General features: G+C 37.8%; 1 protein-coding gene across 3 annotated transcripts; it reads left to right on the top strand.

Moving 5' to 3' along the window:
* The first annotated feature begins 11,242 nt into the window (after positions 1-11,242).
* Positions 11,243-49,514, top strand: DHX9 (DExH-box helicase 9). 3 transcript variants are annotated; one of them, XM_072648438.1, is made up of 28 exons: positions 11,243-11,403; positions 12,861-12,992; positions 13,612-13,752; positions 14,860-14,965; positions 17,516-17,637; positions 18,285-18,433; positions 21,158-21,204; positions 23,829-23,965; positions 24,463-24,552; positions 24,652-24,813; positions 24,954-25,031; positions 25,398-25,589; positions 27,628-27,769; positions 29,094-29,176; positions 31,687-31,843; positions 35,123-35,223; positions 36,480-36,693; positions 36,911-37,005; positions 38,537-38,610; positions 39,015-39,167; positions 41,482-41,642; positions 42,042-42,153; positions 43,224-43,385; positions 43,505-43,632; positions 45,206-45,435; positions 45,559-45,674; positions 46,373-46,573; positions 48,860-49,514. In XM_072648438.1, exons 2-28 carry the CDS (start codon positions 12,882-12,884, stop codon positions 49,170-49,172), a joined length of 3,777 nt encoding a protein of 1,258 aa, XP_072504539.1. In that variant the 5' UTR covers positions 11,243-11,403; positions 12,861-12,881; the 3' UTR covers positions 49,173-49,514. The 3 variants fall into 3 exon arrangements, with proteins under 3 accessions (XP_072504539.1, XP_072504538.1, XP_072504540.1); XM_072648437.1 differs by having other exon boundaries at positions 11,252-11,403; positions 14,845-14,965; XM_072648439.1 differs by lacking the exons at positions 11,243-11,403; positions 12,861-12,992; positions 13,612-13,752; ... (1 more) ...; positions 17,516-17,637; positions 18,285-18,433 and adding an exon at positions 20,188-20,323.
* Positions 49,515-57,385: the final 7,871 nt, after the last annotated feature.

Here is a 57,385-nt window from a genome sequence, read left to right as displayed (position 1 = left end):
GGGATGAGTAAGAAAAAGAAGGCAAGCTGAGCTTGGTGGAGGGAGGAGCAGAGTCAGAGCCCTAAGGAAAGGAAGCATTTCTGGTGCTGGGAAGGACACCCTTACACCAGGCCCAGAGGTGGGAAGGGAAAGGAAGGAGGAATGGGGGAAAAGATGGGATGGGAAGGTTGCCAGTAGAACCAAGGAGCCAGAGTACTAGCCCACAGGCCTAGGAAATAAGGGAGAGTTGGTGACATCAGAACTTTGTTTTTGGAGCTTGGGCTCTGAAGGAGAAAAGCAGAAATCTCAGGACTAGGGAGAGTGGCTACTGCATGTGGCTGAGCACTTACCTTCATCCTGCCTTACCTATGCTGCAGCCATCCAGGCCTATCTGCTGTCAAATCTTGGCCACACTCTAACATTGCTCTCCCACACACACAAACCCCAGCCCCACCATCATATGCTAGGATGTAGCCAAACCAGACTACAATCTCTCAGGCACAGGCAAGTGTTTATGCCTAGAATGTTTATCCATTCTCCACTATGCCCATGGAATTCCTGAAATGGACGGACAGAGAAAAAGCACAGGCAAGAGTCAATTGGGAATTTTGTGAGTGTCTTTATTAACTGGGCCGGCAGCTGTCTCATGGGAAAAACCCAGAGGAGGCAGCCCCGAACTGGGTGTGTGTGTGCCTTTTAAGCATTTCGGCACTTCCTGGTACAGCCTTGAGGTTTTAACAGCAAACATATCTCACAGAACAGTTTTGACAGGGGCCCAAGTTGCTGCTAGGCAAGGGGGCACAACAGAGAGGGGGGCTGCTAGGCAAGGGGGCACAACAGAAAGTGGCTACTAGGCAAAGGGGGGCAGCTGCTAGGCAAGGGGGGCACAACAGAAAGTGGCTGGGCCCAACCCTGCCTAGAAACTCAACAGACATTTCTCAACCCAGGGGCTCCGGGGCCGGGGGCAGGTGCGAATAACGTCCACTTCATTCCTACCTTTCCCCAAAAATACTCCTCACCTTTGTCCTGGACTATTACAATGGGCTTCTAATTGATCTCCCAGTCCATCCTCCACACAAATGCCAAAATGATATTCCTAAAATGAAGATCAAAGTGTCAATTCCCCACTTAAAAATCTTCAATGGCTCCAGTTGCTTCTAAGAGGAAATACAAAATCTACAACTTGGCATTTCAAGCCCTCCATAACATAGCTGCCTTCTTTATTCCATAACACTCTTCTTCCTAAATTCAGCACTCTTGAGTCTAGTTAGATTGGCCTCTTCCTCTAAGATCCTATCTCCTGCTTTGGGGATCTTTCCACGAGTGATCTCCCTGTCTGAATTTTGATTTAACAAACTTTACCTCCCTGAGCCTCAGTTTCTGCATTTATAAAATGAGGGAGTTGGACTGCATGGCCTCTGAAGTCTATTCCACCTCTGGATCTACAACCTTATGATCATATTAAATGTCTGCAGCGTATATGACTGCAGAGAGGAGAATAAGAAGGCCAAAAAGGAAACCATCCATCTGGGACACCCATTTATGGTGGAAATAAAACTTGTGCATAAGTAAATACAAAGCATATCAAAGTAATTTCAAGGGAGAAAAAGGCAGAGAGCAGACACCCACACCAATGAGTCATGATCTCAATTAGTAAGCACCTACTATGTGCCAAGCTCTGTGCTAAGCAGTGAGGATACACAAAGAGGCATAAGACAGTTCCTGCCCTCAAGGAGCTCACAGTCTCACAGAGGAGGCAATATTCAAACAATCTGTGTGCAAACAAGTTGTATATATGAAAAATAGGAAATAATTGACAGCAGGAAGGCACTAGTGGGATTGGGAAAGGTTTCCTGTGGAAGATGGGATCTTAGATGGGACTTAGGAAGCCAGGGAAGGTAGTAGGTGGAGATAAGAAGGGAGAACATTCCAGGTATGGAGGTCAGCCAGAGAAAATGTCTGGAGCTGAGAAATGGAGTGTCTTATTCCTGGAAGAGCAAGGAAGCCAGTGCCATTGGATCAAAGAGTAATGACAGAATAGGTGACAGGAAATAGGATATAAGAAGTGGAAAACTAGAGGACGCTAAATTAGGAAGGGCCTTGAATGCCAAACAGGATTTTTTATTTGATCCTGAGGATTTGAGGAGGTAGGAGGAAGACACTGCAGTTCACTGAGGAGGAGGTCGACATGAGATAGAACCTTTCATTTAAGTAAATCACGGTGATGGACTGGACTGGAGAAAGACTTGAGGCACGTAGACCCACTAGCAAGCTATTGCAGTAACACAGGCTTGAGGTGATAAGAGGCTGCACCAGGGTGGTGGCTGTGTCAGAGAAGGAAGTGTATCTAAGAGATGTTGTAAAGGTGACAGTGACAACAGATTGGACGTGGAGAAGTGAGACATAGTGAGGAGTCAAGAATGACACCTACATGGCCAGTCTAGGGGACAAGAAGCATGGTGTTGCTCTCTAGAGAGTTAGGAGGTGGAGGGTTTAGGGGCATGGGGGAGGGAGGGGAAGATGGTCATTTTCCTTTGGGAAATGTTTAAGATGTCTACCGGACATTCAGTTTGAGGCATCTGAAAAGTAGTTGGATATACAAGATTGGAGATCAGCAGAAAGGTTGGGGCAAAATAGGTAGATTTGAGAATCCTCAACATAGAGATGGTAATGAAATCCATGGGAGCTGATGAGATCACCAAATCAAATAAGATAGAGGGAACAAAGAGAGGGCCCTGCACAGAACAGAACACCTTGTTGTTGTGTTCATCCTTTGTTTTCGAGGAAGACCATGACATCAGAGAAATAATGACATGACTTGCACTTGACTTTGTTTTGAGTGAGGGAGGGCTGTGCAAGGTCACCAACCTCACTTTCTCCTCTTGAGCCATCAAGGTCCAGTGACCAGATATTCATCAGGATGACTGGAGATGGCCCAAGATGCAATAGGAAACCTTGGCCTTTTTAGGCGGGCCCTTTCAGGTAGGAGGAAAATAGATCTATAATGAAACTTTCAAGTACTTCTGGTGAAAAAAACAAAGCTGAAAGGGAACTTTGAAAAACAAATACAATAGTCCAACAAAGCCCAAAAAGGTAAATTTATTAAAACAATACCTATGGTTAGAGGGAATGCCCTGGATGAGGATCCAGCAAAGGAAACTGAGGAGTGGTCAGATAAGTAGAACAATCAGGTGAAAGTGATGTCCTGAGAAGTTAGAGAGAAGAGTCTCAAGGGGGAGAGTCTGATTAACAGTGTAAAAGATTGCAGAGAGGTCAAGGAAAATAGGGATTGGGACAAGGCCATTCACTGGATTGGACAATTAAGAGATGATTGCTAACTTTGGAGAGAGCAGTTTTGGTGGAATAACGAGGTCAGAAGCCAGATTATAAAAGGTTAAGAAGAGAATGAAATGAAAGGAAGTGGAAGCATGTATTATAGAAAACCTTTTCAAGGAATTCAGCCACAAAGGGCAGAACAGATGTAGGATGATATAGCAGGGATGAAAGAATCAAGTGATGGGTTTTTTTGAGGATGCTGGAGACATGGACATGTTTGTAGACAGTAGGAAATGAGCTGATAGACAAGGGAAAATCTGGTGTGGGGGGTATCTAGGACCCAAGCTTTTAAGGAAATTAGATAATACAAGAGACAGAAGTGAGGAGAGAATATATGGGAGATCATTTGTACAAAGGCATCAGAGAGGGCAGATGGAATATTATGTATGGGGAAGAGTTTGACTAGAATAAGGAGTGCATGAAAGGAATAACATGAAATAGGTCTGCAAAGGTAGCTATCTGGATAACAAATTCTGAGGGCTTTAAATGCCAGGCAGAAGATTTTAAATTTTTTCCTAGAGATAATAAGGATCCATTGAAGATTTTTAGGTTGAGGTCAGATCTGCATTTTAGGAATATCAGTTTGGTAGCTATGTGGTGAAGGGACTGGAGAGGAAAGAGCTTGGAGACAAGATCAATTGTGAAGCTATTGCAATAGTTCAGATTAGAGGGCCAAGACAGGAAAGTTCTTATCAGATACAAAAGTATCTGTTTAGAGTTCAAAGTCCTTCATAGTCCTTCATAACTTAGTAGCCTCCTACCTTTCCAGTCTTCTACCTGCCACATACTCTGTCATGTACTCTTCTATCCAGGGACACTGGCCTCCCTGCTCTTCTAGGATAAGATACTCTTCTCACTCCACTTGAAACACAGTTCAAGTGTCAACTCCTACTTGAAGCCTTTATGATTCCTCCTCCCGCCCCAGACACTGGCAAACCATCCCTCTCGAAATTACTTTGTATATTATATAAATTAGAGTGGGCTTTAAATGGTAGACAGATTACATTGAATTTTACATGTTTTTCCATATACTCAGGCAGCTAAGTGGCACAGTGGATAGAGCCCTGGGCCTGGAGTCAGGAAGACCTATGGTTAAAATCCTGCCTCAGTCACTTACTAGCTATGTGATCCCTGAGCAAATCACTCAGTAAAATGGGGATAATGATAGCACTTACCTCGTAAAATTATTATGAGGATTAGATGATATTTCTAAGTGCTTAGCATGGTACATGGCACATAGTAGGCTCTACATAAATGCTTATTCTTTCCCCCTTTCATTTTCTAGTTACTAGTTCCTTGATGGCCTTTGTATCCTCATTAGCTGTCATGATACTCTTGCACATAGTAGGTGCTTAATAAATGTATATTTTTAATGTGCTTCTTTTTTTAATAAGTTTTTCTTGATGTTTCTTGGTCTTACGTCACCATAGTTAACAGCCAAGTCTTCCTTTTCCCCTCCCAGAGAGCCATCACCTATAACAAATCATATTTTAGAGGATTAAAAAATAAGAGTACAACTGATCAATTCACTGAAAAAAATCCAAAAATGTTCAATGTATATAACACCTGTGGACTTCCTATCTCAATAAAGTGTGAGTTGGGAGTATCTTATCATATTTCTTCGTTTGATTCTTGCTTGATCTTTATAATTCTGGTATGTTCACTTTTTTTTGGTGCTCTTTCCATTTATATTGTTGTAGTTACTGTGTCTATTGTTTTCTTGGCTCTGCTTACTGCATTCTATATCAGTTCATGTAGATCCTTCCATGCATTTCTATGGTCATCACATACATAATTTCTTACACCACAGTAACATTTCATTACCTTCACATAATATAATTTGCTTAGTCATTCCTCAATTGATGACAGTCTTCCAGCATAAGGGAATCCCTCCTGGAAGGATAGAGGGTTCTCTTACTCACCCTGGCTTTCTACAACTGGGCTCACAGTGCCATACTGCCCCACTGTAGGAGCAGCTGTCAATAGGTTAAGTTCTTATCCAGGTACACAGTCTATATCTAAGGAAAGGCCCTGGGACAGTCAGAGACCTGGGGAAAATAACCCCTTGAGCTTGGATACTGAGAATAACATGTAAAACAATGGGAATCAGTTCAGTGAAAAGCTTTTTTATGAACAATGGGAAAGAGGAGAAAGAGGAGAGAGGAAAAGGCATATACATTAACAGAATATAATTACACAAAGGTATCACTGTATTAGGGTATGCAGAGAGACACACCCGGTCCATTCAGCAAGAAAGGTGTACTCTAGCAGGAAGGTGTGTTTGTGATGGAGGAAGGATGTGTTCAAAAGTGCCCCTCTGAGAGTGGGGTTCTTATACTCTGATTTTGGGTGGTCTGGTCAATTTGCATGTCAAGAACAGGGCAAAATATTATTTGGGGGGTTTATTAGTGAGAAAAAACAAGCTGGTGGTTAACAAACTATTATTTGGGAGACATAGTTGTGCTAACCTTCAAGAATACTATTGTTGGTTTTTCCCATGAGTATGTTCTGTAAGCTTACAGTCTCTCTTAACAGGAGACTGTCACAATGGTTTCAAAACCATTAGGCCCAATCTTATGAAAATGGTTTCCAGGCATAGATCCTATAAGCTAGAGCTATCATGGTGGTGTTAAGACCACTAAATTTTATAACGATGAACATCTATTTGTTTCCAATTCTTTGCTATTAAAAAAAAGTGCTGCTATAAATATTTTGGTATAGAGACTTTCTTCTTATCAATAACTTCTTTGGCATATAAGTCCAGTAATAGAGTCTCTGGTTCAAAAATACCTTCATACCGAATATTTCATTTGCATGATTTCAAATTGCTTTTCAAAAATGGTTGTATCATTTCAGGACTCCACCAACAATGTATTAGTGTGTCTATGTAATGGCAAGTAAAATTAGAATCTTTTGTTGTTTTTGTTTTAGTATAACCAAGTGCCTGACTGAATCTTGCCTTTATCAATCAAGACTCTTTACTAGGAGCACAGTACAGAAGCAAGAGTTACTTTCACTAGAAACAGTATATATATATATATATATATATATATATATACATATATATATATATACATATACATATATATGTATATATATGTATATGTATATATATATGTATGTGTATATATATATATGTATTTGTACTGTTAATGTGATTAAAGATCTTCTCCACCCATTAATGGGCCTGCCCAGTAAGGGGACTTTGATTAGGGAAGATTTGTAGGAACACTCACAGTTTTTGTTAATGAGGCACTGGTTCTCAAGGGTTGGGATATCCTCTGGTTCTAAAAAAGGTATAAATATTCTGAGAGTGAGGTTTTACTTTGGGTTTTAGTTTTTGGTAAGAAGGTTTGAGTGCCAGATGAGGATTCTGGGAAGTTGCTAAGGACCCCCCACTCCCATCCCCACCCCCACCCCCTACCCCAGGCCTTGAGAACCCAGATGTCATACTTCCCTGTCTGGTAATGACGATCCGGCAGTTGTACCTGTCTGTTGAATTATGGTCAGGCAGAGGAAGCCATGTCTGTTGATTACTTTGGGGCTTACTGACCAGAAGTGTTTGTTTAGCCAGATGAGGATTCTGGGAAGCCTCTAAGGAGCCCCCCAGCTTTGAGAACCCGGCTATGAGTTGTCTCAATTAATATCTTTGCTGATTCCCTAGGATTGTCCAAGTAAAGTATATCATCTGCAAAGAGGGATAGCTTTATGTCTTCTTTATCTATTTCTATGCCTTTAGTTATCTTGTCTGATTGTTGCTGGCATTTCTGCTGTCACAGTTGCTGCTGCTTTTCCTGGTTGTTGCATTTATTCATTTCTCCTGCATTTCTGTTGTTTGGGGTATTTGAGAAGCAAATAAACACCTTAGATTTAGTATTTTTCCTAAGAATGTTTCAAACGCCTCTTTATTATGAATGTCCATCTTTTTCTTTCATGATTAAGCCAATATTTATAGTGTAGGTCACCATAGGTTGCATCCTGAGCTTCACTGCTCTTCAGAACACACTATTCCACTCCTTCCTATATTTTCTGGTGAGTACAGAATCGTCTTGTGTTACTCAGATTTCTTTTCCTTTGTATTTGAAGACCTTCTCTTGATCACTTGCAGAACTTGTTTCTGAAATGATGTGTCAGATTTAACTATCATATGTCTTGGAGTTTGTAGCCTTGGATATTTTTCTGGAGGTGACGAATTCATGAATATTTTTCAATTGCTATTTCATTTTCTATCACAGAAGGTCTGGATAATTTTTCTTCTATTATTTCTAGCATTGTGATGCTGAAGATTTTTGTGTCCTGTTATATTCTTCTAGGAGACTTTTGATCTTTAGGTTGTCTCTACATGGCCTGTCTTCAAGATCAGTATATTTTTCTTGCATAATAGTGAATATATGTTCTTTTAATGTGATTGTTTTTTGCTTTTCTTCTTCTATATTGTCCTTAACTTCTGTATTTTTGCATTTCCAATCTATTTTTCTCTCTTTTGTTTCTTTGGTGATACTTGCCATCATAAATACCAGTTTTTCTATTCTGCCCATTATTTTTGCTACACAACCATAAATTCTGCTTTAATTCATATTTCTCCTTTGAACCACTCAGGAATAGTGTGCTGTGATTCTATGTTGTCCTTACATTCCAAGGTCTTCTGTCTCATTAAGTGTTGGAACATTTTCCTTTGTTTTATAGTATTTATTCATGATTTGCTCTCTCTAAAAGCAATGTTCCCTTCTGTTGTTAGTGTTTTCCTTGTTGATTTATTTGCTTGTGTTCAAGGTCTTTGAGTTTTCATCTTCCTGAGTTCATTTCAGTCTTTTTTCCTTATTTTCCCCTATAGCTTACTTTCTGATTCTGCCCTCTTTGATGGTGGTTACTTTGGGGGCTAGATTTCAAAGTGCCCCAGCCTCCTCTTGCACTGTGCAATTCATGATTCATTAGCTGAGGTCTCTGCCTCAGGTGACCTTTGGGTTGACAGAAATGGCCATAGCTGGATGCTGAGCTCTTCTCTGTGGTTTAGTGAAATGCTACATGGTTCCTCTACTTTCATAGTATATTGTTTCAGTGTTTTGTTCCATTCCTTCTGTTCCTCCATTCTTTGATCTGATACTGTTAGTACAGAGCTTTGTGGTCTGGTGGTACAAGATAGTCTGTCATAGCACTGTCTGTCATGGCCCCCAGCAGGCTTCTGCTTCTGAAGGGCTCCCACTATACTGGCTGTCACAGCCCAAGAAAACTTATACAGCCTGGCGTCAGGGGCTCCAAAGCACTGGAAAAATGGAAGGGGGATGATAGTGTGGAGTTAGATTTTGTTGCAAGTCCATATGTCGGATGCTTGGGTTTTCTAGTGTAGCCTCACTGTCGTAGCATAGGAGGTGGGAAAAGGATGCTGAGTGAACTCAGGATAGGCACCAGGTCATGGTGCAGTTTTTTTTAACCTTCTTCTGGATTCTAGAGCATGGGAACAGTTGAAGTTGCTTTATTTTTGGTGCATAATTTCTGTTTTAGAGAGGTTTAAGAGGTTGTAAGGATAAGAAGAAACGTTTAGTTTTCCATCTTCCACTTCACTTGATACTTGAGTTGCCTTTCTCATTCATGAATTATCATCAATAGTTAGCTTTTATATAATGCTTTAAGGTTTCCAAAATGTTTTACATATGTAAGATGACTGGAATATGCACAGAATGGCACCATGACATGTAATGGAAATACCTTGGAGAAACTTGACCATACATTGACATTCTGGAACTGGCACTGGTCTGTTAACCATGTGGTTAAGAGAAGCCTTTTTTGTTTGCCTGTGTAGGTGGAACTGGAGATGTCTTCAGAAAGGTCAGAGTCAAACTGGGGTCTGTGACTTTTTAAAAAATATAGCAGTATTTCAGTATAATTTGGTTTTTTTTTTTATTTTGTGCATTTAAAGACATCATTCTGAAAGGGGCCCATAGAATTCACCAGTCTGGCAAGGAGGGCCCTAACCAAAAAAGATTAAAGACCCCGTTCTAGTCCCTTAATCATCATCATATTTGACTCCTCTCTGCTTGAAAAGTTCCAAGGAGAGGGAATCTACCACCTCCGGATGCTGCTCATTTCATTTTTGGATATTTATAATTATTAGGAGGTTTTTTCTGACATCAAGCCTAACTTTGCCTCTTTCTTTTATCCATTGTGTGTAGCTCTGTTCTAACCAAATAGATCAGTTCACAGCCATGCAAACTATTATTGTTTAAAATAACTTTTTATTGATAGCTCTTGTTTTTATGCTGTTTATATTTACCAATATAAAAGAAGCTATCTTTTATAACAAAGAATAAGAGGGAGGGAAAACTGGGAAAACTAAAAAACTTATCAAAAATATCTACATTAATATGCAGTATTCCATATACCTAGTCCTTCAGCTCTGTAAATACTAACTCTTAAATATACTCCCACTTAACTGACACCTAAGGCAACAGGTTCCAATACTGGGAGCTAACTCAAAAGATCAACCTCTCTTTGGTCCCTCCCGGAGTTTATTCTATGAAACTCTAGAATACAGGGGTTCCCCACACTAACGTCTAGAAGAGAAATATGAGTAAAAAGTATCTATTTTTTTTTACTTATCACTATCCTTTTAACCTGAATAAGCACGAACATTAACGTACATTTACTTAGCTTTTAAGTGAACGCTTCTTTCGTAGAAGTGAATGAATTCGCTGAATTTGAATGAATTTCAAAATTGTAACATAATTAGTTCATAATGATTACAGGATGTGATAAAAAGACATAGATCATCTGATAACTGTTCTCAGAATTGCTGTTATTTTTCACACTGTCTTCATTTTATTTTCCTTGTTCACAACTCCTAAAGGCACGTTACTGGGGTATTTGTGTCCGTGTCATAAACTGACTTCACTGACTTTTACTGCAATTGCAATAGTTACAGCGTTTAGTAGATATTTCGCAGTAAAGCCCTTCACCACCGATCTCCAGCCTATCTTTCCAGGCTGACTGCGCTTCTCCTCACAACTCCGTGCTGCCGTTCCATGTGTATGTGACCTGCGCGCTGTCCTCTCGTACACGGCGCTCCATCTCCTGTCTCTCGTTCCCGGAGCGGTGGCCCCTTCACCTCTGCCTCTTGTAAAGGGTCACCTTCTCCAAGAGGCTTTTCCTCTCCTCTTCGCTAAAATCAGCCCACCTTTAGTTTGGTACGCTCGGCCCAGGTCAGGGGCTACCTTGCCCGTCTGCCGAGCTCAAGCACCTAGAACAGCTGCTAGCACGGACTAAGTCCTTAACTCGGGCTTGTTTCTAACAGAACTGAACTGGTCCGTTAAGGTTCGCGTGAAAATCCGGTCCCGTCAAGGAGACGGGAACCAGAGGACCACAGCTAGAACCCCTTCTTCTGCGTCTTGGCCAAGAGGGGGAGGGCAGCCTTCGTCATCACTGACGTTCCTCACGTTGCTAACATACTGTAGTTACTGTTTCAGCCTGGAAAAAAAATCCTGGGATTTCCGGACCCAGGCGACCACCTGGGGCAACCTCCGCTGTGTGGACAGAGGAGGACACCGAGGCTTAGCTTGCCCAAGGTCACGTGACGGAGGCGCGGCAGGTGGACCTTTTCCAGGGTCCGTGTTCTTTCCCTGAAAAGTCCGAGTTTCTCTTCGCACAATACGTGGCACGCAGTCTTATGAAAGGCAACCTTCATGCTCACAAGAAAGTGCCCCGGTGCAGGCTGCGGGACTCGGGTCCGATGTCCAAGGTCCTCCCCCAAGGGATCGGCCACAAACGGACATCGGCCCCGCCTCCAGAGAAATAACGGGCTCTCCCGAGCGGTAGCCCCTCCCACCCACGACGGTGGCTCCCCCTATTGGCTTCCTTCCCCCAATTATCCCCGCCCACCCCTGCGTCTTTTGCGTCTTTGGTCACGTTTCCCGCCCCCATGCCACTTAAGCGCACGCGCAACTTTTCTTTCCGCTTTCCTTCTTCCGCTGCAGTAGGAGCCATTTCGCGACGGGCTGCGCGCGGCTGGCTGTGTGTCTGTGGGGCCTCTCTGAAGGAACCGAGCCACGCGCGACTTTCGGAAGAGCAGCTCTTGGGGACACGGGGAAAAAGGCGGTAAGAAAGGGGAGTCATTCCCGTCTTTGGACGCGGCGAGGATGAGTGGGCGGAGACTGTTTTGTTTTGTTTTGGTTTTTTTTTTTTTTTTTTTTTTTTTTTTTTTTGCTCCTCTGCAGTTACCGCTTTGTCGCTTAGCGCGGGTGAGGGGGAAGGGTGGGGGTGGGGTAGCCTTCGCAGTGTCCCGGATGTTACTGTGCATGCGCGTTCTCGTCCTTGTGCGCATGCGTCAGGAGGGAACTCCGCTCACCCAATTCAGTAGCCTTTTTACTACCTCCAGTTTGTGTAAGAGAAGTGAACGTATGTTTTGGGAATCAGGTACCTTCGCCGTTTATTCTTTCTCCCAGATAAACAAGCGAACTTGTGTTTCTCTAGTCTTCCATAATGACACTGTTCGTCGCCATGAGCTCCCAGTCTCCAACTTGGGCACAGTAACAGACTCCCGTAGTTGTGGCTCCTGCCACTTTCTCACTACTTGGGCCTGGTCGTTGTGTGATCTTCCTTTTTTTAATACCTGAGTGTGACCCACGATCCGCTTAGCTTGCGCTTTGTGAATCTTGAGGTCCGTAGTAGGTCTAGATTTGCCACGGGCCACGCACACCTTGGCCGAGCTCTTCCTTATTAATTTTGAGGCAGTTTTATGGGTCAGCAGTCCTGGTCGCCGTTGGTTTGGCAGCTGACCAGATACAGATGATAGTTATAAGACTTGGGTGCACATTTTCTCTACCTGTAACTTTTAAGAAAGGCCTGTGACTCAGCATCTTCAGATACCAATGTTGTACGGTCAGGTTTTTGGCATATAAGAAGCCATTGTATCTTTTACGGTGGAGACTACCATAAAAACCTTATTTTCCCAGAAGAAAACCTCTTATACATATTGCGAATTTGCAAACAAGTTAAAGGATGATTACCTGTAAACTAATCATAGGTCATAGAGCTGGAAAGGGATTTCTGGATGATACCTAGTTGAGTGCCACCCTTTCCCCTAGGGCTTACAGTGATTTCTCCAAGGCCTCTCAGCCAGAGAGAAAATGGAATCCAGTGTCTTTTGGCACAGAATTCAATTGATTACTTCACCCATTATGTACCATGGGTATCTTGTTTTTCGTTCCCCAAGTACATTAAAAATATTTCAGTAAATGTGTTTCTGATTACTCAGGAGTGTGAAAGGAATGGGACTTCTAGTGTTACACTGGAGGAGGAGCTTGCTAATTGTCCATAATCTGTAGTTCATGTACTTAATTTCCTAAATGTAATATGTGCCTAGACATACCTTAAGTCTTAAGGCAGAATGAAGTACATAGTTGGATAACACAAGATGTTCTGTATACATTTTAAAAAATTTTACCAAGTTTGTATTTATTTGTGTGTTGAAGTATCTTGCTCTGTTCCTTTGTATATGATGATATGCATTTCGCTGGTGTTTTGAATTTATTTTTGACTTTTTCTTTCTCAAGGTTTAACAAGACATTTACATCATGGGTGATGTCAAAAATTTCCTGTATGCATGGTGTGGGAAAAGGAAAATGACTCCAACCTATGAAATAAGAGCCGTGGGGAATAAGAACAGACAGAAATTCATGTGTGAGGTACTAAAACAATATAATTCTTTATGTGATTTATAAGAAATAAAGTTTATATTCAAGGAAGGGAAATTCTATCTTTGAAAATAATTATGCGAAATATAGTTAGGAAGTGAGGTGTAGGGGGTAAGAGTGTATGTGTGTGTCTGTCTACTTGCTGAACTATGTTGATAAGAGGTTTATACCAGCTTAGACATATTTAAATATGGACTCCCTTGTCCATACCAGTAGGGCAGAACAAAGGAATTGAGGCTAATGAAAGTGCAACAGTTTATCAGCTATATGCTCACTTGTTCTATTAACTATTTCCGGAGTTGGAGCACTACTGATGTACTATATACATAAGTGCTTGCTTTGTAATATATAAAGAAAGCTTTCTTCATGAAATTATCCAAATTTTGCTACTGAATATGCTACTATATGAGTACAGAGGATCTAGATTTTATTGTGTGGTAATTTTTTCCCTAGCCAAATGCTGTATGTGATTATTCAAGCACCTATACGAGTGGAGCTGTGTATTTGCCAAGGGTTTGTAGAGAGCTATTCTAGAGATTTGTTATTGTTAGACATTTGCTGATGTCCAGATTCTTTATTAACTCTTGAAGTAATTTTTTTTCTGTTTCAGGTTCGAGTGGAAGGTTTTAATTATACTGGCATGGGCAATTCCACCAATAAGAAAGATGCTCAGAGCAATGCTGCCAGAGATTTTGTTAACTACTTGGTTCGAGTGAATGAAGTTAAGAGTGAGGAAGTTCCAGCTATTGGAGTAAGTATAAAATTACTCTGCCTCAATTATGTGAGGAAACTCCAGGATACTAATTTTGTCTACTTTGAAGCATTTAAAATTTTCCTTCAGATACTTTAACATTGCTCCAAACAGTAGCAGGGTCCTGAACTAGGTTTCAGAAGTTTTAAGTTTTGTTCTACTTTGGTATTTACCTGCTTTGTTATCTTGAGGAAATCCTTGAATTCCTCTCTTATAGTTGCACATTATCAAGGTAATTTTTATTAAGAGCTTCATTATGAGTTAGCAAAAAGGTATTTTTATTATGAACAAAATAGTAATCCCCTTTCGATTTTAGGGGTTTTTCTGTGTATCTATCCATGTATTTAATGTGATTGGGGATAAACATTTATTCTATTCTGTTAAACTGTTAACTTTTTGCTGGTACTTTTTTAAGTATAAGCGCTTTCCATCTTTATTAATATAGTTATCATTATTCTCCCAAACCCAACCCCTTCCTAGCTTCTGTTTACCTAAGTGATACCACTATCCTTCCAGTCACCCAGAATAGAAATCTTTGTATGATTTTTTTTTTTTTTTACTCTTGCTCCCTCACTCCCAAAGTAGATTCTGCCTATTCAATATTTCTTATATTCTTCCTTTACTCTTAATATATTCCCTAATTCTGGCCCTTAAACTCCACTTGCCTGGATTGGTTATTGTGATAACCTCCTCTAATCTTTCCCCTTTCTAGTATTTTCCTCACATTATTAACCCATTAATCTGTCTCTGAACGACTCTGAGCTTGAATACAAGATAGGGATCAAAGGACATTTTATAGTTGAAATCTTTTTATGGAGTAGATTTGATCCTGTCAGTTACGTTCATAATACTATAGATTATATCAACTGACCTCTCCCCACCTTTATTTTGTAGCAGTTGCTAACCTAATTGAGGGAAGCCAGAGTATCCAGAATGTTCGTCTTCACCATAATGTGCATTGTTAATATTGTTACCAGTAAATATAACTAGGAAAAGTTAAAATTTGTCATACAAATTAATCAAGAGTCTTTTATGCTAGAATTAAAAAGGATTTGCTACTGCTTGTGAAATTAGAGGCACTTAAATTTACAGCTTTCTCTTCTGCAGATAGCACCCCCAGTTACTGATACAACTGACTCAGCAGAGGGTGGTGGTGGAAATTTAGCAGCTTCTTTGGGAGGACCTCTTCCTCCTCATCTGGCTCTCCAAACAGGTAAGAGTCGTAAATTTGTATGTCCGTACGTGTCTTCCCTTATAAAAGAATACTCCTTTCCCAATGTGATTCTATTACTTAGATAGTAGATAGGATAACAGTTGTGTCTTAAAGACAGTGAATTAAGGATTTTCTGTAAGATAGTTCCTAGCATGATGGTGTTTTGTAGGTAGTACAAAGTAGTAGTTTAATAATAGATCACTGAATGAGGTAGAAAGGACCTTAAATGTCAAATCTGAACTAGAACTCCCATTGCAATGGTCTTGCTCACTAAATGGAAACCCATTACTTCTAAAACATAGTAATCCACTTTTGGAGAATTGTTTTATAATGGTGATCTCATTAGCTCCCATAGATTTAAGTACCATCTCTATGCTCTCACATCTACCTATCCTGTCCTGACATCTCTGCTATCTTCCAGTCTCAAACCTCCAAGATATCTTGAAATGGACGTCCAGTAGACATCTTGAACTCAGACTGTCCAAAACAGAATTTAGTGTCTTTCCCGTCTTAAGCCTACCTACCTCCTACTTTCCCTGTTACTCTATAGTGCAACACCATCTTCCTGATCCCTCAGACTTACAACATGAGTGTCATCCTTAATTCTTCGCTATCTCTCACTGCCACATCCAATCTGTTGCCAAGGCCTGTCACTGTAACCTTTACAACATCTCTTGGTGGATACGTCTCCTCTGACACCTCTATGACCCTGTTGCAGACTCATCACCTTTCACCTGAACTACTTCAGTAGTTTACTGGGATTTGCCTGCCTCAAGTTTCTCACCAGTCCAGTCTATCCTCCATTCAGCCACCAAAGTGATTTTCCTGCAGTGCAAGTCCAACCATGTCACCTTCATACTCAGTAAATTTTAATAGCTCCCTATTGCCCCCCCCCCCCCAATCAAATACAAAATCCTCTGGTGTATAAATCCCTACTTTTCCATCTAGTCTTCTTACACATTACTCCCCAACACATACTCTTCAATCCCATGGCACTGACCTCTTTGCTGTTCCTTGAACAAGGCACTCCTTCTCTTGGCTCCTGGAATTTTTTCTTTGGTACTAATTCTAGTACCTTCCTTATTTATACTGCATATAAGTATAAATTTGTCTTCTTCCCCCATTAGATTGTGAGTTCCTTGATGGCAGGAACTGTCTTTTGCCTCTTTTTTTATCCACAGAGCTTAGCACCTGACACACAGTAGGTGCTTAATAAATATTGATTGATTATAAATGTTTTTCCTTAGATGTCACACAGGTAGTAAGTGGCAGAGCCATGAATCAGAAGTTCTAACTTCAAATCTAGTACTCTAAACTACCCTGCACTGCATTTGTACTCACCTGTTTCTTTTGTCTTTCTGTCTTCATGGATTCCCTCTTTGGCTCCTGAATTTCCTCAAGGAATCATCTTAAGTTACTCTGTCACCTCTTGAACTTGCCTTTTCAATAAGGTTTATTCATTTCCTAATTATGAATCCAGTCATTTAAAAGTTTTGGTATTCTTCAGGTGTCCAATTTATCTCCTTGAAATCATGTAAGTTGTTTATTGCTTATTTTTATGCAGTGTCCACAAGTCTTTGGGGATACCCGGTATGTTTCTGAGACCATTTCTTCCCCTCTTGGACTACAGTCACTTGTGATTTACTGCTTTTATCTACTGATACTCTTTTTCCTTTGTTAAATTTGCTACTCAGTGGTATCTGGCTTGGTAAACATGTGGATGATTTTCTTCTTCCCTTTCCATTTTGAAGGCTTCTTGATTAGATAGTCTAGATACTGCAGGGAAATGTCTGTCTTCTGGCCCTTGTCAGGTGCTTTTCATTCTTGGAAAAGAATTAATTTTCTGTATCTCCAATCATAGACCAGAATGCAAATTCCATTTCCAAGTACTATCTTTACCAGTTCCTCACTTTGTAGATCAACTTCATCTTAATATTTTGCTGCAGTGAAAAGGGTGTCACCTAGATCCTTAAAGTTTTTCATTTTTCCCTTCAGTGCTTTTTATCTTCTTGTGTCGTATGCTTTATCCTGTGATTTCTCTACAATTAGGTAACTGTAAGTGTGACAGTTTTAAGGAGACGCCCTTTATCTTATCCTTCATAACTTGCCCAAGAAGACAGCACATTTTGCTTTTGTTTCACATTAACATGGCTTCTTAAATGTATCCCTTCAGCAAGGATAATCTCTTGCTACTGGTTTTTTTTTTCCAGACCAGTACTAAATGCCATTTGTTTTGAAGGTAACTTTGGATGGTATACTTTAATTCCTGGGAGCTCAAGAGCTGCTATTTCATCAGAAGATTCTTCTCTGGGAAGAATCTGTTGCATAGTTCCAAAGGTTAATTGCTGCTCTACCTTGTTTTTTCTTTCATTTTTCCTGTCCTCCAAATACATGACACAGGTTAGAATTATTCTCTGGTGGAATTGCTTTACTATTCAATTTTCTCTTTGAAACAACTGATGGGTTTTTTCCTAGATTATTAATGCAACAATTCAAAAAGCTACCTTTTTTTCCCACTATCTGAAAGGTAATAATTTTCTTTCATTATAGATGGTACCCCAGGACTTGGAGGCTCTGGTTATGGCCCTGGTGCTGGTCCTGGTGGCACATGGGATCGTGGAGCCAATTTGAAGGATTACTACTCCAGAAAGGAGGAGCAAGAGGTACAAGCGGTAAGACTACTTCTGTGATTTCCATTTCTAGAAGTATAATTAGACAATTTAAAATTTTTTAAGAGAGGTCTTCAGTAAGAATTAATATTCATAGATTAAATAGGGTAATTCTTTTAAATAGCAATTTGAGGAATTGCTTAATGTACTAAATATGCATTCAGCCAGATGTAAGCATAAAAGAGCTCTGATTTCATTAGTATTCTCCTTATCATTACAGATTCCAACCAGGTTACAACTTGGTTGATAAGTCCTACGGAAGTGCATTAGGAAACTGGAATTATCCAAGAAAAATTTGTAAATGTGTGATCTGGTAATAGATAATAATAGTTCTAGCTATTATAAAAAGTAACCTTTTAAAGACTACTTACAGTTCTAATCTAAGCAAGTATCTTTGAAGGTAGAATTGTCTAATTGATAAACTAAAATGATAAAAAACTTCATTTTTGTGATTATTTGTAAAGAAAATTTGTCAGGTATATGTTTCTGTATGACATTAAGAGTGTTATTAGAACCAGATTAAAATTTGTATACCATCCAAAGTGTCATATACTTTGACCATAAACTATTCAGAACCTTGAATGTAAACTTGGACAACGTAGCTAACAATACTGGCCACATATAATCGCAATAATTGTCTAAATCTTTAGACTCTGGAATCAGAAGAAGTGGACTTAAACGCTGGTCTTCATGGAAACTGGACCTTGGAAAATGCTAAGGCTCGGCTGAACCAATTTTTCCAAAAGGAGAAGGTCCAAGGAGAATATAAATACACCCAAGTGGGTCCTGATCACAACAGGTTTGCTTGTTTCGCTCTTTTCCTTTTATAGTAAGTTAGAATTAAGTTTAGGGAATACTATTGTTGAAGTATATTTTGTGTACATGTTGGCTGGTTGCTTCTGTATCAGCAAAGGTGACATTTGATAAGATAATTTACTTAGTACAAGAATTAACCTTGGTCTTTAATGTACAAGTTGTCATGTCGAGCATTTGGAAAACATGACTTTAGATGTGATGGAAGTCCATTTCTCAGCTGAAATGCAGTCTGTGATGTCAGACCTTCAAGGTGCTGATTTTTGGGGGATTGGAGGCAAAGTTGGTGGATCTGATTGGTTTGCTCCTGGCTGACATTTATAAAGATAACTTATAAAGATAATGCCTGTATTGTTGGTTTCCACTGACCTTCATCACAGCCTGGCCATTTTAAATGGTCAGAGGTGACCTTTAAAGTGGTATTTCCATTGTTTTTTTTTCCTTTTAATATCCTAGGTTTCCCAAACATAGGTTAGATTGCACCTGGATATGCAACCAAATGGCACTTCAGTATTTTCCACTTTCAAAGTGGCCAGTCCTCTTAAAGATTCCTGTTGAAATTTGAGCCTTGTTTGAAAGGTGATTAAGGAAAGCCTTGTTTTTGCATGTGTGTTTAATTGGCATATGTAGGGGCTTTATGGTTTTGTCTGTTAGTTGCTGGGCTGTTTTCATGAGGATTTTAGAGGCATCTCCCTCAGTACACTTGATAATGACATTGAATGCTTTTCAAAAATCTATTGCTGATGATCAGATTTGTAACTACAAAAGCTAGATTTGGTGAAGCCTTGTGGTTAAGGTTATGTTAACGTCATCTATGCTCTCTAGGCCTCCTTGTGTGGCAGTATTGTTATAATGGTGAAGGTAAAGGGGAGGTGGTTGTGGTGGTGACGGTATGTTTCTCAGCCTGCTTGCTGTTCTTCCAGAGAGCATTCCAGGGTGTATTAATTATTACTCCCAGGAAGGCTCGTATGGATTAGACTCTTATGGGGAGCAGCATATTGTGGAAAATGGGGAGGTTGTGATGAAAATACACTCTGGCATATCCAATAATATCTGGCTGTTTTTCAAATTTTTCAAAATTTGTACAATGAAAGATTTTCCTTGAAAAAGGCAAGGGAAATTAAATTTGTGGGTATGACTCCCTGGGATGCATATAGCAACCCCAAAAGAAAAATTAAAATAAATTTTTGAATAAAAAGTGTCTAAATGCTATGTTGAAAGCATGGCTCCCCCCAAATGTTTTGTTAATCCTAAGAAATTTCAAAACATTTTCTTCCTAGTATCAGAAGATTAAAAATAATGGAATAGAATTGGAATAGAAGGTATGTAGAAGAAAGAAGTGAATCTTCATTCTTGATGATTTATTTCTTCTCCAAGGAGGAGAAAGAAAATTTACTTTGCATCAGAACTGAATGAGCCTAACACTTGGTAGCTCCAACAATGTATACAAGAGTAATTGAAGCTCATTATTGTAGATGTGGTTTCATACTATCTTATGAGTGACTTCTGATACAAAGAATGTGAATTTAAGAATTGGAGGCAGCAAATGGGAGACATAAACAATTTGGGGGATCCACTAACAATCATGGGCATGACTCCTCATGTCCTATACAAAATTCATAGCAGACAGCAACACCAGAGGTCTGTGTTAATCACACATGTGCTGCTGCTTAGGCCGTACTAAGCAATCACATGGGAGACTATTGTAAACTGATTTCTGGTGTCGCTGTTCCCCCTAGGTGGAGGAGAATGAGATTGAGTGCTGACTATAAGCCTGGCTGAGAAACATACTGGCATCGGTGTCATTAATGAAAGGGTGGATGTTGTGCCCCTGAGAGCCAGTGGCCTTTGACCCATGAAGCCGCTGTGCCTGAAGGTCAGTTCACAAGTGGTACAGGAAGGAGTCTAACATTGGTTTTAAAGCCTCATGAAACCTGTTTTAATTCACAGCACAACGTCAAGGCTAGGTCCCACCTGAGTAGGAAAAGTGCCAGAAAAGTTTTCAGAGGGCAGCTTCTTTAAACCCTGGATTTGATGCCCTATAATTCCTTAGCAAGTTCAGATATAGTTTCTAGAAATTAGTTTTTATTTTTATTCTCCAGGACACTAAATTAGTGGAATATTACTGGTGCTTTGTGTGCTATCAAGGGCTACTTCCAACTGCAGGCAGATCCCAGAATCTTGTCTCTCTTGGAGCCACTGATCCGTGCAGCCTCTGTGTGGGTGTGCGTGTGCGTGCGAGAGTATGTGTTTTGTCTCTAAACAGGTCACTGCTACAGTCAGTAGTAGGCTGTATCATACAGAAGAATCTTGTCGAAAGAACCACAGTCTACATTAGCAGAAGAATTGTCAGCCTGCTTTTATTCCTTAGTCCCAGGCCATGTGGAAAGCTTATTTTGTGCTGAGGCCATGCTGGCTGTTCACTCTTTTCTTTGGAATTGGAGTAAATAAACATAGAACCAGAACTCCGATTATTTCTTTTCAAGAACAATTGGCTCTTCATATAGACTACAGTTGTCTCATACTGTTGTATTATTTGAGGCTAATGCACATAATTTGTTCTAGGGTTGAACAGGAGTAAATTTGTTTACAGTGGGGTTTTGCCAAGATTTGCCTAAGCAGTTGGAAAGCCTGGCTGTTTGGGGAACCCTGGGTTCAGCCTTTTTTAGCAGTAGAATCACTAACCTTGTTTGTGTATGTGTTGTTACAGGAGCTTTATTGCAGAAATGACCATTTATGTCAAGCAGCTGGGCAGAAGTAAGTGCTTCTATTCCTCTGCTCTTTTACAGTGGTACTAACAGTTCATAATAGCTGACCTTCATATATTGCTTTAAGGTTTACATACTACTTGACATAGATTATTTCATTTGATAACTTGCAAAAAATCCTGTGAGGTAGGTACTGCAGGTGTTAACTAGCCTTACTTTATAGATGAGGAAAGTCGAAGCTCAGAAGTTTAGAGATTTGTTTGTGGTCACCAAGTTAGGCCCTGTTAAAAAGGGTTCAAACTCAGTTTTGCTGATTTCAAGTCTGTGCTCACACTGTCATGCTGCCTCATAAAAGACTTCATTGACCTTTGTTATCATCAACCAGTTACTTGACTACCATATATACTGGAGTAGTGTTTAGTACAGAAATTCAGAGATAGCAGAGCCTCGTTGTATGTTGAAATAGCCATGAGTATTCATGTAATATATCAGTGCAGAGAGAGTTGATGACAAATCTGCCAGCTTCCAAGGAAAATTCTGAGGGCATACTTATTTGTTTTATCCTCTCTAAGCACAAAGTCAGTCTTTTAATTGATTATTTTGGCAGATTGAATACAGAAGAAAAATTAATGAGTTTACTACATATGGTACAAAACATTTCCTAATAGCAAAGGGAAGGGGGCAAAATTTTTGAGAGGAATTGCCTTAAATGAAACAAAATCCAGCGTTACTTAATAATGGCAATGCAGAGAGATCTTTGATCAACTAAGAGTTTCTATAATTTTAAGAATTTTCTCTTTATGGGCTGACCAAATAAAGAAGGAATCAAATGACAGCACCTTGGGCAGCAAGGACTTGGAGAGACAGCTTCCTAGATTAAGTGTAGCTAACTATTGATTGACTACAATTACTTAGGCTGAATGAAAAAAAAGAGAGGAGTTGACAGTATGGATGACAAATATTAAGAATGATGGATAAAAACTGCTTTTAAAGACAAAAGGGATCGGATTCTAGTAAATTGGCAAGTACTGAATTTGTGAAACAGCTGGACAAAAGTAAGAGCTCCTAGGAGATTATGGGTATAGGGAATTGATGCTGAGTTATGATTAAACTATTCTTGGGATTTGATAATCATAATAATAATTTCCATTAAGAGTCCCATTCCCTGTATTCTCCCAGTTTTGTGTCCATGTTACAAATTACGTAGAAATTAGCTACTTAACATTTATGATTGTTAGTGTTAATGCAATGACTTTAAGGGAAAAAAAGCTGTCCTTAAGACATTTTTTTCCCTTTGATTCATTAGTCAGGGCTTCTTAAACTTTTTCCACTTGCAACCCCTTCAGTGCTTCTTAAGTTGAAATGCTTCTTGGTGTTAGTGTCCTTTGGATTTTTTCCTTTTTCTGTTGAAAAGTTACAGAATTTTTCTACTCATTAGGCATTTTAAACCTACCATGCTAGTTAATTCCTCTTCCATTTGATAGGTAATGATGTTATTTCCCAAATCTATAAGTACTTTTAAACAAAATACTCCTTGAATTATGTTTATTGGTCCAAATAAATGTTTATTTTAACATAACAACGTCCACTCATTAAGTTTTACAGGGTTTGCTGAAACTTGGTGGGTAGTCTTAGTTCAAATGGAGTTGACTTCATTGGTTCCATGTATAGTCATAATTAAGTCACGTGTGGTCCAAGAAAAAGTAAAATAAAGCCATACTTTAGTCTCAAGGCTCTGGCTTTGCCAGCTAAGACCTTGAATAATGCATGTTACCTAGGCCTGCCTTCCTTTGTTGAATGAATGAGGGGTTGGAAGAATGAGAATTTAGATCTTTTGAATGAACAACAGATGATTAGGGTTGCTTGAGAAAATAAATTGCTCATATGATTATTGTACTTATGCTAAACAAATAGTTTGATCTCAAGGAATGCAGTTAGCACATTTACTAGTTTTGTGACCGTGGGCAAATCATTTAACTTCTTTGAGCTTCAGTTTCACCTGTAATCTAGATGGACTTTTGCTCACTACCCCATAGGGTTATTGTGAACAAATTCTCTTGTAAATCTTAAAGCATTACATGAATGTGTGTTGTAAATGAAAAAGAGTACTGGATTGGGAGTCAAGTGGTCTGTGTTCTAGTTCTGATCCTAATAGTAACTAGCAGTATGACTATGGAAATCTTTTAATCTCTGCAAGACTCTGCTCATCTCCCTCATCTGAGGGAGTTTGTGTCATATTTTGAGGTTCCTTCTATCAAAACTGATTCTTTAAATCAAGAGCTCATACTATTAAAATTAGTTAAATGCAAGAATTTTCTATTTTAGAACATTGGAGTGGCTTTTGAAGAATACATATTCTTTTCACTTGAAAAAAAGTAATAGATTAAGCAACAGTGCTTATGTTTATATTTGTGCTTTATTTTTAATGCTTTATGTTATAGTAGTGATTTGAACTAGGGAAATAGCTATTTATATCAATCATTTTATATCTCAGGCAATACTATATTGTGGAGTTAGCTGACAAATTTTGGTAAACTAGGGGAATCCCGTCTGTGCTTTGTAATACTATCTAAATGGTGCTTCTGAACATAGTAGATTCTAGTTACTTGTAAAGAAACCTACTGACCCAGGAATGGTGTCTTTGGATCTTATAATCATGCTGTTATATTGCAGGGATTTTTGCACGTGAACATGGTTCAAATAAAAAGCTGGCAGCACAGTCTTGCGCACTGTCCCTTGTCAGGCAGCTCTATCATCTTGGGGTGGTTGAAGCTTACTCAGGACTGACAAAGAAGAAGGAAGGAGAGACGGTGAGTACTGCAGAAGAGAGAGGATGGGAGTTTTCTATATATAGCTTTATTCTATCTTGTGTTCATAATAAAAGCATCATAATACAAGATTGTAATGTAGTTACAGTCAGGATCTAAGTTCAGATGCTGACTCTGCTGCTTATTAACTTTGTAACCTTAAGTCACTTAACATTTCTGGGCCTTATTTTTATTATCTATAAAATGAGGGGGTTGGTATAGAAGACTACAAAAGGTGCAGTTTTTCCCCCCTTGTTTTCTTGGGGATTGGTAGAGAACCAACGAGCAAATCTTTGACTGAAAAAAGATTATTATTGTAGGAATAAAATTGACCCTATTGATTGCCACGAGGCTGTTAATGAACATTTCTTACATGAAGGCTGACTCTTAAGCATAAGTATTTGGTGAATAATTTATCTTAGTGAAGTACATTATAAATAGATCGTACAATATATTCTTGGAGCCTTTGTGTTTATGGTCATTGTGATGCATTTTCACAGGTGGAACCTTACACGGTTAACCTATCTCAAGACTTAGAACATCAGTTGCAAAATGTTGTGCAGGAGTTGTGCCTAGAAATTCAGCCCCCAGTAAGTATGAGTTCTTTTGTGTTTTGCTTTATTGCATGACACGTCGTCAGGTGAACCACCATAAGCACAGCATGATGATTTTTATTTCTGAACCCATAGCCTGAAGATCCTAATTTTCCAGTTATACTCAATATTGGCAAACTAGCCACGTTTGAACCAGCACAGCGACAGAACCAAGTTGGGGTTGTTCCCTGGTCACCTCCTCAATCTAACTGGAATCCATGGACCAGTAGCAACATTGATGAAGGCCCTTTGGCTTATGTGAGTACAGCATGATTTTAGAAAAGAAACTTTATTGAAGGTCATGTGTTTTACTGGAACTTCAGTCTAATAAGTTTTTTGTAAAACCCCCTAGTGAAGTTACTGCCATTTGTGACCAATTTCTTCATTGTATAATCTAGGCTACTCCTGAGCAAATAAGCATGGACCTGAAGAACGAACTCATGTACCAGCTGGAACAGGATCATGATTTACAGGCAGTAAGTCTCCAAGTGTATTTAGATGGTGTGGTGATTTGGGCTTTAGAATTACCTTTAATATGTAGATAAAATAGCATGCTTTGTTCTGTATTTTAGAGCATCCTGGGAAGTTATTGCATCTTAATTCTGGAATTCTTCCCTTTTCTGGGAATTTAACCAATAGGGCCAGATGATAAGGTCTTCTTCAGCAATATAGAAAGAGCCTTTTATTAATGAAATAACATGATCTGTCATGCCATTGGTGAAATGCTCTTATTGATTTTTGTACCAGTCACTAAGAGAGGATGGGTGTTGTGCCAGTTCATATGTTGTTTTAAAAATAAGGGTAAAAGATTATTCAGACCTACCTCCCTTTTTCCCTTTTAGATCCTGCAGGAGAGGGAGATGCTGCCTGTTAAGAAGTTTGAGAATGAAATCTTGAGGGCAATCCATCAAAATTCAGTTGTCATTATTCGTGGTGCCACTGGATGTGGTAAAACTACCCAGGTTCCTCAGTATATTCTGGATGAATGTATTCAAAACAATCGTGCAGCTGAGTGTAACATAGTAGTGACTCAGGTAAGGTAAGCCAGATGGCCATGAGTATTAAAATGTTTTTGAGTTTCAAAGCAGTCTCTCATGTTTGCTTATCTTTAAATGTTTGAACACCCATGTGCAGAAATGGACTCACTTTCTGCCTATGGGCCTTGGATTCTGTCTGAATATAGAAAATCCTTTTAGAATTAAAAACATGCTTCAGTTTGTTGAAACCAGTCCACAAGTAAGAGCAAGGGAGATGATTCTTTTTCTTCCCCCCACTGCAAGCAAGCCTAAATTCTGAGTCTCCTGTGATGTGGTTCATTGTCTTAATTGCTTTCATATTAGTATTACACTAAGCCTTTTAGAGTATAAGTGTTAGATTTGATTGAATGTCCTATGAATTTTAAGTGTCTTCTATTTAGGACATTGAATTAGTAACTGGAAATACAGAGGTAAATGACACAAGTCTTGCTCAAAGAATTTGTATATTCTAATGGTTAGGAAAGGAATACGCAAGTCATTGGTGTAAGGGAGGTGTGGATAAGTCCAAAGCCAAAGGGGAGCCTATAAGAAATGATGAGAGAATCATCACATTCACCAGGGTGAAAGAGGAAATGCTTCATCAAGAAAGGCATCTAAGTTGGCCCTTGAGGGACTCATTTTTTTTCCAGTTAAAAAATAATCAATACATAGAGACAACAAACTGAAAGCAACAGTCCCTTTCCCCAAGTTTACATTGTGTTTGGAAAACACAATTTAAACAAAAACATGAAATAAAACTGGAGAAGAAAGAGTGCTAACTAGGGATCATTCACCCCTTTGGGACACTTCCACTGATGAGGTAACCCATTCCAGTTTGGGGTAATTCTGTCCTGACATTCAGTTGGAATTTGTATATTTCATCCACTAATTGTGTTTTTCATCCCTTGACCTACAAAATAAATAGGTATTTGGGGATTGCACAAAAACACAACCCGTGTCTTCTCCAGAACAAATATTACTGATATTACAAGTATTACTAAGTTCTTTCATTCTTTACTCATGTGATATGATATCCAGCACCATCCTGGTCACTCTAGCTCCAGTTACCACTTTCCCTCCTAGTACATAGCAACAAGAAATGATTCCTGGTGTCATTTAAAGTAGTGTAAATACAGTGAGATTATTACTGCAGCATTAGTTTTTTGAAAAAGCCACATCATCATGTTGATTCTTTTAGTTGAAAGACAGGTCAGACATAGGTCTTTGGCGAAAAAAATTTTTTTTGTTCTGAGTTTGACTACAATAAGAATATTTCTGGACACAGCAAACAAAAAGGATTTGTGTATTAAACCATAAATCTCTATTACATACGACTTCTTAAAAAACAGCCTTAAAGTTAGCCATCCCCTCTGAATTTGATCTCTTCTGAGTTTATTTTTATATACTTCTTTTATGTTTGTTTCTCCATTTGCGGGGGCATTATATCTGGGAAACTTAACTAGGAAGACTTGATCCTTCTAAGTGAGGCACAGTCAGAAATTCTACCAGAGAGAATATTTTGTCATACTGACTCCAGATATCTCAGAGAAATTATTAAAAAGATCAATTTTCTTAGGAATTACTAGTATCAGAAAAGGTCTTACCATCCTATCCTTCCATAATATGAACTATAGCTTTGGTTTGAGAGAGCCACATATGCTGGTTGTTCTTTCCTAATTTATGTTGGACCACACTGGGGCCACTCAAAAATTTCATAAACCTCAGTTCTCAATTCCTGCATTTCATACTCCCTCATTTGTAAACTTAATGCTAAAATGTCATGGCATATCAAAGACTACTTGTTTAGCCTATTCATTGGGATTTCTCATACTTCTAAAAGAATTCTTTGAAACATGAAGCATGGTGCTTTGATCAATGTTAGGTAATTTTTGCATTTAAAATATGTATATACATCAGAGGAGTTTTTCTCTTGTCCTATATCTCATTTTCCTTAATAGTTATTTTTTAATAGTTTTTTTAATAGTTCTGAATTACTTAGCAGTTGAAACAAAGTGATTAAATGAGTTAATTTTCATTTTACTTCTTCTCTCTTCAGCCCAGGAGAATTAGTGCTGTTTCTGTGGCAGAACGAGTCTCTTATGAAAGAGGAGAAGAACCTGGGAAAAGCTGTGGCTACAGTGTACGATTTGAGTCTGTGCTTCCCCGGCCTCATGCCAGTATTATGTTCTGTACCGTAGGTCTGTAATAACTCTTTGGAGTCTTTGGCTTTGCCTTGTCGTTGTCTGATAGTTAAATTGTGGTGTGTGCCTAGGAGATACAGATACCAATGTCATAGAATGATAAATTGGAGATGAAAGGGGCCTTAAAGGTCATTTAGTCCATCTTCCTCAGTTCTTTTGAGACTAGATCTCTCAGGCTACCCGTTCAGTAGCCCTTCTTGAATCTATGTCTTGTTCTATTTCTTATTGACTTGAGCCTGTTAACCTGTCTTGGACAGCTTCCTCACAGGGCTCACTGCATGGGGGCCAGATTTGGTATGACCCTAAAAGGTCATTTCCTAGGCCAAGCTCATCTGTAACCTCAACCCTTTCTGGTAGCAGGAATTATAGACCTGTACACCCTATCTCATATTGTTCCTTCAATTTACACATGAGAAAGCTGAGGCTCAGAAGTGTGGTGCTACTTGTCTAAGGTCACACAAGGGAGGCAATAAGTGACAGCTAGGTTAAACCCACAGTTTCTGACTTCGAAATCTTACTTTACAATATCAAAGGATATTGGAAATAGTTGTTTTGGTACCCCTAGTTGAGAATTCATCTGGAATAAAGAATATATTATTCATTCAGATAACTTGTTATCATTTTGAACTAACATTGGGATTGGCTGACTTGAAGTAATGAGTAGTAACTGGGGTCTTTTTGTAAAGCCTTTGCTGGATCACCAATTGTCAGGTATGTTGTAGAAGGCATTCTTTTTTTAAGCTTATATGTTGACTGGCATCTTGAGGTGTTTTCTAGCTCACATTCTGTTAAATGATTTCTTTCCTAGTAGTATATGTAATAAACCAATTAAAATTTTTTCTTAAGTTAGAGAAAATAAGCATTGAAACTGAGTAAATTGGGGCATCCTGTGTACTTTTTAATACACGATTTCATTTCAGACTTTGAATTTTCTAATTTACATTTTCTAGTCATTTTTGCCCATTTATATGTTCATAATATTGATTTAGACAACAGGATTTGGAGCTGTTGTTACACATTTAATTTTCCTTAAATATTGTCGATGTTATCTAATAATAATAGCATTTTTGTAGTACTTTAAGCAGCAAAGCACTGCACATGGTATCTTATTTGAGCCTCAAAACAACCCTTTAAGTTGGATGAAATTCCCATTTTAAACTGGAGGAAACTGAGATACTCAGGTTAAGTGACTTGCCTAGTTACTGTGTGACTAGGTTGTGTCTTGGGGGCAGGAATTAAACGTGATTGATTTACATTTGGTATGCTTTTAAACACCAACGTATGATATTTCAGTTTAGTTTATTCTGATTTTTATTTCAAGGTGTACTATTGAGGAAATTAGAAGCAGGCATTCGTGGAATCAGTCATGTAATTGTAGATGAAATCCATGAAAGAGACATTAATGTAAGTAACTTTGAGGCTTTTCCCTCATCCTGAACTTTGTCAAAGAAAACAAAAGATGCTTTATTAAATGGAGGGGCTGTGATAGAAATTTCCTCATTTTCTGAAGGTGCACATTGTCTAATCTTTAAAAATCTCATCCCTAATATGAGGTTGTCTGACTGTTCATTAACAAGACACCAAGTAATCTTTTAGCTTTCTACATTCCATAAAGGAATGATACTTTTTTCAAAGAGGTTGTTTCATTAGATTTTGATCATTGAAAATATTTCTGGTTTTTTAAAAACTCTTCTACACTTGGAAAAGCAGTTTTTTATTTTATAGGTTCTACTACTCATTTTCTGCACATATGTAAATTACAAAGTATGACTGAAGTAATGAGCTGATTTTTTTAAAAACCTTTTGATGATGATTGCCTCTTTCAAAATAGTGTCCTTTGGAAACTATATAGTTGTTCTAATGGCATTATTAGAATATTTTAGACATTTGTCTGTAAAACATGTCACATTGTTCTAAATAACTTATTTTTAAAACAGAAATTAACATTTTCTTTTTCCCTTCCTCACTAAAATTAGGGAGAAAAAAGTCTTTATAACAAATATTCATAGTCAAACAAATTCCCAAATTGAACATGTCTTAAAATGTCTCATTTTGTATATTGAGTTCGTATCTTCTCTTTAAATAGTTCAGTAACAAGTCACATTCTTTTGACAAATCTTGTGGATGGGTTTGATTTTGAGTGTTATAGTTAAGTGTAATTGTCAAGCAGATTACAACTATACACAGGGAATCTATGATTTTATCTGATATAGGAACTCCTGACATACTGCAATTCATCTCTGACTTGTATAAAAATCCTAGTTTTTTCTTTGAGGTACAGAGAGATTGAGTGAACTGCCTGGGGTCACCCAGCTATTATATGTCAGAGGCATTTGAACCCACATCTTCATGATTATTAATCCCATCACACCTTTCATTATATCTTTCTACCTCTGGGGTAAATACCATATTTAGCAAAAAATTTCATAGAAAGTACAACCAGGAGAGCATTATTATAGTTAATAACATACAGAATCTCTCAACTATTTTAGAGTTTTTGTATAAACCTGATAGATTACACAGGAAAATCAATAGTGATATTGTTTTTTCTGTCCACATGAAATATTTGACATAGTTTTTATATAAATTTTCTTCATAATCATTCTTTTATGGGGACTTGAAAAAGTACATTCATTTATAACATTCTGTTTACTATACCACATTGCAACAAAATTGTCCAGCCTTGAAAATACTATTGCTAGATATGAAGTATATTGCTACATTGTTTTGTTATAAGTCACTCCTACAGGACACCAAAAACTGTTCTTAATTCATTTTTACATCTTGTAACTTTTTTCAAGAAAAAATACATATATTCAGTGACAGGAATACCAAGAGACTTAAGTGAGAAGTAACCTAGCTAAATATGTTTTGATATTAAAATTGCTTACATATTGTAGTCATATGACAAAAACGCTCTAAATCAGATTATAGAGAAACAAATCAAAACAACTCTGGAATACCACATCACACCTATCAGATTGGTTAACATGACAAAACAGGAAAATGATAAATGTTGGAGAACATGTGGTAGAGCTGGAACACTAAGTCATTTTTGGTTCAGCTGTAAACTGATTGAACCATTCTGGAGAGCATTTTGGAATTATGTTCAAAGGGCTACAAAAATGTGCATGTCTTTTGACCCAGTAGTACCATTTCTAGAGTTATATCCTAAAGAGACCATGAAAAATGGGAAAAGGACCCACATGTACAAAACTATTTATAGCAGCTCTTTTTGTGGTGGCCAAGAACTGGAAATCGAGGGATGCCCATCAATTGAGGAACGGCTGAACAAGCTGTGTTATATGAATGTAATGGAATACTGTGGTGCTATATGAGAAATGACAGACAGGTGGATTTCAGAAATATCTGGATAGAACTATATGAACTGATGCTGAGTGAAATGAGCAGAACCGGCAGAACATTATACACAGTAACTGCCACAGTATGTGAGGACTATTTTTGACAGACTTATCCCTCCACAGCAGTGCAGGGACCTAAAACAATTCTAAAGGATTCATGATGCAAAATGCCATCTACATCCAGAGAAATAACTATGGAGTCAGAATGCAGAATGAAGCAGATTGTTTCCTCTTTTGTTATGTTTGGTTTTGTTTAGTTTTACTCATGCTTTCTCCCATTCATTTTAATACTTCTATGAAACATGAGTAATGTAAAAATGTGGTTAAAAAGAATGTATGGATAGAGCCCATATAAGATTTCATGCCATCTTGGGGAGGGAGGAGGAGAAAATTTAAAATTTAGGGAAGAGATTGTTGAAAATTGAAAACAAATAAATTTGGAGGAAAAAAAGGAGTAGAGCAGAAGGACTTGAACAGATATTAAAAACTTTGCAAATAAAAAAATTACTGATAATGTTCTTTTTCTCCCATCTGTCTCCCCAATTTCTGCAGACTGACTTCCTTTTGGTGGTGTTAAGGGATGTAGTACAGGCTTATCCTGAAGTACGCATTGTCCTCATGTCAGCTACCATTGATACCAGCATGTTCTGTGAATATTTCTTCAATTGTCCTATCATCGAAGTTTTTGGAAGAACTTACCCAGTTCAAGGTTAGCTACTAAATTGAAAATACAATGGTGAGAGGGGAAGGGGGGGGGGAATCCATGCAGAATTTTTTAAACTTCTTTATTATGTAATAATACCGATAAGTTTTTGTTTTTTAGTCTTGTTCAACTCTTTGTGATGCCATTTAGAATATTCTTGGTAAAGATACTGGAGTAGTTTGCCATTTCGTTCTCCAGCTCCTTTTACAGATGAGGAACTAGTAAGTGTCTAAGGCCAGATTTGAAGTCAGAAGAAGAAGTCTTCCTCACTCCAGGCCTGACACTATCAATGGAGCCACTTAGCTGCCATTGTACTGGTAAACGTTCAAGATAACAGTGTTAAAGGTTAATTACCTTAGCAGTTGCAGAGCAGTATTTCTGAAATACTTGTTATGGTAGGTAGAGAAGTTGAAGACTAGGTATAGGCAGCAGAACTTTGACTTGTGCAACTACTGAGGGGCATATATGGTCTGATATCTAAGAACCAATTAGGGCTTAGTCTTGGCTGTGCCTGATTTATTGTGTCTCTTTGAGCAAATTGGCTAACTTATAGTTTCAGTTTCTTCATCTGTTGAAAAAAGGGATTAGATGATAGTTTCAACAAATTGCTTACGTCTTACAAAAACTGAAGCTTTCCGTTTTTAGACCAACTTTGTTAACTGTAAATTAATGTCCAGCATACATAAGTAGATGGGCAGATAGGTGACAAAGTAGATAAGTGTGCCAGGCCTGGAGTCAGGAAGATTCCTCTTCTTAAGTTCAATTCTGGCCTCAGACACTTAATAGCTGTGTAACGCTGGGTAAGTCACTTAATCCTGTTTGCCTCAGTTTCTTCATCTTTAAAATAAGCCGGAGAAGGAAATGGCAAACCATTCCAATATCTTTGCCAAGAAAATCCCAAATGGGGTCACAAAGAGTTGTACACAACTGAACAACAAGAAAATACTTAAGTAGAGGACGTAGTGAAGGGGTCAGTCAAAGTTAAGTAGTAAAGTCTTTTTAGGTACAAATGTATTTTGAACCACTGCTTGGAAGCAGTTATGCAGTTCATGCAGTAGAGTTGGTATTAACACTTTGTAAAACTTCATTTTAAGGATTACAGAAACATTTTCTCACTCCTTCACAGCCTTGTTAGATAAATAGCGCAATGAAGGACTCTTGAGTATTTTTGTCTCTGTTGTTCAGAAGCATGGGTGGAAAAACCTGTGGTCATGTAGGGGTTAGAGCTGCGATTTTTAACTCAAGTCTTCTGGATACACAGTCAAGTATTCTCTCTACTACACTATCTAAGAGACAGGGGATTGTGAATATGTGAAGTAATGAAATCTTTAACTACAGTGATTTTAAAAGATTACAGTTAATCTGAGAAACCAAAAGTTACAAAGAGGAAAAGCATATTGGTTAGCATTGTAGGCAAATGGAAATTTCAGGTCCAGCTTATGGAGAAATTGTAGGTTTCATTCACTGTAAGTCACAGAGATAATCTCTGAGTAAAGATTTTTTTTTTTTAAATCTTGTGGTTTTAATGTCACCTTCATTTCCCAGTATACACTTTCCTCCTCTCAGAACCATTGATTTTATACAAAGAATTAAAAAAAGGAGAATGCTTTTGGTTAACAAACTTTTATTAAGTGTTTACTATGTGCCAGGCATTTTGCTAAGTGCTGGGAATACAAAGGTCTTTTTCAGAAAGCCTAGTCAAAGAGCTCACAGTCTATATGAGAGAACAGTTCTAAAACATGATAATTCTAGTGCCATCCTTAATTATTCCCTGTTTATACTGTTTAATATGGTTTGTGCACATTTGTTTATTTGTCATTTTTTCTATTAGATTATGTGTTCTTGAGGGCAAGGACTGTCTTTTGCCTTTTTTGTATTCTTATGCTTTTAGCATAGTGCCTAGCACATAGCAGGCACGTAAAAATATTTATTGCCTACTGACAGGATATATATGGGATATTAAACATGATAAACAGATAATGGCCCTAGCATTATAAACAGCATTACAAGGCCTCATACAGGATGGAATTTTAGGAAGTTAGAGGGCAGGAGATCTGAGAGAATTCTGGGAATGGGAAATAGCCAGTGAAAATGCAGATAAGAAGATAGTGAGCCATAACATGGAAGCCTGCATCATAGTGTAGTTGGAGGAAAGTGTATAAGAGACAGACCAATCAGAAAGCTATTATTGATAGTTGAGACATGAGATCTTCACTCTAGTGGAGGCATGGTCAGAGGAGAGAAAAGAGCTTGTATAAGCTGGGATGTGCTGGTAAATGCTTAACGGTCAGCCCTTCTGGGGGAAGTGTGCACAACTCACTTTAAAGTTTAATTTGCATCATTGTCAGAAAACTAGACAGTCAACAAAACATTTGCTGATTTCTAAATCAGTAAATGCTGTCACTGAAAATGTAAAATTAGTTCTTGAAAGCCTCTTGGAGCAGACTCTATCCAGAAGATTCTTGTGCATGACAGATGTTTAGGAAGGACAGGACTTGGTAACAGAGTGGGTCTAGAAAAGGGGCTGATTGAGGAGGTTGGTGCTCTCTACAAAGCTAGTACATTCAGGAAAGGGGAAGGGCTGAGAGGACAAGATAAGTTCAGTTTTGGACATATTGAGTCTCCATGGGACCTCTAGTATAAGCTGTCCAGTAAATACAAGACTGGAAGTCAGGAGAAGGAGACAGGTTAGGTCTGGGCAAGTGTACTTGGGAGTCGTTCATCGGCATCAGATTCTGAGAGCTCTCCCTGGCAATTAAGAAAGTCTAGGAATATTTTGATCAACTGAAATGATGAGGGTTGCTGTTCAGAACTGTTTCCCACTAGAAAAACTGGCAGAGGCAACTCATTTAACTGAAGAGGATTTCTTTAGTAAACAATTTGGAATCTCTTGAGTGTGTCCCAATGAATGAAAGGCCATAGGTGTTAGTAGCTGGTGGGGGTTGGGTGTTATAGACTTTCTGCTTAATACAACAGAGTTTCCCAAAAGTCTTAGTGAAGTTCTAAGGCTTTAGCAGCTTAGAATTGCATTAAGATTTATCCTTATTAGAATGATCAGTAGGGTCAAATAAAACAACTATGTTGCTGCCCAGGGAGATGAAAACTGAGAAATAATCATTAAGTTGACTGATGTCAAACCAATTTGTTGGACTTAGAAACATAGAAATAAGATTGCAGGACATTGAAGGAATGTTGAATATGACAGATTGCTAATCTGTTCCTTCAGATCAGTTTCATTTTGAAGAGTGATTGGTCATTTTGCGCTGTTACTCTTTGTTCCTTTAGAGTATTTTTTAGAAGACTGTATTCAGATGACCCAGTTTGTTCCTCCACCGAAGGACAAGAAGAAAAAGGACAAAGATGATGATGGTGGTGATGATGATGATGTAAGTGGATTTTGTGACTATTTTTTCAATTAAACTCTTCCCTCAAAAAAAAGAAAAAGAAAAAGCTGTGTAACAAATAAGCAGTTAAAATAATTTTTTGTCCATTACAATCTCAGCATCTTTCAGAGTTGTTATCTCATCAAGTCATACAAGTCTTAGGTTTCTTTGAAACTCCCTTCAGTATTTATATACCATAATTCTTTTCAATCATTTTCCAGTTAATGGGGTACTCCCTTAGTTTATTGTTTTATGTCACCACAAAACACCACATTGAATGTTTTTTGTGCATAAATGTTAGGACATAGAGATAATTGAGCTCACGGCAGCTGATGATATCACCAAGGGAAATAGTACAGAGAAAAAAGTTGGATTAGGACCAGAGATTTGGGGTACACCTGCACCTAGTAGTCACGCATGGTCTAGATGAAGATCTATCATAGGAAATTGAGAAGGAAAGATCAGACAAGTAGGAAGCAAATCAAGGAGGAGCAGTGTCAGGAAAACCTGAAAAGAATAGTTGACAGTGTCCAAGAATGCAGACAGGTCAAATAGGATTAGAATTGAGAAGTCAGTTTGGAGGAACAAGTTTTAATTGGATGGTGGTGAAGTCTGTAGCTAAACTACAAACACTTAGAGGAAAATACTAATTGTAGAAAAAAAAGGAAAGGCTGTTGGACAATAGCTAGTCATTCATAATTATAAACATTAGAGAAATAAGTGATTCTGTGAAAAAAAACCTCAAAGGGGAATATATTTCACTTGGTAGAAAGAAGTCATAGTTAGACATTTCACCACTAGTTAAAGAGTTCTGTTTGATTATAAATATTCTTTCCTCTCACAGGAAGTGTTTAAATTGGGTGGGGAACCTGGGGCCTCAAAGCCACATGCAGCCCTTTGACTGAATCCAAACTTCACAAAATAGATCCCCTTAGTAAAGGATTTGTCCTGTAAAACTTGGACTCAGTCAAACGGCTGCACCTTATGGCCACAGGTTCCCCACCTGTGGTTTAGATTATCATAGTCCATAGTTTGAAAGATCACAACAATCTAAGAGTCCTTAGAAATGAATATGTTAAACTGAAGGAAAAAAGTAATGGCTGTAGTCAGATGAGTATAATTTTACTAGCTAGATTATATTGTTGCCACCACCTCGCCACTCCCCTTTCCCCCCATCATGTTGATAGCTGTTATATCTAGAAAAAGGACGGTGCTATATTGATGAGTTATAATTTTGGTGGGGGGGAATTATCTTTCAGGCAAACTGCAACCTAATCTGCAGTGATGAATATGGTCCAGAAACAAAGCGTTGCATGGCACAGATGAATGAGAAGGAAACTCCATTTGAACTTATTGAGGCACTTCTGAAGTACATTGAGACACTTAATGTTCCTGGAGCAGTATTGGTTTTCCTTCCTGGCTGGAATTTGATATATACTATGCAGAAGCATTTAGAAATGAATGCCCATTTTGGTATGGCTGTCTGAATTTTTCCCTTGTCTCACAGTAGTAAAGCATATGTGTGCCTGTGTTCCAGGCATTGTGGGGAAAGACATTGGGAACCAAATGTGGAAAAGACAGAGTTGGAATTGTAGACTGATGTTTGGTGTATATGAAAATGCAAGTAGTAGGAGAGGAAATTTAAATCAAATTCTTGGTTTCAATTCAGTATCTCCTATTTGTGTTTTAGGAAGCCACCGATATCGGATTCTGCCCCTGCATTCTCAGATTCCTAGAGAAGAACAGCGAAAAGTGTTTGATCCAGTACCAACTGGAGTAACCAAGGTAGAAATCAATAATAAAATTGACAGTGTCCAGTAGCCAGTGTTCATATACTTATATGATATGTACAATAATTATATACTTGATTTTCAATCAAGACCATTGGAAATGACTTGAATATAATGCCTGTCTTAGCACGGTGCCTTGTCCACTCTGTGTAACAAAGCATTTTCAGTTTTCTGTTTTTCAAAAAGAGCAATTTACCCTATTCACATAAAGAATGTAGGCAATTAATATTTTAAATTACATTTTTAAAAATTGACTTTGTCCTTTTCATACATTTTACTTTGTTCTCCAGTCAGTTGACAAGTACTGGGAATTTTGTCTCCAGCTGTTTCCTTTACATATTGACTGCGACCACCCTACTTCCAGCTGTCTTTTACAAACTTTTGTTATGGTTTCCTTTCAGCTTTTTCCTCTAATCCATTCTTCATGTAGCCATCAATATATTACATAGCAACAAAATTCAGGGATGTATAATGTGATAAAAAATAATTCTAGTGCTTAATTCAAATACTTACTGAACATTTAACTGTGTGTTCCACACTTTGCTAGATACTTCGGTTAAAAATAAAAATGAAATAGGTCCTTGCCCTTGATGAGTTTATAATATCTCTGGAGAAAAATATCGTGTATGTAGATGTACAGACACAACTCTTTCTCTAAATACACAGACGCATTCTGAGTAGATATAAACTGCAGGTCTGACATTGTTTTTTCCTTTGATCAAAAGCCTTTGGTGGCTATACCTATTAATTAGAGGAAAATATAAAAACTCTTAAGCCTAAAATCTAAGGTCCTCCTCTGTCATGATCTAACTACCCTTGCAGCCCTGGCTTCATGTTATTTTTCTGTATTAATATTTCTACTCAGAATTCTGAGGCAACACTTGTCAGACAGAGGTGTGTAGTATATCAAGTGATGTAATGGCTAGAGCACTGGGCTTATAGTTAGGAAGGTTTGAGTTCAGATTCCCCTCTAGTAACTTGCTAGCTGCTTACCTCTGGGTAAGTCACTTAACCTCTCTTTGTCTCAGTTCCTGTATCTTTAAAATGGGGATTATAATACTAGCACCTACCTCCTAGTCTGATTGTGAGAATAAAATGGGGTATTTTAAAGTACTTTGCAAATACTGAAGCATTATATAAAGGTTAGCTATTATTATCAAACTGTAGTACTAATTGTTTCCCAAATTCAAATTGGTATTTTCAGCTTTCATGTTTTTTTAAAGGCTTTCCTCTATGCCTAGAATGTATTTCCTCATCTTTTCTTTTCCTTGAGGCTTAAATCAGATGCTGTTTTTTTCCCCAAAGCTTTACCATGTCTCCCACAACTGAATGTCCTAGAGTGCTTTGACTTTATTTTTTCCCATCACACTGAATATTTCATCGTTTGCTGTTTAGTCTGATAGAATATAGCTTCTTTTTAAGAAGAGACTCTTAATATTCATGCCCAAGCATCTAACAAAATAATATGCTCTTGGTAGGTTTTTAATGTTTGTTGAGAAAATCCATCTAACTCTTTTCCTCCACAGGTTATTTTGTCCACAAATATTGCTGAGACCAGCATTACCATTAATGATGTCGTCTATGTTGTTGACTCCTGCAAGTGAGTTCCTAATGTACTGCTTTTGTCCTGAAAACAATAAACACAGATAGATCATCTTCAGTTTACAGTTTTCTCATACTATTCTTAGCTGCATTGCTACCGTAGGAGCCTAAGTCTTTGATGTATTTCCCATTATGATTCCTAATTTGTTTCTGAGCAGTATGTTGTAGTGGGTATATAATTATAGAGCTGTAGGTAATGGTTTTTGGTGTTTAAAGAGTACTGGGGAAATAAGGGGTTATTTTCTAATTCTGTCTTGGATTAGTTAAGGAATCATTAAATAATGGCATCCTGTATAGTTGTGGTTGTTTGGATGTCACCTCAAGTGATTTAATCACAAATAAATAATCTGGTAATGTTCTGAAAACTAGAATTTCCAGCTCCCTGTTATTTCTTATTTTTAGGCAGAAAGTAAAACTGTTCACTGCACACAACAATATGACCAACTATGCTACAGTATGGGCATCCAGAACAAATCTTGAACAACGGAAAGGACGAGCTGGCCGTGTACGACCTGGGTTCTGTTTTCATCTCTGTAGCAGAGCTCGTTATGATAGGTAAAACCATATGTTGTATGTATATACAGAAGGATTTCAATTTGAGTATCTGAAAATTTATTGTTTCCGTGGGATATTAAAAGCACTTCATTAAAAATGTGTTATACCATGCTAAAAAGTTAAAAAGAAACATCTGACATTCAGTAAATGAGACAATTGAAAAGTACTCTTCACAAGAATGCTCAAATGAGTTTATGTAAAAGCACGCTGCACAAATGTGAGATTTTTTTAAAATAGAGAACCATGAGTTCTATGATGGCAGTTACTGATTTAACGGTATTTTATTCAAAATTAATTGATAGTTTGTTTTTACACCACCTACATTTCCCAGCATAACATTCCAACCAAATCTTCCAGTGCCATTCCTTATAATAAAGAATCAAACAAACAAAAAAAAAAGGAATGATTCATCAAATCTAACCTGTACATCAGCCAAGTCCAATATCTTATGTAGTTACACATCCATAGTCTCCCACATAGAAGAGAGAGGGGGGAGGTACATTCCGATAACTCTTGGAATTAGGCTTTATTAAAACTGGGAAGCACCTCATTTTCTTGTTAAAAATAAACATTGATGTCTTTTGTTTTTTGTAACCTACGTTTCCTGCTGTAATTTTTTTTTCTCTTCCCCTATTCCATACATAATGTGTTATGATAAGGAATTTTTAAAAAGAGACAATTCAGCAAAACTTTAAAATCTGCCATAATATGGAATGTTTTATACCCATGGATGTTTTAACTCATGCAGAGGAGCTGGAGACATCTCTTATGTTTCTTTAGGGACAAGCTTAGTTTTATATTTTATATCATTCACTTAATACTTAACATTTATATAATGTTTACACTGTGCCAGTGCCAGGTACTGTACTAAGCACTTTATGGGTAGTATCTCAGTTGCTCCTCAGATTTCTTACCTTCTTGGTATTATCCCCAAATAAGAAAACTGAGATAAAAATACTAAGTGACTTGCCCAGGATTATGTGACTAGGTGTCTGAGGCTGGATTTGAACTCAGGTCTTCCTGATTCCAGGCCCTGCACTCTATCTGTTGTGCTACCTTACTACAATTCTGATTGTTTTGCTGTTGTACTTTTCACTTAAATTATAGGCATATTGTTTTCCTAGTTCTACTTGATTTACTTGGCATTAACTTATTTTCATCATTTATCATTTTTAAAGCATTCTAATACTTCATTTCATAATTAGTACACACACTTTTTTTTAGTTCTAAGTTACAGTGAATAGAACTATAAATATTTTTTACATATTTTTCTTTTTCTGTTTTTTTTTTTTTTTAACTTTCTTGGGATATGGTCCTAGTAGCACTACCACTGGGTTAAGGATACTCAGTTTAGTGACTTTGGAGAATATAGCTCTAAATTGCAGTGCTGCTTTTCCAGGAAAATTTTGGTTGCCTGTCAGTTGGAAGTTTTATCTTTGGATATTTAGATATTGAGTGAGGTGGACTTGCTGTATTTGACCTGGGGGGGGAAATGGAACTTTTTATTCGTATTCCTTGTTTTGGAAACATGGAATGATCTTACCTTCTTGAAGACTATACTAGCAGAGCACAGACTCTCTTACCAACTTCAGAAAGCTTTGAGTAAGAATTTGATTAAATATTTTGTAGTTATCTCTCATTTTTTGACTAGCCTAACTTTACCAGAAGGTTGATAGTTCAGTAATATATTTTTTTAGCTACAGTAACTCATAAAAGTGTTAAAGCATGCCCAAAGGGATATCAGGTTTCCTAGTAATATAGTAAACATAATGATAAAATCTCAGATTTGGGAAGTTTTAAGATAATTTAGGATTTTTAGTTACTATCATAAGTTTACTTAAAACGTCCTCAAATTTTTAACTGTTTTGAAAGTCACCTTTCCAGCCATTTTTTAAGAGTATCTTTCTAATAATTAAAAACTGTGGGATTAGAAACTGAAGATGTCAGTACAGGTCAGAAGGTTTGATATTTATGTAATCTTTTTAACCCTAAGGATGTCTCCAGAACCCCATGATATTTCACCCAGCAAAGCTTGAAAATAGCCCTCATTGCTTCTACATGTCTTACCTGTAGCTTTCTGGTGTTAAAATTAAAGAGCTCTAGGAGTGACTTGAAGCTCTGATTTCTTGAGAACCTCATCTGGAAAAGCCAGTTTGGGTTAGTGACTATTAGACACATGACAAGCTCATTACCCTAGATGGTAGCAGTGAAATGGGAAGGTGGTTAAATTTAAGGTAACAAGAGGGCTCTTTCACCCAAGGTGTTGATCACTTAGAGATATAAAGTCAGTGGTTAATTTTTGGCTTTCTCCTAGACTCGAAACTCACATGACCCCTGAAATGTTCCGAACACCGCTGCATGAAATCGCTTTGAGTATCAAACTGCTTCGTTTAGGAGGAATCGGTCAGTTCCTGGCCAAAGCCATTGAACCACCACCTTTGGATGCTGTGATTGAAGCAGAGCACACCCTCAGAGGTATTGGTATCTATGCTTGCTCATTGGTAGTTTCATGTTAGCTAATATCTTTGAAAAGTATTCATGGTAAAAGTTGCAGGGTACTCATGACTCTGTGGAACCAGTAGTCTTAAGTCATTTGGTATGAAAAGTTCTAAGTACCATAATGCCAAAAATTAAGTATGTATCAGTGTCAAAAAGGAAGTTCACTTTGGAGAACCAAGTACTGGACTATGGGCTACTTACGTAAAAGTTTAATGTAGTATTCATTCTGTTTGGTAAATGTCTAATAGTTTGAGGAGTGAATGTTTTTCCAGAAAACACTGACCTGGCTTTTGTTCTACACAACAGAGTTTGTATCTTGCTTCATTAAACCGTTTACTCATTTTATTCCTGCTGACAAAAATATCATCCCTACAGAGCTTGATGCACTGGATGCTAATGATGAGTTGACACCTCTTGGACGAATTCTGGCTAAACTCCCAATTGAGCCCCGCCTTGGCAAGATGATGATAATGGGTTGTATTTTTTAGTAAGTATATTCTTACTGTTAATTAGATGGAAAATTGGTTAGAGGATGACTTGGAAGGGGGAAAAGGGTGTTGAGGAAGAATAATTGCACACAGATGGAGTTACATGGCTTATATGAACAAAGGCTTATGGACAAAGTCATATATCCATAAGTGGGCTGTAGTGATAGGTTTGGGATTTTTTTTTTTTTAAAGATATTCAGTAAGTGGGGAAAAAATGAATGACTCCAAATTGGAGCTAAATTATTTGAGTTGAAGAGAATAGAGCTGCACCAAGAAAAAAATACTAACTATTTCAGAATAATAGTTAATTTGTCAATAAACATTACCTACTATGCAGGTACTATACTCAGTGCTGGGGATATAAAGTCCCTGCCCTCAGGATGTTTACAGTCTAATGGGAAAAGACAGTATAAAAAAGGTTAAGAGAGGGGACAGGGTTAATCTATCTGAGGACATGGTGGAGAAGACAGAAATAACTCAGAGTCGTGCACCCAGAAGAGAAAGGAGATGATCTGACCGAGGCTCCCTCCTTAAATGGAAGGTTTTAGAATTCATAGCTCCACCCTCCAGTCAGAGGCTCTGAGGGTACTGATGAAGTGGAGTAGGCCCCAGGTTGATGGGATATTGTAGGCTGATGAGGTTTTCCTAAGGCCTGGTGGACAAGGCAAAGATGGCCCAGAATTGTGCAGCCTAGTGGGAAATGAGGTGTGGAGGTGTCATTCAGAAATTATATGTATCACAAAGAGGTCATGTTGGGGTGGTATGGTAGGTTTATTTTGTTTAAGAGGTGAAATGAGAAAGGAAAGCTATAATCAGTAATATCTTGTTGCCCTTTACATGTTCTTGCCTTACATTATCTTATTTGAGCTTCACAACTGGATTTTGGGAGGGGTAGGTAGTACAAGAATTTTAAGTATTATGTGGAGAAATTGTGGCCACTGATAAAAGGTAGCTTCCTTGATTAGTTAAAATAAGAATTCTTTAATATTATTTCAGGTACCCACTTTTGACAGATCTATTACGACTGCTGACAAGATTCCTAACCAATTCTCTCTCTGCTTCATTTTAGTGTTGGGGATGCTGTATGTACCATCTCTGCTGCCACTTGCTTCCCAGAGCCTTTTATCAGTGAAGGCAAGCGCTTGGGCTATGTCCACCGCAATTTTGCTGGAAACAGATTTTCGGATCATGTGGCCCTTTTGTCAGTGTTCCAAGCCTGGGACGATGCCAGGTATATAAATCAAATGAGAGAACCATGCATGCAGGGGATTTTAGAAGAGTGTCCTAAAACTTCTGTTGTGGGAACCTAATCATTATCCATTTTCATATCCTATTTTTTCCCCTTTTTAGAATGGGTGGAGAAGAGGCAGAGATCCGCTTTTGTGAACACAAAAGACTCAATATGGCCACACTCAGAATGACTTGGGAAGCAAAAGTTCAGCTCAAAGAAATTCTGGTTAATTCTGGGTTCCCAGAAGGTAAGACTCATACATTCCTAAGATAAATATTCCGGTGATTATGTGTATGACTTAACAGTGCCCTCTGTGCCTTCAGGCTTGGTTTCCTCTCAGAACTGTTTTGAACTCAGTGGCAGTGTTCACAGTCCTGCACTCCTGACAAAGTGAAAGTAAGCATTGAAAGACCACCACAATAATTGCAATGTTTTTATCTGTAACTACCTTTTCTGAGGAACATTGGAGATGATACTCAGAAACTTAGGTGTTAACAGTTTAACTCATTTCTTTTTCAGTAGTGATCCAAGAGAGAATGATAGGCTTGTCTTCTGTCAAACTGATGAATTACCAACACTATTGTTAAATTTTAAATGACTTCAAACATACAGACAAGTTCTCAGTCGGCATGAATTAGAATAGAATTCTAATAGTTTATGTTGCCAAAATAATGACACATGCCCCACCCCAAAGTGATTTGTTGATGGAATTGGACCTGAGTTTTTATACTTTTAACTCTATAGAATGAACATTTCATTGAGCAGTTACTATGATGTCACTGTATTCAGTCCTGGTGTCTAGGGAAGATAATAAATAAACAAAATGGCTCCTCTCCACCCCCATGAAATTTACAATCTAATAATACATGCAGATTATAATGTGGATGAATTCAAAAGTGAGATCCAAAATGCTGTGAGCTATTCAGTGAAAGAAAGATCATTGCTGGCTAGTTAGATTAAGACTCTTTTCTCCCTAAATACTTTATCTTGATTGAAAAAGTTCTAATATCGAGTCATTTGTTTTTAGTCTAATAAGCCAAAATATGGTTTGCATATGTTGTGGCACTCAGCATTTTCTGTATCTGGTTTTAAAAGAGCCTTGTTCTGAAGAGGCATTTAAAAGATAATAGTTTTCCAGGAGAAATACTGAGAGTTATTATTTAATAGAAAGGAAGATACCGTATTTGAATGGCAGTAAAGCAGATGGGAAAATATTTTGTATTTTAAGGAGATGGTTTATTAGATCATAGTAGGGAGCTCTTTAAAGCTCTACTGAACTTTATTGGCCTCGGATTTTCATAATTGGTTTTCAGAATGAGGGGTATAATATTCATTAAGGTGAAGTCACTGCAGAATCATCTACTCTGAAAGTTGAGTCAGCTTGTTTCTTCAGAAGTGCCTGCCCTTTTACCGTGCTTCTCATTGTACAAGCTTAGCTCTTGTTGTGAGAACGGAAGAATTTTGCCAACTGTCATCTCAGAGAGAAGGAAAGGGAAAAAGCATTTATTAAGTGCCTTCTAGATGCCAGGTGCTGTGCTAAAAGCTTTTAAATACTGTTTCAGTGCTCTAAGAGCAGGGACCTTTTAGATTAATGATAGCTGATAAAATATAGGACCTAACCCAAATTAATAAGCATTTTCTTTTCCCCAAGACTGTTTTATTGTTAATTAGTCTATAATTCAAGGACTTGCAATAAAGAAACTTACCTAATAACATCAGTGTACATCGTCCAAAGTCTCTTGAATACTTTGGATAGCTACATAAATATATGGGGAGGTATCCAATTTCTGATTCTTCCCCCCTTTATTTTTTTTCTGCAGAATGTCTGATGACACAGGTATTTAATAACACGGGACCAGATAACAATTTGGATGTTGTCATCTCTCTTCTGGCATTTGGTGTATACCCTAATGTCTGCTACCATAAGGAAAAGAGGAAAATTCTCACCACTGAGGGCCGAAATGCACTTATTCACAAGTCATCTGTTAACTGCCCCTTTAGCAGCCAGGACATGAAGTACCCATCTCCTTTCTTTGTATTTGGAGAAAAGGTAAGAAGAGAGCATTTTCTAAATGTTTCTGTTAACAGGCTTCATTTTGGTCTATTGAATTATTTCCTTGTATATTGAATTGCTTAGCACCTCTAATCAAACTGTTTCTTTCTCTATCTGCAGATCCGCACTCGAGCCATCTCTGCTAAAGGCATGACCTTAGTGACCCCCTTACAGCTGCTTCTTTTCGCTTCTAAGAAGGTCCAATCAGATGGGGACATTGTGTTGGTTGATGACTGGTATGACCTTTTCAAGATTGTATCAAATCTTAGCTAAATGTTTATAGTATAGGGCTAATAAGAGGATGCCTCAGATTTGACTGAAAAAAAGCCACTAACATCAGTCTGAACCAAAATTCACAATTTGCTTCTTGATAAATTGCTTCTGAATGCTATTTTACTGAGATTACCAAAGATGGTTGTTATTTTTCTTAACAGCATTAGCATAGCTGTATAATGTGCTTTTTTTCAGTAGTTGTAATTCATAATATAAAATTCTTCTGGAGATGGAAGTGGTTGAAATAATTCATTTGTTTTCCTCTCACCCCTATACTCCCCTTCCTAGAAGGAAAAATAGATGTGTAGTTGTCAGCCATTAATAAATGAAGCTTTGGGATCCCCTTGTAAAACTTCTCAAGTTCTTGAATGTGCATGGCATTGAAATATGATAAAATGTGGTTCCCTAAGCCTGTTTTTCCAACAAAATGGTGGGCACAAGATGAGCCATTTTCCTTTACTGGTAAAGAGGCTCTGGAGGAGGAATGGGGTTGCAGGTACACATGCAAGCATGCACACAGGTATGTGCAGACACACACAAACACACACAGTCTTAGTATCACTCTTAGCTATTTAGAATAATGTGGTATAAAGGAGAAGTGGAAATCCACTTTCTGGCATTTTCTCTAACATTTAAAATTTTCATTACATCTTTAATTTAGGATCAGATTGCAGATGTCCCATGATGCTGCTGCTTGCATAACTGCCCTCCGAGCAGCCATGGAGGCTCTGGTTGTTGAAGTAACTAAAGAGCCTGAGATAATCAGCAATTTGGATCCTTCAAATGAGCGTATGTTGAATATGATTCGGCAGATCTCTAGGCCTTCAGCTGCTGGCATTAGTCTCATGATTGGCAATGCACGGTAAGTTCCATGTATTTTTCTTTTAAGATAATGATAAGTATGAAATAAGTCACAAAAATTCCTCATGTGCCATTTAGTCTCACCACTAAAAACCCTGCTACCTGCCTCTGAGAGGAGCAAAATTGATTCGTACTGGGTGAGGACTAAAATCCCAGACATTCGGGATGGTGCCTTGTACTCATTGTGTTCTGTTATTGCACAAAGTGAAAGCGTGTGAAAGTAAAGTCACATTGTTTTCTCAATAGGTAGGCACTGGGTTAATCAAATATGTTTTTCTTTAAAAGGATCCTATGTTTTTAATGCATTAATTCAAGGCTTCTTTTCTGTGTTTTGACTAAAGAACAATTACTCTGTATAACTTAAAGGGTAATTTGAGATCATCGATTTGTGAATATGCACTTGCAAATTGTAGAATGCTATGTGAACACTTAAAAGATTTGTCAGAAAGACTTTGCTATTAAATAGGAACTGCTAGAGCTTTTGCTCTGTTGGTGTAGTATTGTAGTGAAGTCAGCTTCACACTGATATAGCAAATGAAATTGTTTATGAAGTGCAATTTAACATAAGCAGAAGATTAGATTATAATATTTAATATTAAGTGTTTATTGTGCTCAGAACACAAGGTGTAAAGCATTTGCAGAGATACACCCACTTGGTGCAAGAATATTCTGTCTGTGTATGTATGAAGGAAGAATTAGACAGGGGGAAAGAGGCAGGAGAGCTTAAGTGTTAAGAGGCAATTATAATAATCTAGGTAAATGATAATATGTCATGATCACTATGGGTACCAAAGCAGGATATAAGCATCGCATGATTTGGGGAGGTGGAATTGACCGAAATCCATTGATTTCTTCATCTTACTTCAAATATCAAAAGATTACTGGCCTTTGGTGTGTGTGATCATAGAGTAAGTTAGATGTTGCTACAGACAAATTACATGGCAAGCCACAGGTTTAGAGGGAAGGATGGACTTGGTTGTATTGGTCAGGATTCAAAATGTACATGGAGTTATTTGTAATAGTTGAAGCTGGTGTGAGTGAATCAGATTGCCAAAGGAGAGAAGGCTAAGTGATCACACCCTTAATGGAACCACCCACTTTGGAGGTCAGGAAGCAGATGAGAGAGGCAATCAATGAGATATGATTTAAGTTAGAAGAATGTTGTCTGTGAAGGTTAAGGAAATAGAAGGGGGAACAGAAAAGGACAGAGGCAAGAGCAGTTTGTGTTGAGTGGTGGGACCTAAGCTAGATTGCAGAGGAGCTTAGGAGAGGGTAAGCATAGAGGTCTGGAAAACAGTGACAGGAACAAGGCAGGTGGGAATTTTTTAGGATTGAGACTTGAATGTGGTTGTAGGCAACTGAGAAGAAGGTGGGCAAGAATGGGATTTAGGACTTGGGGATTATTGACTTGAATGAATTGTAAAGATCTCTTTTGTTTAAGGAGAGAGTGAGGAGAGGGTGATTATGCTGAAAAAGGTTTGAGGATGGAGTTTGGGGGTAACTATATAGCCTCAGATGACTTTTATAAAAATCCATTTAGAAATTGTTGAATTAAGTAGCTGCTGGTTAGTGTTAATATTTTTGTGGTATCAAACAGGTGAATTCAATGAAATTTAACTTGAACTTTTTGATTCCTAATTCTAGCAGTAAAAGCATATGTTGTATGATGTAGGTGCTTGTTTTTATAGGCAACAGAAAAAGTTGATTTGAATTGTTTCCTTGGTAGCTTTTAGCTAACTGATCCCAATCTCTTGAGAAAAGGCTAGAATTTGAGCTTATAATTTCATATTGCAAAACATTTAAAAAAGGAACAAGTTACTGAAAGACTAATCATTGCTTCTTGGTCCAGCAGCCAGGTTACTCATTTTTTCTTGTATTTTTAATCTCTTCTTCACTGGCCCCTTCCCATATGTTTGCTTACATACATCTCAGTTCTAATAAAAAGAAAAAAGTCCTCTGGCTAATCTTCTTGATAATGAGTAACAAATTTGAATACTTTTTGTTTGCTATGTTCATTTGCTATGCCTTTTTCCAGCAAAAGATGTTACTTGCCCATACTTGTTGCTGTCAATAATGCATTGACAAGTAGACACAATAGTAATTTTCAATAAGCTGTAAGTTTCAGTGAACTGGAGAAGATAATATTATTTTTATTCTAATAGTAATCTTTGCTTTGTTAGTATATTTCATATTTTAAAAAAATTGATCACCAATTGAATTAGTTTGGCCATATTGGATCCTATACTTGATTCTCCACATTTGTTAAAATTGTGTTTTCTTTTCCTAGGTATGGAGATGGTCCTCGCCCACCCAAGATGGCTAGATATGACAATGGAGGTGGATTCAGAGGTCGAGGTGGTCAGCGAGGTTCTGGCTATCAAGGTGGAGGATATGGTGGGAGAGGATATGGTGGGGGCTCTAATTCTTACCAAGGAGGGTATGGAAGTGGAGGAGGATATAGAGGCTCAGGTGGTGGTTATAGAGGATCTGGAGGAGGCTACAGTGGAGGAATGGGTGGAGGAGGATATAGAGGATCTGGGGGATTCCCTCGAGGAGGGAACAGAGGTGGTTATGGTATGGGTTTTGGAGGTGGCTTTTGAAGAAATAATCAACTGCTTTCAGAGCTCTCTCTTCATCTCCCTAGTAGTCAATACTAAAATATGCATGTTACATTTTTTCAAGAGATTTGTTTGCTGCCATTAAGGCTAAAATCTATTTTCCACTCACTGTGTTGTTCAATGTAGTTTAAAGAAAACTAAGTATGTAGGTATAATTGGTGATTTTGTTTATTATGTAAAATATTGATGATCTCCTATTACAGAGTACCACAGTTTGTATTATTTTGTTCTTAATAAAAGTAAGTTTTGTTTTTTGAAATTAATGTGATATTTTCTTGGCTTTAGTTTAATACTATGGAAAATAAAATATTACACTGAACCTAAGTCATGTGTTTAATCATTGCTTTTTACACATTTAATTACTTTGGGGAATAGTAATTATATTCTACCAGTTAAACTATTAGAATTAATCTAACTTTAAGACAAGCTGTTCCAAAGCATCTCTTGAACATTAGAAGTCAGCACTGTCGTGGTTATTAGGTTTTGTTTTTGGAGGAGAGCAAAATACAAACAGCACTCTTACCAGGGAGTTAGCATAAATAACCTTGAAATAAAGATGTTTCTGGTATATTACTAGCCAATGCATAATTCACATTGCTATTTACATCTGCAAGAGACTAACTTGATCACAGTCTAGAGCAGAGCTTCTTAACCTGTTTTGTCTTCATGAACCATAGATTTTTATGCAATCTAGTGGAGGCTATTAATCCCTTATCAGAATGATGTTTTTAAATGAATATACTATATCAACTTATCCTTTAAATTCTTAAAAAAATTCTCAGCCCCCCAGGTTAGGTCAAGTCAACAAGCATTTGTTAAGGCTCTGTGCTAAGCATTGGGGATAGAAAAGCAAGACAAAGCTCCCTACTCTCAAGGAGCCAAAGGGGGAAACAACAAGCAAACAACCATGTGCAGACGACGTCGACAGAATAAACTGGAGGTGACCAGCAAGGGGCATCAGGAAAAGCTTCTTGTAGAGGTTTGAAGGAAGCCAGAGGAAGGGTGAGTAAGGAGAGCTTCAGGCACAGGGGACAGCCCATGAACATGCTCAGAGATCTGAAGCTCATCCCACTTCAGAACCTACAGTGGGGGGGGGGGGGGGGGGGGGGTGCTGCTGCTGCTCATGTCAAAGGCCCAACATTGGTTTTGTTTAACTGTCTGATGTGGGCCTCCTAAGCCAGATTGTCCACCAGTGATTGCACCATGAGCAACCAGTAATGTTTCTAAGTGCTCTGGGGAGTCCAGTATAGCTGTGAAAAGAATTTTCCAAAGAAGTTGGCCTTGTGGCCTGGGTTCAGTTTTGGAAGATTAGCATGGCAGAGAAGTACTTGCCCAGAGAAATACTGACCTCCACAAGAGCTGTTGCTGAAAGTGGAACCCACATGGGTTGCTAAAAATCAAATTCCTAGACAGTATTGCTTATTTTTGCTTCTTGCAATGATGTAACTTAGTGCGGCTGGTCATGAGCAGCCACTGTCAGGCAGTGGATAGACCCGGTAGCATTAAAGTTTTTGTGGGCATTTAAAAGATATAAAATTTTAATAAGTTCAAGAAGATCAGTACTTGCTCATTTGTTTCTCTTGAAAATATTGCATGTTTTGTGTTTTGGAAAAATATTTGGATTATATTCCTTCCACAGCAAGGTTGCAACCTTACCTTACTTCATCAGCTATGATTTTTGTCCATTTCTCAAGAGCTTCATGGAAGGATTTACCCAATATGCTGGAAGCCCGAATTTTTAGATCTTTTAGTGTCTTGAGAATATCAGTATGGCACTGCCACCACTTAGTGAAATTTTGCTTTCCTAACTACTGCATCTCCTTTTAACTTGATCACAGCTATGCTTAATTGTGTTATTTTACACTTCCTGAACTCAAGCCATCAGCAGTATGCTAATCCCACCGTTGCACTTTCTGTTGTCATTTAAATTTTTTTTAATGTGAGGTGATGACGATGTGACTCTCAATAGCTCTGGTGATAAAATGAGTTTGTCAATAGTTCGTTTTGTGTTGTGCTTTCAAAATGCCTTTCTTCCCCCCACAAAAAAAACCATATATGTACATAATGCCTCTGTATTTTAGGATTGTAAGATCAGTGCTCTTCTTGGCTAATATGTGATCATTGAAAATTGCTGAAATTTCCAAATGAAATCCAGCCACATCAATCCTAGGTATATCTTTTACCTGTCTTGCCTGTACAAGAAATGCTAATGGACAAATTAAGTAGGTGATCTCTCAAGCAATGCGTTCAAAATCTGGGCTATGTGCATTTTTTATCCATTTTTGTTTGAGCAGTTGAGCCAGTTTCATTATGGATTTCAGTAAAACTTTACATTGTTCTGGGTCTTGTAAAGTTGGTACTCGTGATCTGCAAATAGCATGTGGCGAACCTCACCATTAATAGGAAATCCTTTTGGCCCTTGTACAAGTTTGAATTGTAAGGCCCTATGAGAACTCGACCCTGAAGCCAAACCCCTACTGATAATGAAAATCTACCTGAAGTTATTCAGTGAATAAAAAACCTGCCCTCTGGTCATACTCTTCCCCATCCCAGTGATTCTGAACATCTGGCTGTCCTTTGAACCTAGTCTGTTGTACCAGGTAACTTTTCCGTCAACAACTGTTACTTTTTAACCCCAAGGAACATCATAGTCCTGTGTGGGGTATACCCTAGTAGTCCCCACAGCATTTTTTAGCTTCTTTTTTTGTGTTGTCTTAATCCACTAAACTGTAAATTTCCTTGAGGGCAGGGACTTTTTCTTATTTTGTATCAAAGGCACAAATTTGCTGGATTATCTCCTAAAGCCGGATACTTTATTTCTATTCCCATCAACCCAACTTCCCTAAAATCTGTCTCTAAAGCTATCCATTATGCTCTTTGGAATGCCTACTCCGTAGGCAACAAACTTGGTTTCACCTTAAATCTTTTCCTTTACCACTCCTTTCTTCTGATTCTGAGACTTGGCTTCCTCCTGATGACACAACTTCCCTGACCTGCCTTTGCAGCACTGTCTGCATACCCCCCAACTCACTAGTCAAGGTAGAAGAGCTAGACTACTCCTTCCTCCCCTATTGCCACTTCAAGGTTCTTTCTCCCTCCCTTCCACCATCACTCAATAATCAAAATTCTGGTAGCTACTTTCTACTACCATCCTGCATCCTGCCCCTTCTATAGTGTGTTCGGCGTCTGACTCTTCCAACTTCTGCCCTCATACCAGGGGACTACAATAAATTGATATTCCTTCTGTTTACACTCTAAACTCATAGTTCTTCAGCTTACTCATTTCATATAACCTATTCCACCCTACCCCAACCACATATAAACATGGTCAAAGCCTTGGGTCTTCCCATCAACCACTTCCAAGTTCATGAACTCGAAAGTCCCTTATCTGATCGTAATCTTGCTTTGCCTTGCCACCTCAAATTCTGTTGTTTATCCTCACTGTGACCTCCAATCCCTCTATCACTTATTTCTTCCCAATCAATAAGCATTTGTTAAATGCCTGCTATGTGTCAGGCACTGCGGTAAGCACTGTGGATACAAAGAGGCAAAAGAAAGTTCCTGAAGTTTACAAACAAATGAAGGAGACAACATGCAAATACATACAAAGCAAGCCATATACAGGGAATTTGTACTGAAGAAGGATAAAAGAAAATAGGAAAGAAGAGGACCTGTGCCTGGCAGAGCTGATGATGGTTAGGATGGAGCTAGTGACAGCATCCCACAAAATGCTTCTGTCACTCTCAAGAGTAATATGCTAGTATCATAGCAAGTACCCACAACTGTCCCGAATGCCATTTTCAAGGAAACCAAGATAATTTCACAGCATAGAAAAGTGAAAAGGACATAAATTTCATATCAGAGGAACATGGGTTTGAAGAATGGTTCTGCTATGAGGGAGTACAAGTCTTAGGGTGATGATTTTTCATTTTCTATTTTAATTGGCTTCCTTTTAGGCATCTTTTAATTTATATTGTTATAATTATATATATTGGGGGCTTTTGTATTACATTCTGGATCAGTTCATAAAAATCTTACATTTTTCCGAATTCTTAAATTCATTTTTCAATGCATAATAACATTCCATTATATTCCTCTATCACGGGTTAAGTGGCTGTTCCCCAAATGATGAGCGTCTACTTTGTTTGCAGTTTTCACAAAAGTGATATGAATATATTGGACCTTTGCTTCTTTGTTTGACTTTAGTGTGTATGTCCTTTACTTAGATTCTTTGCTTGCTGGACACTTCTGGTTCTCACACCTCCTAGAACCTCACACTTTCCTCCATCCCTTTATTGTTTCTGCAACAGGTGGAACCAACTGGTAAATCCTATCTCCAGTGGCCCTCTGCTTATACTGATAACCTACATACAAGCTGATAAATCAAGACTGTCTTCTTTTAACCTTCAGATTATATTAATTCACACAGATTGTGAGGTAAGGTTTTTAAGTTATTTCTCTAGGTTAAAAAATAAACTTGCCTATTTTGTAATATTATTTTAACATAGGGAATAAAAAAAAAACACTTTAAATACTGTTTATTTCCCCCAATCAAAAACTACTTTTCAAAACAATTTGTGCTTTATTACATCTCCTATATCATATTTTTGTTGATATTCCCTGGTCTTTTCTGCTTTCTACCTTGATGCTGCCACAACTAAAACATGCAAAACCAGGTTTCAGAACCTCAGTGTTCCTTATAAATATCCTACAAACATTCTTAAGTTAAAATTCTTTTCAAATTATCCCAAAGGTTAACATATTTGTGACGTTTGAGGAGTAAATTATTTGTTATTTGCAAATTATTAAGCATTTATCTAAGTAAGAAATAGTATTTACTAGTTGCAATTTTAAAATATAAGGTATCATCTGCCACTGGGTAAATTTAACGTATTTTTAAAAATATGACACTACTTTTTTATATTGTCATTAATATTCTTCTGTTCAGAGCAGTCATTTTGATTACCACTTTTCTTATAGATCACATTTTTAACTGAGTGTTGCAACATATCTGTTTTTTCATTTATTCTCATTTATGAGAAGAAAGTTGTGTTGGTGTGTATTTACTCAAATTTTATTCTAAGAGTTCTTGGAGGAAAATGATGGAATAAGGCAGATTACCTGGCTCTCCAAAGTTCTCCCACAAACAAGATAAAATACCACCGTAAAGTGAACTTTGAGGGGTAGAAATAATTAAAAGTTAGGATAAAATGCTTGTCTCAGACAATTTGGGAGGCCCTGAGAAAAGACTCAGCCTTCTAGTGCAGAGGTTTGGCCTGATTGAAGTGCTAACATCTCCCTCCTGACACTACTGAATTAACGAACAGGCCCTGAGGGCAACCGGGGCAGTTGCCTCACCTTCAAGAACTTTCACCCCATAGACAGTAGAGGGCAGGCCTGCGCAACATAACAGCCAAAGGATTTCAGGTGGCCAGGAGAAAATGTAGAGGATATAAAATAGTGCACGATATACTGAGCTGGGCCTCTTTGGTGGCCTACAAGTGGGCTGATGGCTATGCCAGCTTAGTATAAGGATTGAAGAGCTGAGTAAGGGAAAATTGAAGAACTCTTCACTGTCACAATATGCCAGGCCCAGTTGTGCTGACCAGACACAATCCTGGGCTGCAGCTATGAGTGGGGAGGAGCAAGCCCATAGTGAGTGTGGTAGCAGAGGGGCAGGGACTTGCAAGAGAATGGAATCCTCTGGTTTGCAGCCCAGCAAGAGATAGCAGGAAGCCAGAGCAATAGCTGTGACAGCCATGACTCAGGAGCAGAGAGAAGTGCCTGAGGTCAGCCCCCAAACAAAGCTCAGAAAACCACAGCAGGACAAAACCTAAAGCCTGAGGCAACATCCCCCACACCCTAGAACTAGAATCTGAGTTAATAAGCCACTAAAAAAAAATCCTTAAGCAAAGGAGAAAGGACCTCATCATAGTTACTATAGGAAGAGAGAAGATGTGGATTTGTACTGGGAAGGTAGGGAAGTTTAAAAGTCACTTCAAAGAAAAATGTCAAATGGTCACAAGCACAAAGAGTTCTTAGTTCAGAAAGGACTTTAAAGATCAAATAAGCTAGACTGAGGGAAAATTAGGGAAAAAAGGTAAGAGTAATCCAAGAAAAATATGGAAAGTCAACCACTTGAAAAAAGAGATCCAAAGACTTAAAATAACTCTTTAAAACTACAATCAGGCAAGGGAAAACCAATGATGTTATAAGACACCAAGAAATAAAACAACATCAAAAGAATAAAAAAAAAAGCAAAGAACATGAAACATTTCATTAAATACAATATTACAAGAAATTATTATGGAAATTGCCCTTAAGTTCTAAAATGATAAGATAAAATAGAAACAGAAAAAAGCATCCCATCAATCACCACCTGAAAGACATCCCAAGATGAAAACTCCCAGGAGGATCATAGCCAAATTTCAAAGCTCCCAGGTTAAGGAAAAAATACTACAAGCAACAAGAAAAAAACAATTTAAATACAAGGGAGTTTATAATCAGGATAACACAGTGGCTTCTATGTTAAAAGACTAAAGAGAATGAAACATTCCATGTTGAAAAGCAAAGGAGCTGGATCTGCACCAAGAATAATGGTCAGCAAAGCTGGGTATAATTCTGAATGAAAAAAGATGGCTATTTAATGAATTGAAAGACTTTCAGGTATTTTTGAGAAAAAGACCAGAACTTATAGAAAAATCTGACATGTAAGATTTAGGAGAAACAAAAGGTAAACATTAAAGACCAGTGATAAGGGATGCAATGAGGTCAAACCGAGTTTATGTCTTATGAGAAAATGTTATCTGTATCCTTTAAGAATGTTGCCCTTACTTGGGTAGTTTCAAAGAGCATACACAGATAGAAGGTTTGGGGCTAAGTAGGATAGGACGATTCTAAAAATTAAAACTGGGTAGGGAAAGGTAAAGTGGAGCAATTACTTCATACAAATAAGGTGTGAAAGGAAGAACTGTGACAGTGGAAGCAGGTGGGAGTAGAAGGCTGGTAATGCTGAAATCTTACTCTCATCAGACCTGGATTAGAGAGGGATTAACATATACATCCAGAAGGGTATAAAAGTTTTAAATTCATAAAGAAATACGGTCAGGGGGACAGGATAAGGAAGGGACTTTAGAAGGCTGTGTAGATCAAGAAATAGGAGGATAAGGGGAGAGGATAAATAAGGGATTCTTCAAAAAGGTATGGATTAAGAAGGTAGTAGTTAGAAGTAAATCCAACTTGTGAAGAGGGATAGGGTAAAAAGAAAGGGGTGAGAGATAATGAGGAAAAACAGTTTGGAAGAAAATGTACAACTTGTAATTATAAACTTGAATGTGAATGGGATGAATTCACCCATAAAACAGACATGGATAGCAGAATGGATTAAAAATCAGAATTCAACAACATGTTGTTTAAAAGAAACATGAGGAGAGACACACATAGTTAAAATAAAGGGCTGAAGTAGAATTTATTGTGCTTCAGCTGAGGTAAAAAAAAAATGGGTAGCAATCATGATCTCAGACAAACTTTAAAGTAGATTTAATTAAAAGAGAGAAAGGGAAACTATGTTATGACAGAAAGTACGAATAGAAAATTAAGTCATATCAATACTAAACTCATGTACAAAATAGTTATAGCTATAGGTGGAAACAGTAATACTCTAATAGTGGAAGACTTTAATGTTCCCTTCTCAGAATTAGAAAATCTAACCAAAAAAAAAAGGTGAATAGAATCTTAGATAAGCTAGATATGATAGCTATCTGGAGAGAACTGAATAGGAATAAAAAGGAATACATCCTTTTCTCAGTAGTACATGGTACCTTTACAAAAAGTGACTATAAGGGCATAAAAACTTTACAGTTAAATGCAGAAAAGCAGAAATATTAAATGAATCCTTTCCAGATCACATTGCAATAAAAATTATATTCAATAAGGGACCATGGAAACAGATTAAAAATTAGAGACTAAACCAAATCTTAAAGAATGAGTTAGAATTGATAAATGATTAAAAGATCAGTTTGCAGATGAAGTAATCAAAGCTACGTATATAGCCTTATGAAAAAGTAACTCATTACTCATTGGAGAAATGCAAATTAAAACAATTCTGAGTTACTACTGCATACCTATTAGATTGACTAATAGGACAGAAAAGGTAAATGACCAGTACTGGAGGGGATGAAAAATGAGACTTCAAT

This window comes from Notamacropus eugenii, chromosome 2, assembly GCF_028372415.1.
Source record: "Notamacropus eugenii isolate mMacEug1 chromosome 2, mMacEug1.pri_v2, whole genome shotgun sequence".
NCBI classification, from domain to species: domain Eukaryota; kingdom Metazoa; phylum Chordata; class Mammalia; order Diprotodontia; family Macropodidae; genus Notamacropus; species Notamacropus eugenii.
This window is presented reverse-complemented; position numbering and strand designations above follow the sequence as displayed.

What these genes read in the sequence shown, in the direction of transcription:
- DHX9 (XM_072648437.1), top strand. Translation starts at nt 12,882, where the DNA reads ATGGGTGATGTCAAAAATTTCCTGTATGCATGGTGTGGGAAAAGGAAA. An exon ending in AGCAGAGCTCGTTATGATAG is followed by an intron (nt 39,168 to 41,481) that starts GTAAAACCATAT and finishes GCTTTCTCCTAG; the next exon opens with ACTCGAAACTCACATGACCC. An exon ending in ATAATGGGTTGTATTTTTTA is followed by an intron (nt 42,154 to 43,223) that starts GTAAGTATATTC and finishes GCTTCATTTTAG; the next exon opens with TGTTGGGGATGCTGTATGTA.